The 72,089-nt window shown below is 39.4% G+C and overlaps 3 protein-coding genes across 5 annotated transcripts; 1 reads left to right on the plus strand and 2 right to left on the minus strand.

Annotated features, from left to right (window-relative positions):
• The first annotated feature begins 6,605 nt into the window (after positions 1-6,605).
• Positions 6,606-15,831, plus strand: acta2 (actin alpha 2, smooth muscle). The gene is made up of 9 exons (XM_066666635.1): positions 6,606-6,731; positions 8,773-8,948; positions 10,763-10,891; positions 11,718-11,828; positions 12,302-12,386; positions 12,473-12,634; positions 13,439-13,630; positions 13,736-13,917; positions 15,235-15,831. Exons 2-9 carry the CDS (start codon positions 8,820-8,822, stop codon positions 15,376-15,378), a joined length of 1,134 nt encoding a protein of 377 aa, XP_066522732.1. The 5' UTR covers positions 6,606-6,731; positions 8,773-8,819; the 3' UTR covers positions 15,379-15,831.
• Positions 15,832-18,304: 2,473 nt separating this feature from the next.
• On the minus strand, positions 18,305-40,776 carry stambpl1 (STAM binding protein-like 1). Of its 3 annotated transcripts, none has more exons than XM_066666633.1 (12): positions 40,625-40,776; positions 40,458-40,535; positions 35,877-35,978; positions 33,533-33,750; positions 30,185-30,260; positions 28,408-28,503; positions 27,637-27,937; positions 26,121-26,245; positions 24,983-25,120; positions 24,125-24,237; positions 21,553-21,652; positions 18,305-20,650 (listed from the first exon to the last, which is right to left on the minus strand). In XM_066666633.1, the coding sequence occupies exons 3-12, from the start codon at positions 35,955-35,957 to the stop codon at positions 20,594-20,596; spliced, it is 1,305 nt and encodes a 434-aa protein (XP_066522730.1). In that variant the 5' UTR covers positions 35,958-35,978; positions 40,458-40,535; positions 40,625-40,776; the 3' UTR covers positions 18,305-20,593. The 3 variants fall into 3 exon arrangements, with proteins under 3 accessions (XP_066522730.1, XP_066522728.1, XP_066522731.1); XM_066666631.1 differs by having other exon boundaries at positions 35,877-35,983; XM_066666634.1 differs by lacking the exon at positions 40,458-40,535 and having other exon boundaries at positions 35,877-35,983; positions 40,625-40,753.
• Positions 40,777-63,721: 22,945 nt separating this feature from the next.
• On the minus strand, positions 63,722-68,566 carry LOC136692173 (lysosomal acid lipase/cholesteryl ester hydrolase-like). Its single transcript, XM_066665350.1, has 9 exons — positions 68,543-68,566; positions 68,061-68,178; positions 67,337-67,535; positions 67,070-67,179; positions 66,697-66,833; positions 66,460-66,606; positions 66,216-66,287; positions 64,050-64,118; positions 63,722-63,955 (listed from the first exon to the last, which is right to left on the minus strand). The coding sequence occupies exons 1-9, from the start codon at positions 68,549-68,551 to the stop codon at positions 63,722-63,724; spliced, it is 1,095 nt and encodes a 364-aa protein (XP_066521447.1). The 5' UTR covers positions 68,552-68,566.
• Between the last annotated feature and the right edge of the window lie 3,523 nt (positions 68,567-72,089).

A 72,089-nucleotide genomic window follows, 5' to 3' on the forward strand; every position in this document is an offset into this window, starting at 1 on the left:
GAGTTGATAGGTTAGTGTGTGCTGTGCTGGTATGAGTGGATCAGACACAGCAGGGCTGCTGGAGTTTTTAAGGCCCACCATGTAACTGCCGGACTTAGAATAGACCACCAACCAAAAATATCCAGCCAGCAGTGTCCTGTGGGTGGCATTCTGTGTCCACTGATGAAGGACTAGAGGACAACCAACACAAACAGTGCTGCGACCGATGAGCTACTATCTCTGACTTTACATCTACAAGGTGGACCAACGAGGTAGGTGTGTCTAACAGAGTGGACAGTGAGTGGACCCAGTGTTTAAAAACTGAAGTGTCACTGCTGTGTCTGATCCACTCGTACCAGCACAACACACATTAACACATCACCATCACATCAGTGTCACTGCAAGGCTGAGAATGATCCAGCACCCAGATCATACCTGCTATGTGGGGGTACTCTGTGCAGAGAAACAGGTGGATTGCAGTCTGTAATTGTGGAGCTACAAAGTGCTCTTGTGTGGTCAGTGGAGCTGATAAAATGGACAATTTGACATTACCTTTATAAAAAGCGGTAACACTTTAAATCACAGCCTGCTAATTACTGGGTAAGTACACATTATATACCTGTTAATTAAGCCATAAAATAAAGGGCATGACACTAGATATATGTGGATCTATAATTACATTTGGAACTACAGTGAATTCAAAGTAGTAGCTGCATTCCTTTTTTACATATAATGACAGTAATAGTCACTTGCATAAACGGTCATTTTAATTTAATTTTGTAATCTGTAATTATGCTGAGAAGTACGATGGATTTGGCATGTAATTTCGTGCCTTAATTGTAAAGTGTTTGTAAGGTATACCAAGAAATGGCCACATATTTCTAGCATCATACCCTTTACTTACTCAGTACTTATTTTGTCTTACGGCTCATTTAACAGGTACTTTCTCTGTACTTTCCCAGTAATTATCAGTCTGTAATTTAAAGTGTTACCTCATAAGCATATATTGTCTGCATTTGTGATACAGATATGGAGAGGTTCCTATCACTGCCACTATATATAAATCTGAGCTAGTCCTTTTAACTTTAGTACACCGTTTCACATCTGATGCTTCTGAATATGTTTGAAGACTGATGAAATGTGTTTAAAATAGATAGAATTCCAGTTAAACAACATGGAGAAAACATACTTGAATTTTAATAGGGTTTGAATGGCAAATAACACATGCTAATAACAAACCAAACTCTGATTGGGGATTAAAGTGTGTTGGAATTAGAACTGAGAACTGTAGCTTGAGGCACTGCTATAGTGTGTAAGAGTGAAGGGCGAAATGTGGGATGGTGAAAGGAAGTTTCGAATGGGTCCAGAGCACATCTAAACATGGCAATGAAGATGTGCTCAGTGACCTAATAGCAAGAAGGATATCCTCTTCCAAAAAAAAAACGCAGAAGGTGCATCCAGGGGTAAAACTATCCACCCCCCCAACCCCCCCACCCCCAATCCACCTTTACCACCCCTTCTAACTAACTCCACAATAAATACACCTAAGAATAGTCATATAAGCATTCATATACACTTTCTGTATTTCTCCATGCAAGTATGTGTTGATTTTTATTTTCCCCCCAGACCACTCCTTCCGCATGGGCCTTTCTTCCCTTACATGCCTGTGAGCGGAACGGCCAGCCAAGTTTCTCCTTATTTACTGAACAGTTCCTTTTTTGGTGCTGCATTAAAGCCCTGCTAGTGGGGTGGGGAAACTGCAGCCTTTTCCTTCAGTGTGGACAAGCGAGTGTGGACCACTGCCAAAAAAGTGACACACACACACACACATACACACACACAGTGGTGTGTTTACAGGAGTTGGAGATTAACTTGGCTATCCATAGACAAGAATGTATCCAAAAAGAGAGAGTACCCAACCCAGTTTAGGGTGAATGTCTGAGATCAGGAAGGCGTCGTAGCCAGTCTAGCTTTTTAAGCCATATTTTATTTGTCATGAATTATGATGATTATTATACTGTTAAAAACAGTAATGTTTTCAGTTGTCTCCCATTAACAATTAACCGTCTGCTTTGGGTGTCTCTCTTCTCAAGGCATATTTAGACTCTGATATGTAATCTGCTACATTCCTCACATTTTTTCCATTAAAAAAAAAATACTCCACATGGCAGGCCCCATCTTTAAAACCAGAGAAACCAGGCCTCTCTGCAGCTACACACCATAACAGATGTAGACTAGTTACAGCTCAGTGGCTCCAGACACACACATACACAGTGTACAGTCTGTCACACTCAGGGCGTAAAGTCAGAGTGCTGAGAGGTGTTTTCTTGTTGGACTGTGTTGATCACTCAGCACCGCACACGCTGTTGAAACAGATAAAGAGTTTATAACCCAGAGGCATACATACTACTGCTGATAACCCAGATCTGTTGCCATGTTCTCAGGTGTGTCCTGTAGTATTCTGAGGAAGTGAACGTTTCATATGTTTCCTGTCAAAAGCGCATTCATTTTTCAGAAGATATTCCCAAGTTGATGACATAATCAGAAGAGGATTTCAGCAGAGCATAAGTGGAGCTGGAAACATGTAAGACAATTGGGATGCACACAACAATGCAAAACCTGCTGTTGCACCAAGCTTTCATCATTGAGAGACAGGAGACATTCAAGCTCCACTGTCTCTCTCAACAAAAAGCATTACTGTCCCTTTTTAAACAGAGAGAAGACAACTCAGCACTTTGGGTAACTGTCAAGTAGGTATTTCTGAGAAAAGGATATAGAGGAAATATAGAAGGAAATAGAGAAACAGCCTGCTACTGGGTTGCTAAGAACATTGGACTGCCTTCAATATCATGTGCTGGATTAGTTCCTGTGTGGGATTTAGCATCTCAAGAAGCAGAAGAACCATCTTTACCAATAGAGGTAAAAAAATTAAATAAAATTAGAGGTCTCCTGAAAAGAAGACTGTACCCCTCTACACCTTCCCCAACTTTAAACCTCAAATGCACCTTTTGGGTTCATGCTAGACATTTTTGATATATTGGCCAATGAGCAGACTGAACATTTTTTTTAAATGTTCAAACTCTGAAAAATATATCTGCATTTTAAATTTGATGCCAGCAACACATTCCAAAAAAAATTGGGACAGGGGCATGTTTACAACCCTGTTGCATCACCTCTTCTTTTAATTACACTGTAAGCCTTTGGGACCTAAGGAGACCCGTTGCTGTAGTTTTGAAAGTGATATGTTGTCCCATTCTTGCTTGTTACAGGATTTTAGCTGCTCAACATCTCAACAGCTCATTTCATAAAGTACTGATTGCTTTTAGTGGGTCACAGGTCCGGACTAGTTAAGCATGGACTCGTTTACTAAGTAGCATTGCTATCATAATCCATGCAGATTGTAAATTGGCCTTGTCTTGCTGAAATAAGCCAGGACTTCCCAGAAAAAGACATTGCCTGGATGGCAGCATGTTGCTCCAAAAACCTTTAAATATAATTTTGGATTAAGGGTAGGTTTGATTGATGTGCACTAATGCTCCCTCATACTATCACAGACGCTGTCTTTTGAACTGTTTTTTTTTTTTAACAAGCTGGATGGTCCCTGTCCTCTTTTACCCAGTGAATGTGGCATCCATAATTGTGGCATCCATAATCAACCCCCAAAAAAATAAAATTTTGATTGGTCAGTATACAGGACACTTTGCCTCAGTTCATCTTAAATGAGCTTGGGCCTAGACCTATAAATGGGTTAATCTTTTCTGCATTTGTGAGTTTAAACTTGCGTTTATGGATGCAGGAACTGTGTTCACAAACAATGATTTTGTTAAGTGTTTCTGAGCCTACGCAGTGATTTCCACAACAGAAACTATTCATTCATTGTCCAGTTCAGGGTCACGGTGGGTCCGGAGTTTACCAGGAATCACTGTGCACAGAGTGAGACTATATCCTGGAGGGGGTGCTAGTCCTTCACAGGGCGACACATACTCACATATTCACTCACGCATTCACACCTACGAACACTTTCGAGTCCCCAATCCACCTACCAACGTGTGTTTTTGGACTATGGGAGAAACTGGAGCACCGAGAGGAAACCCACGCAGACACGGGGAGAACATACCAAACTCCTCACTGTCACTCGGAGCAGGGCTTGAACCCACAATACAGCGATATTACCTGCTGCCCCACCATGCTGTCCACAACAGAAACCAGTCTGTTTTTATTACAGTTCCAGCTGAGGGCCTGAAAATTAAAGCCAGCCAATCCTGGTTAAGGGACTTGACCCTTGCATTTAGAAATTTCTCAGAACACTGTGAATCTTTTAATGATATCAAGTGTCATAGAAATCCCCATGTCCTTTACTATTTTGAAAATAATTATTCTTGAATTGTTGCAGTATTTGCTCACAAAGTCGAGAACCCTTCCCCATCTTTACCTCTAAAAGACTCTCTGATATCCTTTTCCTTTCCCCAATCATGTCACTGAGCTCTGGCCATGTGATCTATTTATTCATTCATGCATTGTCTACAAACGCTTATACAATTCAGGGTCGTGACGTGCCTAGAGCCTACCACTGGCGCAACGCAGAAATATATTCTGTACATGGTGCCAGTCCATCACATGGTGACACACACTCACACATTTATTTTGGGGCGGCACGGTGGTGCAGCAGGTAGTGTTACAGTCAAACAGATCCAGGGACCTGGAGGTTGTGGGTTCAAGTCCCTCTCCGGGTGACTTTCTGTGAGGAGTTTGCTGTGTTCTCCTTGTGTCCGTGTGGGTTTCCTCCGGGTGCTCCAGTTTCATCCCATGGTCCAAAAACACACATTGGTAGGTGGATTGGCGACTCAAAAGTGTCCATAGCAGAGGCGATTGCTCTAAGACTGCAAGGGAAGCTCAGCTTCCCCTAAAATGTCAAAAAATAAGTGATCAAATATATACTGTTGTGTGTACATGTCATTGAATAAATATGCACTACGACGCACTCAACTTTTGTTCAGAATCAGCCTCTTATCACTGGTAAAGACGCGGCTTTCCTCTCAATCATTCTCACAGTGCTTTAAACAGCGTGGACGCTGAGCGTCCACAGAGTTCAATTGCGAAGCAGTGAAGTGCAGCGAAACGAGACGAGTGATTGGATAAATGCTGGGCTTTGTCCCGCCCATCGGACGCTCAGCGTCTCTGGGGGTCTATGGGGCAGTGGGCTGGCCTCGGCTGGCCCGGACGCTCAGCTTCTGCATGATGATTGGATGATCTGTCTGAGGCTGAATCCCTTTTTGATTGACAGCGAAATGAGCGAATCAGCGATCCTTTGGTGTAAAGATCCGTGGGAGCATTACATTTTCATTCTGTTCTGAGTTAAACTAGACTATCTTAATCCTCTTAGCGGCATTTTGTTTGTTAAAAACGACTAGCGACAAATCGAGCTTATATTTCTGGTGGGGTTTTTTGTAGCTGCTTGTTAATGGAGACTGACTTCTATCACTCTTTCTGACTTCTATCGCAGTTTCTGTCCAGCGGGTGCTGCTGAGCCCCTCCACCGTCACAAAGCACTCACAGGCGGACACATTTCACATGGGCCAAAGCCGTTTAAGCAGCCTAGCTCTGCTGGCCATTGAGAGGACACTAGTCAAGTCCCTGGAAAAGACGCCTTGTTGGTACGACAGGGTCACAGATCATTTTCTTTAAAAGGAACGGAGGGTAGAATTTACGTATAAATAAACCGACACAGTTTATGATGTAGGCCGAAATTGAGCTTCCCCTCCTCAAAAGGCCAGCATACGCCACTGGTCCATAGGTATGTATGTGTGTGTTTGTTGCCCTGTGAATGACTGGCGCCCTCTCCAGGGTGTGTTCCTGCCTTATGCCCAATGATTCCGGGTAGGCTCCAGACACACCACGACCCTGAACTGGATAAGCGGTTACAGATAATGAATGAATGAATGAATGTTCCCCTTGCTTCAATGTTTTTGGAACATGTTGTTGGTATCAATTACAAAATGAGCAAATATTTAACAAACAATAAATAATAAAATGTAAAAAATAATAAAATTACTCAGTTCCAACATTTGAAATATTGTCTTCTATTCTATAATTCTAATACTATTTTAAATTAAATATGGGGCTTAAATGATTTTCACATTATTGCATTCTGTATTTATTTGTTTTGAAGGAGAACATGAAAAAGGCAATTGTAAGCACAGCGAGAGTGGCATGTGTTCAACTTTAGTTTTATCACCGCACACATAAACATGCAGATACTTTACATTCTGTGTGCATATTTATCTCCTGGAAATTTTAACAGATAAGACTACAAGCAATTATTATTATTATTATCCATGTTTGATCATCCCTATCTTTCTCAGGTGTGACAGTTGGCTTGCTACTACATGGCTTGCTACTACAATGTGTGTGTGTGTGTGTGTGACTGTGTATTAGAGCTGGACTCAGCTGTGTGTTTATGTTCCTGCGTGAGGATCGCTCCATCCCTTCAGAGCTGAAAGCAGCGATGCTTGGAATGGTCTGAAGATGGGCCGGAGTGGCCGCCCTGCAGCCCCCCGGATTGGAGTGTTTTCCCTCAGTCATCCCTATAAGGCTGCAATGGAGCAAGCCTGAGGGCTGTGTGCTGCCCCGGCTCCTTGTTTGGGAGATGGGAGGGGGCAGAGGAGTGGGACAGGAGCTACTTAAGGGCTCCACAGGCCAGTGAGGGCCACACCATCACCAAGTGGCTAAACCCCCGGCCCAGCACTGTCAGGGTAAGTGACCTCAACTCGCTCTCTCCATGCTTGGTCTCGCTTTCCCTCACTCTGATGCTGTTAGGCTGTGAGCATATAGTGGCACTGATACAGAACTTACTGAAGAAGTAGATCCTGCTGAAAGCTACTTTAATGATTTGTGCTGAGGGTTTTGAACAGGTGCATTGCTGTTGAGCTGGTCTGAATTAAACTGAGTAGTGGTTTGTAGGAGTTGAGTTCTTTGTTGATTTGATTTAAAGATGATTTAATTTTAAAACACAGCATAACATAAAAGTTTGTAGTTATTGATTTTAGCTTTGTTAAAGTGCACACAAATGTTTAATATCCATTGAAATGTGTATGTGGTCACTATTCCCAATGCAAAGTGTTGGCCACCTTTAGGATGAGCTGTGTGTGATGCACTTCTATCATCCATCATCATTACCTGACCTCGCTTATGCTCTTATGGCTGCTGCTCATTCACTCACAGCAATGAGAACAGTATAAGCAGTATGTGCAGCAAAGGGGGACACACCCCCTCTTCATTTCAGAAGCACCTTCGCATGAGATGTGGTGTAGTCTAAAGTGTTAATATTGAACATGTTTTAATGGGCCATCAGTGTGCATGAAAGAGTTATTAACGACATAACATTAGGTGATTAGAATACATTAGCAGTACTGTTTCCTCTATAGACATGCATTAGTGCAGTGTAATGTTCGCAGCAGGTCCGTTCTCTCTGTGTGTGCTGGTCTGGCGTCTTGAAAGCCCTTTGTGATTTGTGAGGTTTATGACTAAATATGGTCCTCCTGAACAGCGTCAGAGGAATCAGTGTGACTCCCCACCTCTCCATCCTCCCTGTAACCCCCTCCCTCCCTGCCTTCATAAACTATTGAGGACACGCAGCAGGCAAGTCCAAAGTGAGGCATGCCTCCCCATCATTTCCAAATTAGGAAGTTTTCCCAGGGTCCAGAATTCATTCATCAGGTGGAGCAGTGTACACTCTGCACAGAAGAATAAGAGCAGTTCACTGACTCTAACAAGTTGGAGGAATGTCAGGGCATTACTGTAAAACATCAGTGTTCGGCCAGTAGGACTGTCATGAGAAAACCTCTTGTTTAGTGATGTATTTCTGTACTGTATTTGTATTATATTTCTTTGTCATTGTAGAATGTAACATTACAGTAAATGCATGTATACACAGGTAAATAAATGACAAATAATAGTCATTATGTTTCATAGTATGATATTTTACCCATTCATGATTTTGTAGAGTAGGGTGTGGTCTTTATAACACACACACACACACACACACACAGACACACATACACACTCTTGCAAAGGATTAACTTGTCAACTTGGATTTTTACATATTATTTGAATAAGATTATCACTACTACTCTTATTGTTGCATATTATTATACTGAAAACAAGACACTGAGGAAAAGACTGCTAGCTAGGTATATAGATAAACAGGCAGGTGGATGGGTATGTTTGTAGACAGACTGAGAGACTGATATTTATGGGTTATAAATATAGCAGTATAGCATGTTAAACTTCAGTGAAAGTCAATGTAAAAAAAAAATCAAGTAATTTTGAGCCATTTCTGTTGGTCCATTCATCATGAAATTTTCACAATGCGTTCCAGTGATGTAGTAAAAACGTTGAGTGAACGTTTGAGTGGTTCTGTCTACAGTGATTGTAGTGTTTGTGTGTGTATGTGTGTTAGTTTGAGTCTACAGTGATTGTAGTGATGTTTTAATGAGCGTGTATTTGTTTGAGTTTACAGTGATTGTAGTGATGTTTAAGTCAGTGTGTGTGTGTTGGTTTGTGTCTACACTGATTGTAGTAATGTTTGAATGAGCATGTAAAGGTGTATACAGTGATTGTAGTGATGTCTAAGAGTGTGCGATTGTTGTGTCTACACTGATTGTAATATTGTCTGAGTGTGGGTTTGTGTGTTGGTTTGTGTCTAGACTGATTGTACTGATATTTGAGTGTGTGTTGGTTTGTGTCTACACTGACTGTAATGATATTTGAGTGTGTTTTGGTTTGTGTCTACAGTGATTGTCTCCTGTTTGGAGTGAAGAAGGAAATCTGAGCCTAACAAAATGTGTGACGACGAAGAGAGCACAGCCCTTGTGTGTGATAATGGCTCAGGACTGTGTAAGGCAGGCTTCGCCGGGGATGACGCCCCCCGAGCAGTGTTCCCCTCTATCGTGGGTCGTCCCAGACACCAGGTATATTTCTGCACTTCATCACATTGGGCAGTAAACTGAGCAGCTGAGCAGATTGGTGATTGCTTTCCAATTTTCGTTCTTAGAGCAACACTATGTAGTATTTTAAGTGCCAAATTACTGCTTAAAATTATTGTGATGATCCACTGACCTGTAACAGGGAGAATAGGGTCTCTGTCACTGCTGCTCCAGGCTTGGCATGGAAACTGCTCTGTATAACTTTGGAGGTAGGCAGAACCGTACAAGAGACCAGACAAGAGTAAAGATTTGACTACCTTTTACTCATAGCATAGGCTAAAAGAGATAAAATAATGCAAGACAGATGCAGAGTTGGCCTTCTTGTTTAGCTAGTAAATAATAGCTTATTTAGTTGTACTTCCTCTATGTTTTGTTAGTGTTCATATACAGAGCTTTAGCTGCTAGCCAGACATCTTGGGTTGGTGTTAGCAAACAACAAAAATCCAATTAAGTTTACATTCCTACTGATAGGCCTGTCACAATAAACATTTCTTTGATCGATATATTGTCCCAGAAATTATCGCGATGAATGATATTATTGTGAAATTGAAAGCATTCTATGATAATATAAAAGATTTATAATGCAATTACATCCGTTAAATAGCAATGAATTTTAGCAAATTAGGCCTAGTTATTAAAAATATTTGGATATTGGAATATCCTAAGTAAATAAAAATATCCTAAATAAATAAAAACACTGTTTTCTAACCAATTGACATATAGCTACCAGAGACCAGAGGAAACCAGCGAACAGAACAGAGTGCCTGGTTAAAATGTGGGTGATATCTAATCCTATATAATCAAACAATTAAACACAATAGGCAATATTATGGTCAGCAAAAATGATTTAGGAAAAGTCCAAATATTTTCATGATAAACTGATTAAGAGTAATTATTGTGACAGGCCTAACTGATGTTATTTACGAATGGATGTGGTGTAAAATGTAATCTTTCTGGTTTTATCCTAAATATCACTAAGCTTCTCCAAGATTTTGTCACAAACATATCTCTTATCCACCATTCTGGCCTTTTTCATCTGATGTCTCTGCTGGCTCTGTATTCTTCCATTTATTAACAGATACATATGTTGAGTTGTCCAGAGATTGGGGTGGGTAGGTAACTCTGCAACTCTAGGGGGAGCTCAGGAGCAAAAATACCAATTTTGACAAAGTGTTGCTTTAAATCGACATCTGTCTTTGTGTACATACCAGTAAAAGCAGAGCTAAAATAAAACACTGCAGGGAGAATGGTCCAGAAATTAAACTAAATTTAGTAATAATAATTCATAATATGAAGAAAAGTAGATGAAAAGTAAATTATCTTGTTTTTAAATATATTTAAGGAGATTTACATTTATTCTAAGTGGCTTAGAGTTGAATAATGTCTAATGCCCCAGGGTCTTATTGGTATAGCATGTTATTCCATGCCAAGTGGGGAACTGAACCCCAGTCTGCTGTGTATAGGACCAGTTGTGTTACCTAATACTACTCTGCCAAACAACACGAGAAGAAGCTAAGGTGTCATTTGAAAGTAGTATGGAAAGGATAAACAGAAACTCTGTGGAGCTGAGAAAACACAAAAGGATTTCTTTTGTATTGTTACATTTCTGATGCTTCCTGAAATGCCTTCCTGTTGTTGTGGGTTGCTGGTATCTTATTTCTAACTTTCTGTGAACAAGTCATTTGTGGAAGCCACAACACTGATCACAAAGAAAATGGAAACAGTTCACTTCTTCAAAAATATAGTGACTATGAATGTGGTTATGACTCGGATTAAACCCATTAAACATCTCTCCACAGGGTGTGATGGTGGGTATGGGACAGAAAGACAGTTACGTTGGTGATGAAGCACAGAGCAAAAGAGGTATCCTGACCCTTAAATACCCCATTGAGCATGGCATCATCACAAACTGGGACGACATGGAAAAAGTATGTACCCTTTGCCAATTTGGGCACCATTATAAACCATAAATAGCTGAGATATAAACCCAGTGTTCTAAATTAGCAACAAAGTGCTCTCTATAATTATACTAGGTTTACATTAACTGTGTAGCTCAAGTAAACACATAGGCCCATTGCTTATAGTTGTTGCATCAGTTTTCCCTTTAGCATCACATTCCTTCAGGCACACACTGTCATCAGCTGACAGATGCCCACAGCAGATGGTGTTATTCACTTAGATCTTGGCCTACTCCATATCTCACCCATTATGGTTCTTTGTCAACACTTAAACAGGTTTATTTCACACAGAAGGCACAACATGTTCACCAGAAACCCTTTAACTCTTAAAGTGATTTAAACAACACAAGATGAGATGGAAACTAATACAACAAAGTTGATATCAGATATAACGACACATGTAGAAAACAGTACAATATGGGAAGAGAGCTAAGTGGTGAAAACCTCTCCTCATATCTACAAATGGTCATCTTTACAGTAGAAAAAAAAATGGCAATCCAGAAATCCCACAAATAGTTATAACTCAGAAATGCTTTTGCTGAACATTATGAAATTTCACATGCTTACTCCCTGTGAGAGTCTTAGGCCAATGTTCATTTTGGTGTAACAGCATACCTAGATGGCGCGAGATGCACAAGAACTATGCAACATATATACTCCATTTCTAGCACCCCTGTTGGTGGATTGTTTTCAACTTAGGCTTGCTTCTTCACAATTAAGATACACAAATTGAGGTTTTGTCCTGATATTTACCAGGATTTATCGATGAGGCTCAGCATTTTCTTACTTTCATTAGATCTGGCATCACTCCTTCTACAATGAGCTCCGTGTTGCCCCTGAGGAACACCCCACCCTGTTGACAGAAGCCCCCCTCAACCCCAAAGCCAACAGGGAGAAGATGACCCAGGTCAGAGCTCAACACATGGGCTGCTTCAGTCTGTTTTGTTTATGGAAGACATTGTCATGCAGAAGTGAAAACCTTACATAAAACCAACGGAACTGAAAAACAAGAAGTTATTAAAGGCAAATGTCAATATTATAAAATTTTACATTTCTTGAAAAGCATATGGATGTGGAGTTTTTAGTTTGAGCCCCCTTCTTAGGGGACAGGCGCCACTTTGGGAGCCACTGCATTAAAGTATTACATCTTTAACAAATTAACTTATATATCCTAAATAAAGATTTGTAGGTAGTAAGACAATATGTAATTATAAGTGTCAACTGTTGGCCTCTGAGATGTTTGACCAAACTAGCCTATATCGGCTCATTCCAGATGCTCATTCCACATAGTGAGACAGGTGTAGGTTAACTACTGTTGGAAGAAAACCATATCTTGTTTTCAAGTGAAAATGCCATAAAACATCCTCTCTCTTACACTAGATCATGTTTGAGACCTTTAACGTTCCAGCCATGTACGTAGCTATTCAAGCGGTGCTATCCCTCTATGCCTCTGGCCGCACAACAGGTGAGTTCAGTCACCAAAGTAGGTAATGTGTTTGTCTTTATAATGATCACAAAAAAAATCAAAAATGAAACATCTCTTCTCTCCAGGTATCGTCCTTGATTCTGGTGATGGTGTCACCCACAATGTGCCCATTTACGAGGGCTATGCTCTTCCTCATGCCATCATGCGTTTGGACTTGGCCGGCCGTGATCTCACTGACTACCTCATGAAGATCCTGACTGAACGTGGCTACTCATTTGTGACCACTGGTGAGTGCTGGTGGTCCACACTTTTCTGGGCTTTATGTAAATGCAGTCAAACTGCGGGGCCCATTTTCATTGCTGGTGTTCTTGGCCAAAAAAAGGCTTTATTGTACAGAACGTAATCACTATTTAAATCCCCAGGTCATTCTAGTGGTCAGTTCCACTGTTCCCTCAGTGATTCTGACAGCCTGAGACTATCAATAGTTCCTACACTCTCTAAAAAACCTGGCACTGTGGTGGTACCCATAAAGAAACACTAGATAAGATTGGGTATTTTTGCTCCTGGCCTCCTCCTATAGTTGTGGAGTGTAAATCACTTTCACAGCACTGTCCTGAAATCACTCCTCCGACAGTTACACAGTGCAGTTTCTGCAGTGTTGTGCCTGATGTAGCAACAACAAAGGCCTAATTCTCCATATTACAGGTCAGTAGAGCATCTCAGAGATACTGAAGGTGTAATTTTAAGGGTAAAAGAATACTACTTAATGTTAAGGGTACATATTCTGTAGCTTTATAAGGGAACATAATAGCAGCTTTTTAAGTTAATTTGTGTTAAGCCCCATTTAATCTCCAGGATTTGTATTTAAAATTTTATTTTACACAGTTCTATAATGAAAGCTTACAAATATGTAACTTTTGGAGGAGGGTAGGAAACCATCCCCATCCCCATTTATTTCAGTCCATTTAACATGTAAACATGAATGAGGAGCTAAATAAATAAATAAATAAATACATAAACAATCTTGCCTAGTGTTTCAATGCAATACAAAACCTGCGGTGCTGATGACTAAAGCAATCTCCCTTCTACAGCCGAAAGGGAAATCGTCCGTGACATCAAGGAGAAGCTGTGCTATGTTGCACTGGACTTTGAGAATGAGATGGCCACTGCTGCCTCCTCCTCCTCCCTAGAGAAAAGCTACGAACTTCCTGACGGTCAGGTCATCACCATTGGCAACGAGAGGTTCCGCTGCCCAGAGACACTTTTCCAGCCATCGTTTATCGGTGAGGTCTCCTTTTCCTCTTTTCTCATAATCTCATGAGTAGTTAGGGCTAGGGGAAAGTGGCATCTGATAGATTTGATCTGATTTATGCTAAATTCATTCTCAGGTATGGAATCTGCTGGTATCCACGAAACCACTTACAACAGCATCATGAAGTGTGACATCGATATCCGTAAAGACCTGTACGCCAACAATGTCTTGTCTGGAGGTACCACCATGTACCCTGGCATCGCTGACAGAATGCAGAAGGAGATAACCGCCCTGGCCCCCAGCACAATGAAGATCAAGGTGAGGAAACTGAAATGTCACTCAGCAATGCGTGGGCCACTAAAGACTTTTGGTCTGAAGAGATTTCATGGTACTGCGGAGGAGTGATAAGGAAAGAATCTTGAGAAACTAAGTGTGGCTTGTTTAGTTTAGTCTCAAAGTTGCATAACTTCAAGGCATTCAGGGATTTTCTAAGTATCAAAAATGAACAGACATTAAAAGACAGAATAAATATATTAGTAGTAATATTAAGGATGTTAATAATCACAGTTATTTAAACACCTGATGCATTTACATAGTAAAGAATTACACTGAACAATCACTGGATTAGGAACACCTTCCCTGTATCTACATGCACTGACCATTTTAACAGCTCCACTGACCATACTCTTTGTATTTTCTTATCCCACTTTTACACTGCTTTTCTATGGTAAGGTACAGCATATGACCACTACAGAGAAGGTATGATATGGGTGATGGATCATTCTCAGTACTGCAGTGACATTCATTTGTCCAGCTTGTAGATGTAAAGTCAGAGTCAGTAGCTCATCTGTTGCTTCACACTTTGTGTTGGTCGCCCTCCATCAGTGGGTACATGATGCTGTGGGTTGGATGTTTTTGGCTGGTGGACTATCCTAAGTCTAGCAGTGACACTGAGGGCTTTAAAACTCTAGTAGCCCTGCTGTGCCTGATCCACTCTTGCACAATACACACTAACGCACCACCATCAGGTCAGGTGTTGCTGCAACACTGAGAATGATCCACCGCCCAAATCATACCTGCTCTGTAGTGGTCCTGAGCACTGAAGAACAGGGTGAAATGGGGATTAGAAAGTATGCAGAGCATCAGGTGGACTATAGACTGTAATTGTAGAGCTACAAAGTGCTCCTGTTTGGCCCTTTGTTGATGGGTAGTGAGTGTAGGTACAAGGTAGTTGTTCATAATCCACTTTATCTGAATGATGTGACAGCCCTTAAAATGACTGCAATAAAGCACTAAACCATCAAATACACATTAACCTAAGCCTGATAAAGATACCTTCTATGTCAAAATAGTTTTTGGACACACCTAATATAAAGCCTTCTTAAAGCCTAAGTTAGGAATAAGCAAAAGGAGCATTGATAAAGCCTGCACACATAGACACAAAGATCTCTTTTGCAGTGTAAAATCTAACCCAATGTATTTCATTCCTGAGAAGACAAAAATCTGTGTTGTCCAAAAGGATTAAAGGTTCCAGTCCTCACTTCAGTTATCCAGCATTACTAAGCTTTGTGAAACACTTCCTTGTTTTTTTATTCAGTATTAACTTGTTAACTTGTTTCTTGTGTGTGTGGTCAGATTATCGCCCCACCAGAGAGGAAGTACTCAGTGTGGATTGGTGGCTCCATCTTGGCCTCGCTCTCCACCTTCCAGCAGATGTGGATCAGCAAGCAGGAGTACGACGAGGCCGGCCCATCAATTGTCCATCGCAAGTGCTTCTAAGCAGCAAGCCATCCCCACCCCCAACCCCCTTTAACCCCTACAAAATCTGCTCTTGCTTCCAGGCCTGTAAACTGTGAATGTATCCTCTGGTTTACCCTCCTCTTGTTTTGTCTTTGCACTGCCCACACCCGTGTGAATGTTTGAGGTTTTATTTTCGTCCTTGATTGTTTTTGTTACATTGGATGAGAAAAGCAATAATGAACAGATTGGGAAGATTCCTGGGGTTGGTGAGCCTCCAGTAAGAGGGAGAGAGAATAAACACGAGATGTTATGTAGCAGATTAGAAAGGAAAGCAAGAGTTCATGTTCTCCCTTCATGTTCAGAAATGCAACTAGATCCTCCTCGCATGTGTTTTCCTCACGGCTGTGGGCTTCGAGGCAGTTTGTCGGATATCTATATGATAACCCCAGGAACGAATAAAGCTCTGCATTCAGAAACTGTGTGGAACATCATTTGATTTCAGCACATGGCTCCATCACACACCGCCATAACAAGGTTACAATTAATAATATGAAAGATGCATTTTCATGACTGGAAACCAAAGCTTAGTTGATCCCAAGCAAGTGGAGAATCAAATTTTAAACACATATAAACAATATGGTCACAGATAAATGTTTAAAATTATTGTAATACCTGAACTCTGTGCTACATCACAGGTTTACAGTTAGAACAGTGAGAAGCTGTAAAATAAGACAATTACAGACTATTTAAATGTTTCCAAACAATGGAAAAACTCATAAAAGATTCTTAAAGGAACATTATTGGTAAGAGGTTTTTTTGCTCCTGGTTCTGAGCTCAGAGTAGCAATGACAGAGGCACTATTCTTCATATTACAGGTCAGTGAATCACCACAACGATTAAGAAGCCGTAATTTTAAGGTAAAAATATTGTGTAGTGTTCCTTTAAATGATCAGAGCAGAGCAGAAGTTTTTAAAATGACCAAACACCAGTGTAACACAGAATAATAATGTTTATTTTTTTTGTAGCTTTAAATATGTTCCTGAAAAATATAACAACGCATTTCCAGTAAATATATAAATAAGAAAGTGTCTAAGCGAAATATGTGCACTGTCACATGTTTAGAGTAAACTGTCACATGACCAGATGTGATTATGTCCTGGTTGCACCACAAGAGGGTGGCTGCATCGAAGCTCTCAAAGAAAAGGTTAATAAAGTATGTTAACGTATAGAGGGGACAACTGTTTTTGAAAAATAAAATCTTTAAAGTGTCTAGTGTGGATATATGCATTTTCATTTACTCAACTTTGTTTAGTGTGGTCATGGATGGAGTAAACATGTAGATGGCAGCCGGTGGGATAACACAATGCATCTAAGAATACACTTATACACATAGATAGTTGTTCTTCTATCAAATATTCTATACTGTTTTTTCTTTTAGCTTCACTTTTGAGTCAAATTCTACATATGCTGAATCAAAGTGACCATCTAGACAAGGCATGCAAAATTGCAATTATCTCTCAAAATGAATAAGATGCTGTCCCCAGTGATTGTGATAGTGATGGATCAGACTTGGAGTAAGAGGGGGAGCCAGGCTGTTAAACGCATATTCTGAACTTATGTACACTGTTTCTTCACACCGTCCAAAAACATACGTGGGTAGGTAGACTGGCAAGTCAAAAGTGTCCATAGATGTGTGAGTGTGTAGTGCCCTACAAAGGACTGGCGCCCCCTCCAGGGTGTGTTCCCACCTTGCGCCCAGTTATTCCGGGTAGGCTCCAGCCCCACCGTGACCCTGAACTGGATAAGCGCTTACAGACAATAAATGAATGAATTAATGTTTCAATACATGTTGTACAAAGGAAACAATGTTGCTGTTTGACGTTCTACTATCTTTGCTCTCAGTATCAGGGTTTATCCATGTGTAATATAGTCTCACTAGAATATAAAAGAGCATTTTTGTGGAAATACTGGGGTCTGCTAATGAGAAAGTTTAAAATGTGATATGAACTAGGCAAGGACATACAAAAATGTACATGACTACATAGGACAAATATGTTAAATGCATATACACCATATCATCCCACCACTCACAATTGTGACTAATCATAAAACTAACATTTTCACCCATTTTTCCTTGAAAATGTAAAAAAAAAAAATTATGAATTTTTTTCAAAGGGTTAATAATGACATATAAATTGGATATTTATGTCTGGAAAAAATGTGGGATTAAATGGGTTAACTGTGGGGCGCCGCGGTGGCGCAGCAGTTAGTGTCGCAGTCACACAGCTCCAGGGACCTGAAGGTTGGGGGTTGAAACTCCTGGAGTTTAATATGGACCCAGGACGTCGGAGATTGGAGGAGGTAATTTAAAGTTTTAAAAACAGCCAATAAGACCTTAAACTCAACGCTGAATTTTACAGGCAACCAATGTAGGGATACCAAAGAGGCGATATGTATTCCCTCATCTGGGTCCCAGCTACAAGCCAGGCAGCTGCATTTTGCAACCCTGAATTGGATAAGCGGTTACAGATAATGAATGAATGAATGAAACCTCTGCGAGAATCATTTTTATCCAACCACTCTTATAAGCAGTGGAGACCACCTTCTGAACTGTGAAAATAGTCTGCTCTCATCCTTACAGAGGACGTCTACAATTGTAGACAAACACAGTTCTTTCTGGTTTGTTTACGTTGAGAAGCTATGTGTCTTTTAAGGTGGCACTGTACGTTTGAGGAGAAAAAAAAAAAAAAACACTGTTGTTTAAGTAGGACAGACTCTGTGCTATGTTGTGCTCTAAAACCAGATTGAAAAATACCGTTTTCAGCTAAAAATGCAGACAATCTTCTCTAGAACCTTTGAGAGACAAGGCAGTTTAGAATTTTCACCATTAGCTAGGCACTCTTAACATGCAGTATGAGATCTGTAGTTTATCCTTCTTCCATTTCCTTTCCATCTTCCTGCCTTAGTGCTCATGTCTCACTATTTAACCAAGGTTGAGATTTAGCTTTAGATCTCTTAGTTTTAAATGGAGCAACTGCATCAAGAATGTTGCTGCAGGTGGAACTGAACCGATCGACCAACTGATTAGTGCTCAAAGCTTTTAGCGGGTTTCCACCATAATAGACAAGAGGGGCTGCACACGGTGAAGCAATAGAAGCAGCCTGCATTCCTTGATCACATACATGATGAGAAAACACGTCATGCTGCTGCTGAATGCAGTTGTTTGGGTATTCAAGCAGCACTTAAAGAGATTATGTACATAAAGAATGCGACACCACTGGGCGTTGTCTTTTTTATTAACAAAATGGCAGTGGAAAACGAAAGTGGTATGTGTCACTGCGTCAGCATCAAAGTGGCCACAAGTTCCAGCTGTTTCATTGGAACTGCTGGCACACACCCACACACACACACCCACACAGATCCACTCAAAGGAAAAAAATTAATCCGAAACCACAGCTCACATGTAATCAACGATATGCACACAAACCGGTCACTGGACAAGCAAGAGGAAACCCAACACTCTGAAAGCTTTCAGATTCTGATGTCAAACAGCAGTTTCCTATCCAGAGTGAAAAGAGGGATGTGGAAACAATGTTTGGAAGTCTGAATGGTGTTTGGGCATTCTTATGAGGGAATGGTACCTGAGATGTGTCACGACAGGCCTGTAGGCCTGCGACATTAACTCCTCTAATAAGGCGTCTTAGGCTTCTTTGCTTGTTTTAGCTCTGGAGGCTTTGGTTCAGGTCATTTGGAGACCCAGGTGGGCTGGATGCAACAAAAAATATATATATTTTGTGGGAACAACATGCATTTGGTGCAGAGTTTCATAATTTGTTCCCGTAATTTATAACTCACTGCCTTATTTTCTTTCAATCAACAGCAAATTTTTTTTATTTGCAGTCAGTTTCTAAAATTTGTTCCTAGGCTATAATTAAATAATTCTATAATTTGATTTGCATGGATTTTAATGGATAGATATTTTTCTTATTTGCGCACTACCTAAAAAAAACCCCATGCATTTGATCTGTAAACTGTAGTCACAAATTAAATAAACTCTGCATGGAAAAAGGTATTTTTTTCCCCTCACCCATGGCCCCTTTAAGCATCCATAGGATCAAGTGAGGCAAGTGTGGTGAATCTCTCTCCCTGTTTGCTCATATGTATCGACTTTACCATCATTATTATTATTGTTAATATTATTGTTTATTTATTATTATTTAACTATAATAATTTAGCTTTATTCAACAGTAGAGAAGGCATCTCAGTTAACTCTCCATAATGTAGCAAAAAATCAACACAACCTTTTAACACTAAATAACTCTGTTATTCTGGCTCACATGTTAAGTATAAGCTTATGGAAAAGTTTATACACCCCCTGGCTGAATTTTCAATTTAAATATCAGGACCATCCTTAACAGAGATCAAGCTTAAACATGAGAAAAGTTCTTACAAATTAAGTTTAACCTATTGGGGGAAAATATATTTAAATATACTTTATTATTTTCCAATGTGCTGATGTTATTTTTAACAAACTGCTGATTTAAATGTGCCAGACTGGGTTCTCTGTAGAGGACATGTACATGTTATCATTTAGAATACGGATTTCTGTCAGATGACTTTAATTAAACTGAATATATTCTCATCAAATCACTAAAAAGTGTGGCTTCTAAAAAAATTCTGCAGTGTTCATTTTATCAGCAGAATCCTCAATTGTAAATGCATATTGGATATAAAGGTAGCTCTGTGTGTATAACCGTAAAACCCTATTAAAACTCAAATGTTTATTAATGATATTGTTGTTTTATATATTATACATAAGGCAACTGTCCAAAAAAATAACCTTTGCATTCTCTTAAAAAGCTCTATAAAAGTTCACATTTCGAGTGTAGCTTTACACAGCTAAAGGATGCCATCTTGAGGACAAACTGTTAATGCCAAAGCTGACACAAGAGTCTGATCACAAAAGTCTGTTCCAAAAATGACCAGACAGAGGGGAAAAAATGCTAAAGCAAGCGATTAAAAAGGCTGAGAACAAATTAGAGTAAGAGAGAAAATAAACGCCACTGAACAAGTTCACAGCTTCACTAAAAAATGCCAACAGCAACCTGTGCAACATGGAGATTCCACTTCACAGTACCTTTTTAAATAAATAAATACAATTAAAAAAAAAAATTCTTCAAGTCTTGATGAAGATATAAATAGGGCTTCTGGGGCTAGCCCCTGCTTCTGCTGAAGTGGTCACTTCCCCCCTCTGTCACCTGAGGTCCAGCACTGTGGTTTTGGATTCCCTCACAACCACATGCTTACAGACCTGCAAATAGCACACATTCATTTTCACTTCCCTTTAAACCCATCCCCCCCCCCCCCCTCACACAGCCAGGTGCAGGCTACAATCAAATTAAACCTCTCACAGCTACTCAATTTATCTTTATTACTCAGTTTATGAAAAACTGAGTTAGATTGCATTTTCAAAGTGAAACAGCATTAGGTAGGTGGTAATTCATTTTACTGATGAGAATTCATACATTTTAAAAAATCCTATATTCCCTTAAAGTATTATGAATGAGGTGGATGTCCCCATTTTTTGTCGGCACACCGTTTATATTAGAGATAGAATAAAGCTTTTTCTTCCAGTACCGATACTGAAAGCTGAAGTATCAGCCAATTTTATTATATATTTAAAAACAGCTGTTTTGAATTAAAGCACCAAGTATCAAAAAGTAGGTTGTGATTCTTCATTTAGAGGGGAACAAAACTAAATTAATGCTATTTAAAAATGAGCTTTTAATTAAGAGCTCTTTAAGTTAATCAGCTGATAATATATACTGGTGATGAAACAGCATTAAAGTGAAATTTTCAATAGTGGTCTCAGACTTTTGGACTCCACTGTACAGTTAATAACACAACATCACACAACAGGACTGGATCGAATTTCTTGTTTTGCTAATATCAGCCCAATACCGATACCTGTTACGGCACAGAATGCCATCTCAATATTGATTTTTTTTTCTCTCATTTTCTTACTAGTAGAGTTCTGGATTTACTCTAATGCTCGATTTATTACTGTTCAGCAATGAAAATTTTATTTATGCCCTGTTATTCATTTAAATAACTGACAGATCCATTTTGCATGAATAGAAGATTATGTAATTAATAATTTTATCTCTTTATGATGAAAACAAAAGGAAGAAAAAAAATGAGTGAGGTTCTTACAGTGAAGAGAGGGGGGTCTTTTGAGTGGGGGTGAAAGCCCTTCAGTCTGCAGCCTGCCACCTCCCCCATTCCAGCGCTGGTGAGTCTGAACACCCCAGTACTGCATGCACACGCACACACACACAGTGACAATCTTTACATAACATCCTACACAGAAATCCAACTCATGTACGTGTAGCTTGCAATAATACAAAAAAAAAATCAATGTGTTATGGTCTGACTTTTGCCTGAGCTAGATCCACAAAGAATATCACGAAGCAGGACAATAATACAGCATCTCACAAGGGTGAGCTATATATGGACATCATTCAAAAAGATGACATATTTGTACTGTATAAGATACTTGACTGAGTCATCGCTGTGTAGGTGATCTAGTGGGTAAAGCAACATATGCCTTAATCAACTAAAACATCAACTTCGCTTCTTAAAATACATGTAGGTACCAGTGGGCCGAACAGTTATATACAATCAGACAATGTGGTTACATCATATTCTCATCAATATGACACAGCAATATTAATAACAAAAATAGTTTTAATCTTTTAATTCCTAATATTAAATATTATGTAGAAGATATATGTGTGATTTTGTGTGTGTGTGTGTGTGAGAGAGAGAGAGAAAACAGGGAAATTGCTATAATGAGCATCCCTAAATTTCACAACAGGTAAATAAACTGTGTTTATTTCTGTTGGAACTGTGATGGGCGGTATTTATAGAGAAACAGCTTTCAAGCTGAAGGGTCTGGTGATGCGCTAAAGTGACTCATGCATCACTTCCGATCGGTGGCGGAGTCTTACACAAGTTGGGGGGGGGGGGGGGTTGGGTAGGTGTGCGGTGCATGGCTATGGCCCAAACCAGTCCAGCACTCTTTTACACCCACAAAACTCTAATAATTTCTTAACCTATAAATAACATACAACGGCAAATCCAATCCATCAGCGCTATCCTCATCCTCCCTTTCAAGTTCTAGACTTAAATCAACAGACATTCAAATTTCCTGTCAAATTCTCTCTCTCTTTGTCTGGAGGGTCACTTTGCTTTTGGCCACTGAAGTATAAAGCTGCAGTTCTGTCTGTTAAATTGAAAGCAGTGGTATTCCAGAGTGTGGAGGGGAAAATATTATAATAAATACAATATATGAGTACTTACATTCACCTGCATTAGAAGTTAAAAAAGCCTTTACCTTTAACTACACACTTACTTTTGAGGATTACACATGTTTTCTATAGACATGACACCATATTGCTGCAGTTAAATGTTTTAAAACATAAATATAATTCTTATGCTGATACAAATAACAGTACATTTTATAGGGTTGTATGATTTCTGTGATGCAGAGAACACGGACGGAACTGCGGGATTGAGAAAATAAATAGAATTCAGATATAAAGACGGAAATGCACAAATCGAAAAGTATTTAAAATAAACCCAGCATGTTCTTTACAAACACACAACACAACCCGCTTACAGTGATGCTGTCAGCGCAATGTGCTGTTAGCCTCTGAATCATGATATCTGAGGCTGATATGCTGTCTTCCCTCCTTCTGTTTACTTGTGCAGGCTCATCTTCTGGGTTGAGGCGAGGCCACGGTGAGCTGCAGGGTCGAACAATGGCTAGAGTGGGATCATTAAATGATTTTAAATCCTAACCACGTTTACCCATGTATAGTAATCTTTGCAGGTCATAGACAATGTTTGTCATAAGCCCTATTTGGACGGGATTAGTTTTACCTTTGGACCTGGGGTAAAGTAATTATTACTGTAGTATCTCAGTGTTGTTAATCCCGGATGAACAGACCATTTCAGTCATGTTTCCGGAGTGTGCGCTCCTGATTCAGGAAAGATTCCTGAGCTTTTTAAATATGGTAAACAAGCAGTAAAAATAACACAGGGTTATATTAATCCTGTCCAAATGGAGAATGTGGCAGAATATTCCATTATATCTCAGGGAAATTAGTTTTTGGCAGGTTTTGAGGAGCCATTTAGTAATGAAATATACTGCTTAAAAAGGAGGCTAAACTCAAATAATAATAAAAAAAAATTAAATAAATAATTCACCCAAATTGTCACAGTGGACAGATGTTTCTGGAAGCTGTAGGGAGGTCTGGTGCTCAATAGCAGCAAACATACATGTATATATCATTCATAATAACTGTGTGAAGAACAGTTTTCTCGCCCACTATCTATTTTAAAAGACTGAGATAAGATCATTGAGTGCTGGATATTTTTGGTGAGAGGGCTTTTCTCAGAAAAATAGTGACAATCTAAATACTCTAGTAGCTCTGCAGTGTCTGATCCACACAGTGTGACGGCAATGTCTGAAACAAGCATCTCTGCTTTTTTTAAAATCAAGATTTCCTATCAAGTGTGAATACACCATGAATATTACTGACATCCTTTTGTAATGACACTACCCTAGTCTTTTAAATGATAAATAAATAAAACATACTTATGACCACAGACGTAATCAACCAATCTGAAATAGGTAATGTGCCAAATAACCCGCTTTAAAGAAACATGGTCAAGTTTGGTTGACTGAATGAGGTTGTGTGTGAATGTATTGTGAACTCACTCATTATGCTTGGGTGAGCAGACAATGGCAATGGCCTCAGGCAACATAAGCTGATAGGAGCTGTGTGTATGCAGATCCACACTGGAAAGGAAAGCCGTCTGCGTGGGGTGTGTCTGCAGGCATTCAAATAAACACATACACAAACATACACACACCATCTTTGCATATCATTTTTCTGCAAATCAGAGATGTGTGATCAGCAGGTGAATTGGTAGCAGCTAAGAATAAATGGTACTGTAAAATGCTGAGGAATGTTACCATGGTGACCCTGTCTGAAGCCTCATTACATTTGATCATGTAAATAGGAGAACTCAATAGGGTCATTTTGAACAAACTCTCAGCCTCGCACCAGCACTCCATTATACTGCAGAAACAAGTCTCACTTTTCAAACCTTGTCCTTATGCAAAGGCAGTTCAGTACAAGAGAGATTTGCTGACATGAAATAGGTATGGAAAAACATTTCTTGTTTATATTATTTTACATATGGGCATAAGCATATAAATATTTACATTTTTATATCAGGCTGGTGTGGTGCCAGAGCAAAGCAGGTGCTGGTTTCTGTGAAGCATTAAATGCTTTATGAAACCTTTTGCAATCACCACACCCTCACAATACTTTCAGGTTACAAAGATAATAAGTGATGAATTATACTGTGGGTTAAAATCTCAGCCAGAATTGTACCATTGTGTAGCATCTGCCTGCAATCCATTTTAATGAAAAATGAAACTGTTCCATATTATAGAAGTAATAGTGATTAATATCAACTCAAAAAAAAAAAAACAATACTTAATATTTGTAATAATGGTTTTATAAACCATTTCCCTGTTTTTTTAATAACAGAGAATTAAAAAACCCACATGAATCCAGCCGAGGGTCAGCAGGTTATGGTGGTCCTGATAACTGAAGAGCTCCTCCACATTTTCCATGTCACAGTAGTCTGGGCCTGCTGATTGTTTGGGCACAATCACATGTGTGAGCACAAACTCGTCGTGAGTCTAGGGGTAAAGAACACAAGCAAGGATTTTTTTCCTCTCTTTTCATTTTTTCAGCCAGTCCTTTGTTAAACCACTTTAGTTCACATTCAAATGCCAAACAGAGTCCAACAGATACATATTAACATATATTTCATAGACTCATTCTCTGGGGATTGAGCAACAATTACATCGACTCGTACCCATTTCCAGTAATACCACAGCCTTCACAGTAAAGCCCTTATAAACATACCCACTCTTATCTCAGAAATCAAACAGTCAGAAGCTAAGGAAGATAAGCAATTGCATGATCTGAATATTATGACCTTGTGACTATTCTGAGTCTGCATAATAAACAAATGAACTCATGTTCCTCTTTTGGTTATGAAAATAAACACTCGATGACCCAACTATTTGGGCCACTAATCATAAGTTTTCTTCTGGAAATACTTTACATGTTCTGTTAACGTTGTTAAAACAAAGTGTCTGACAATTATGAGAAATATAGGTATCAGGAGCAATAAAATACCTAAACATCTTTAGTAAGCATTGGTAATTTTAAGTAATGAAATTAGTTACTTGCTTTAAAAGTATGAATTTCACTTAAATATACAAGCCAAGGTGGCTAAGCAAATTTCCATATGGGAAACAAAACAAGTATGTCTACATTCTCTGGTTTAAGCAGCTTGATTGTGGTATTTGCGGTGTTGCAAGGCGTTACTGAAGAAAATGTTTGCAAATGTCTAATGACAGGCTCCTCACGTAGGTTAATGGCTGCCTTTCAGGTGATCATTGCAGTACATTCCCAATGCATATTTTTGTTTGTTTAACCCCCACCACCACCACAACAATCAGCACTGGCCAGGTATGATCTGAATTGTATGTTTTAAATAATCTCACAAGCCTAGTTATATTAGCCCCTAAAACATCAGATCTCTTTCATATCTGTGCCTCCCAAAACCTGTAATGTGAGCATAGTCTGAAGGAATTAAGGACAGGATGTCTGAAATGAGAGCGCTCATACCAGCTTTCCACACAGCACACCGCATGTCTCAATGCCTCTGGCTGTGTTGCTGTCAGCCAGCAGCAGAAACCTGTATGTCAGGTCTCGTGGTATCAGAACCCGTCTCAGGCCTTCCACCCGCTGATCTAGAGACAGATAAACATGCATAACATAAGCATTTACTCAACATACAAATCATAACCTGTATTTTCTGTAGTATGTTTATTAGTCTCAATTCTTGTATCTTGGATTCAGGTTCTCAATAATAGGAATGTATTTAAATTAGTGCTTTCAAAATGAATGCGTTAATTCACATTCACATTCATTTTTTTAATGCTAATTAATTGTTCAAACATATTTGGCCACAACGTACTTCACAATTTGTTCCTGTAGATCTGATGCATTAGAGGTTGTATTCAGTGATGTAAACACAGTATGGCATGGCTAATGTTGACTTCAAAGTTAGGCCTAGATCATGTTATATTCATGCTAATATATGTATTAAATATCTAACTAATCTTCTTGCGCACGCACACAGAAGTTGCCTATTAATCTAATTATCCCATATATTCTTCTGTGTTCGATGTTAAAGCTCTCCCTGAAATTAAGAATTTCTAATAAAAAAAAAATAATCAAAATTACACTGAGATGGTATATTTAAAGTCAAAAGTACAGTTTCCTCTCACTAGTTTTCACGCTTATTACACTTAACATTTATCTCCTTCCCAAAAACAAAGTACAGGCATTTTAACTTAGAGCTGTGATTATATTTTTTAAATCAATTGACACTAATATTAATATAATTCCACTGTGCTGATCTTACACTGATTCGGATACCACTTGAAAATAAAACTACACATATAAAGGTTTATAAATGGCTTAAAAATCTGTTGAATACATGGCTATTAATAAGGTTGTAAACACCTTAAAGGTCATAATAATCATTTATACCAGAGATTAAAAAGGGGAAATAGTGACCTGACAATGAAAATGTAAAAGTAAAAATCAAGCTCAGACCTGAGAATGTGAATAAGGTTGTTTCCCATGTTAAGGTAAACACCATGATATCATCAGTATAGAGAACATTCTATCTGAGGTTAATTAAATAAAATTGGTTGTTAAGAGAGTCAGCTTATTAACAAATATGCGCTGAAGCGGACAGTGTTAATATCTACTAATGGAGAAGAGAAAGTAAGGTCTGTATCCAGAGATCTGAGGTCTAACAGTGTAGATGGAAGTGGGTTCACAATTTGGCAAACAGCAGGTCACTGTTAATGCATCAATAATCATTTATAACACAGAGTGCAGCAATTTTATTAATAACTAATAGTGAAGCGTAGTCTTTCTCTAAAGTTATACCTTAATTTTTTTATTCTACATATAAAAATATCCATTATTAAAAGATTCAGTTTTAAGAAGGGACAATGATTACTTAAAAATTGTGTGATTAATCCGTATTTTTTTTACTGATTGATTAATTATAAATGTATTTTAATACAACCACGCATTATCACAGGTCATGCTCACTGGCACTCACTCTGCACTGCTGCTAAGGTGGCAGCTGGTTTAGGGGCAGGGGCTGGTGGTTTGGGGTCTAGGTGCACATGGTTTTTGGGGGTTTGTGACAGGCAGGAGCCATCGGTTTGTTCAGGCACTTTAGGGGTGACATCTTCTTTGCGGTTGGCCTGTTCCTGCCTGCGCAGCTGATCCTCAAAGTAGCGGAACTGCTCTGACTCCAGCTGCATTTTCCGCAACTGCGCCACACGCTGCTTCTCTTCCTCCAGCAGAGACAACCTCTGCAAATGCTCACTGCACACTGCTACAGGCACTGTCTGGCTCTAAACTCACACACACACACACACAGACAGGATTATTAGTTTTTAAGAACAAACATGTAATACAAATTATGTAAGCTTAATAAATTAAAATATTTAACTCAGAAACCAAAAAAATATTTTTGCGCTATATTTCTAAAAAATGGTTTTGTGTTATTTGTAGATTAGCCTGGATTATCTTTGGATTTTCTACAAAGGTATGACATTTTGATATTTTGCACAAAAATATGATCAAATACATTTCTGATATAAATTAAAATCCAAATTCAAAACAGTACACTTTTCTCCTCTTTTGCAAAAGCTACTGTATCTCTGCAGCATTACACACACATCAAGAGGCAGGGATACAAATCTGTGTGTAATCAATGCTGATGAGAAGGTGTTTACTAACACTTGGCTTAGAGCGACCAATGGCTGACATTAAGAAATTTGTATAATCTGTTTGAGTGCACTGAGGAATCCCACGAACTCACCTGCCTCTTCAAATATTCACTGTACTCCTTGCTGTATTTCTCATGGAGGAGTTTTTTTAATTGGTCTTTGCGAGGAAAAGCCACTTCTTGCAATTTCTACAAACAGAGAAGGAGCGGAAATTAAAGGTGTGTAATGAAGCCACTGTGCACTGGAGGCCACAAAATTAAAACTTTGACGTCAAACCACAGGCTACTATTTTGTTACACAAGTGTATTGATGAGCCTTGGGTGGCCATGAACTAGTTGTCAGTTCATCAGGTGTATTTCCTTTGACCAATTTTGGTGGGTATTCACCACTTTATACCAGGAACTATTTAACCGCCACAATTTTTGCCCTTGTCAGAGATACTCAAATCCTTATACTTGCCCAGTTTCTTGCTTCCAACACATCAACGTCAAGATCTGACTGTTTATTTGCGGCCAAATATATCTCACCCCTTGAAGGCTCTGACTGTAACAAGATAATCTATGTTATTTACTTCAGATGGCAGTGGTTTTTATAATGTGGCTTATCAATGTGGTGCTTTAATGGCTCTCACATCAGGAAGAACAGACTTTAAGAGAGACAACTTGTAAAGTAAATGAATTAGACTGAATGATGTTTTGGGGGGGGGGGATTTGATGACATTTTTCACCACAAAATGATTGGACAAAATATAAAACTTCAAATAAAAAAAATAATAATAATATATAAAAAATTTTAAAAAAGTAGAAAAGCAGAAATAGTGATAATTCAGCAAAAATCAGCTCTTAAATGAAAAAAAAAAAAAAGTTAAACTTTTCAAAAGGTTTTAGTTTGTGAAATCACTGATGATACTCAGTGTATCAAAAAAAACTCAGTGTAAAAAAAAAAAAATACATGAAGCTTTAAATTCCCCATTTTTAAGCACTGACCTGCTGCTCTCAGCACCGCAGCAAAACAACCCCCTGTAGGAGGGACTGTGACTCCATTGGCTGCTGATTGGCTAAATAAAGTTGATGACCAACGAGAAGCGCTTTTTCTGTTTAGGAGCTGTGGAGTATCTGCCCCTTGCTCTGGCTGAGAGAGAGCTGTGGATTTTTGCCTCAAACCATTGCCATAAAAGGGTGACCTAAAAAATACTGAACAAAAAATGCGTCCTGTATCAGTTCAAAACGGAACGCATCTTTTAGTGTTCAAATACGGGACGACTGGCAACACTTGTTTCAGGCCAGTCTTGCTCTCTCCGCTAGCCATTTCACAACCAGCTAATCGTTCAATAGGCTAATCACAACAAAAGCATGGCATAGCTTCACCAGTAGCTCTAAACAATTCTCCAACATTGTAAAAATAACACAGCATTCCTATTTCACTCCGTGCCATGAGATGCTGCATGAAACTACAGCATGCCTCAGAACTATGTTATGCTCTGCAGATGGCTGCAACTCATTAACGCAGGTTGACAAACGGTTCAGAATTGTTTTTAAAATAAAATCTTAATGTATTCAATTCACAGCTTGTATCGTATTGAAAACAATGAATATTACTATGTGTATTGTGACAGTGTCATACTGCTGTTGGACACGAATGGCATAGGAAAAACCTTTACAGCTGACACTTGGTGTATGCAATCTGTATATATCTAGAGTGGGCTGCGCGGGGGATAACCAAGACATGCTTCTCCTCTGCTTAGCTTCTTTAATGCAAGAAAGCATGCCAGTGTCTCCAGGATGGTTAATGAAGCATAATGATTATGAGATTTACAGTGGGCTCAGCACAGCAGGGCTCCATCACTCAGCTTGGGTGCCAGAGGCTTACCTTCATTATCACTTGCTTCTCGGGGACTCTGCACTGCTGGTAATCCCGATGACTGGGGAGTTTCTCCACAAACAAACTGCACACAGACAAAAGTCAGCTGTTAGTTCCACTAGGGAATGAAATGTGTGCGCATGAAAAACTATTGAGAGGATAAGAGATTTTCAATGTTGACCTTTCTGATATTCTAAATGTATACTATGTATAAAGCTAAAATGCTAGTACTCTTTGTTTTTTTGGGAGTGAGATAAATGTTCTGCATGACAAACTGCCTAGGGCAGCATGGTGGCACAGCAGGTAGCGTTGCAGTCACACAGCTCCTGGAGGTTGTAGGTTCAAGTCCCACTCTTAGTGACCGTCTCTGAGTAGTTTGGTGTGTTCTCCCCATGCTCTGGTTTCCTCCCACGGTCCAAAAAACACCCATTGGTAGGTGGATTGGTGACTCAAAAGTGTCTGTAGATGTGAGTGTGTGTCGCCCTGTGAAGGACTGGCGCCCCCTCCAGGGTGTTTTCCTGCCTTCTGCCCAGTGATTCTGGGTAGGCTCAGGACCCACCACGACCCTTAATGAATGAATGAATTTTTTAGAGAGAGATCTGCATTAGACATAGAATAAAATAGCAAATTAATGATACAATTGTGGCTCAAAAATTAAACAACTCCATCTTCCAACAACTTTTTAAGAGTTAAATGACACGGTTATGTGACGTACTAGATGAAACAGGAGCTCTTTGAGTGTGAGTGTGTGTGAGAGAGAGAGAAAGTGAGAGAAGCTGGAAGGTTAAGTTATATTAATCATGTTATATTAAGCTGTTATTTATGTTAATTATGAAATTTAATACATATTTCAGCATAAATAAAATGTAATCTACATTCTGAACTCAATAGTAGTAAGGCTGTGTTTACATTGCTAAAAAAATCCACAAATATGTCCCCAGGCTCTGTAATAAAAGTGTGAATAATGGGAGGTTGTTTGCCAAAGTTAGTAAAAAAAAAATTTTATTAATTAGTGTTAAAAATGTGTCAAATGCATTAACACATTAATTTAGACAGCACTGATAGTAATTATAATACTGCAACAAAATGCTATGTGTTCCGTTTGCACTAGATTGGAACAGCATAACATAATTTGGTGGCTTCCTGCTCAATGAAACCTACAAAACCAGGAAAATAATGATGGTAGTTAATTCAATTGTTTAAATGGGGAAGCAGCTGGACTAAGGTCTTTCAGAAACATAGCTGGGCGCCCCTGGTGTGGATCAGTCTCTGTTTTACAGGAAAACATTTGACATTAGTCTCAAACTACACTTTACACTAGATTCTGGATCTGAGGATTTGGTGGCATTCATCCATGAGCACATTAGTGGATTATGGTACTAATGTTGATTTTGGTCCATAAATACAACTTATTCAATAGGATTTGATGGATCTCCATCACGTTAGAGAACACATTTCCACTGCTCCACAGCCCAAATCTGGGTGGGCTTTATACCTCTCTAGCCAATACTCAGCATTAAGTATGGGGACTTTAGGCTCATGTGAAGTCAGCAATACAAAGTGTTAAAATCTAAGTGCTTATTTTAATCAACTAATCATCCATTCCTACAATTATCTTTTGTAACTGCTTCATCCTGATCAGAGCCATAGTGGGTCCAAAGAATACTCAGAATCACTGGATGGAAATTAGGAACATTAATTCATCTATTGACTATTATTGGATTGATCGACTAAACTCATATCTCTGTGTGCTTTCCTCTCTCAGCGCTTCATCACAGCCCACCATCATTCTAATCTCTGGCATTGTCACAAGCGATTCGGTTCACCTCTCTACTCGTTGCGCAGCTGTCAGTGCTAATTTACCTCATGCTCAGTGCAGCGTCTTAAGCTGCTCCACACGATGCTTACTGTATGAGCTGGATCTGGAGGGAAGTTTAGAAATTCTAATTTCCCCTTGATCTGTTGGAGCATGTGAAACTGAAGCCTGATCTCACAGATCTGTGTGGGAGTCAGAGTTTCAACTACACATTACTGCTATATTTGATTATCTACTACTATTAAAGTAATAAACTAATCTAATTAGCAAATCTAATCTCATTCCTCTCCACTGCCAAATTACAAAGTTAAGGCCTACTCTGGAGCTGGTGCACATAAATCAAAAGTGGGTTTATTGTGGGATTAAGGAGTATGTATAAAGCCCCCTTGGCTTGTTGGAGAAATGGAGCACTATTCAATAAAAATAATGCAATCAAAACATCCACTACTTTGCATTAAGAAGTTACATATTCCCCAGCAATTTAGCTGAGGTCCACTTCACACTCCCTTGGGTGAAAAGGATTCTATGTCTGAGATGCAAGAGATCCATTCTTTATAGTGTAAGCGAAACAAGAGAAGCCATATGGCCACCAAATCTTCCTAAAATCTACTGCAGGGGTGGCCTATCCATCAGACAAAAACAGCCAGAAAAAAGTAAATTACTACCAGGATCTACAATCACAAACCAAGACTGGGTCAAATCCAAGAAAACTGAATCTTTGAAGTTATACTGCCACTCTCTCCTCGAACAGAGACGCAGCTCAGCGGAATGGCTTTGGAGCCAGACACTGAAAATAAAGATGAATATTTCAGAGCAACTTGTGCCCCATGTCACAGGACTGTGTGAAAGAAAGAATTTTTTAAACACAGAAATAGACAGTCAACTCAAGCCATTTTAGACACAAATCTCCTCACACTCCTAAAGGAAAACCCTCATTCTTCCCCAGAATCACGTGCCATAACGAAAAACACTGCTGAGGCTTTGTTTTTTGCCACAATGATTTCAGAATGTGGTTCTAGAGTTGTCATGCTGAGAAACAGAACGATAACAAAGAGCAGTGGGAAAATATGAAAATGAAAATGGATTGAGTCGCCCTGACCACAGCCCCTGTAACAGATGGAGAATTTTCCTGTTTTATTTCCATGCAATTTTCTCTTTATAATCAGAAACAAGTTGTTTCCTATTTTTTAAATTAAAATCAAATGGTCCAAAGGGTCATGGTAAAGGTACATAGCTATATATATTTTATATATAAATGGAAGAGCCACAGTTCTACAGGAAAAGAGTTGGTTGGCAACCCCTAATCTATTACAATGGTAGAATGGCTGTGTATTTATGTAAACAGCCTTCAAAATTATACACTTATTACTATTGGATTTTAGTTCCACACATTCACATTATAGCATTAAATGGTTTCTGTAAAACAATTTTCCATATTCAACACTGTCCATACACTACCATATGAATGTTACGTGTTTAACCAGCGAGTGGGAGTGGTGTGTGAAAACTGTATAAAAGCTGTGTGTAGTGAGCATGCCTACGTGATGAATTTATTGTAGAGGACGAAGGCATTCTCCAGGCTGCCCTCCTCCAGGTAGACAGCGGCCATTCGCTCCATTTCCACGCCTGAGCGGAAGTAGCGGCGCGGGGTGATGTCCTCATTAATCTCAATGTTGTAGCCCATCTTACTGAGAGCACGCACTCGCTCCACCGCCGGCAGAGTCACGTCTGTGTAGTCCGGCTCAGACGCCAGCTTCTTCTGCACACAGAGAAAGAGGCATGGTGAACCATAAGGAATTCTGGCAACACAAACACACCTACACCAAATAGTGTTATATTAATATATTTTTATATTACATAAAAAATGATGCATTCTATACTATTCTAAACTACAAACGAGAACAAGAGATTTATTTCATATTTTAGGTTATAGCACAAGCTGTTACTAAGAAAAGGACATAAATAAAGGAATAAAAAAGAAAGATGGAGACACTTGAAAGACTTAAGGAATCTCTGTGATTTTGGATTTTATTCTATAGCTGTAGAATTAATATTTTCTGTACTTTATTGCCATTTTGAGGCAGCCTCCAGATTATCCCTAGATGTTTGCAGAGTAAATTGTAATGTAACTGTATATTAATTTCCAAAACCAAGACATGTTCCTTCAGCAAAAAACGTCATCAACTTACATCAAACATTTATCAGTGTTTCTAGGCCTGTTAAAATAGCCATTTTTGTAGTCGATTTATTGTTCCATTTTACCATGTACCATTTTATTCCACAGATATTATGATAACAATAATAATAATAATGCAAATACACTCCCTTCAAGAGCATTGAACTTATTACAAAAACCTTTTAAAAATATTAAGAGATTGGAATATAAAACAAATTCAATATCCTAAATAAATAGAAAATAAGAAATATATTTAAAAAACTGTTTTTAAACATATAATGGCTCCAGAGAGAACAGAGAGAATATATTACATGAAAAGTTGATAATATAATTATTGTTACAGGCCTAAGTGTTTCTGCCTCTTTGAATGTTCAGATTTGTTCACGAGGGAGAATTATGGAGAATAAAATCTAACACCTCTCTCCTGTCGTGTTAATGTAGTAAACATGAATAAAAGCTCAAATTTAAACAGCAATTCTCAGTGTTACTACTGCTTTGTCCAAAACCACACACCAGCACACTACATATTTTGTGTGTGTGTGTGTGTGTATATATTATATATTATATATATATATATATATATATCATCAGAAGGGAATTCAGTAGTCTAGAAAGTAAAAGGTAAGAGGTGTGTGGTTTGGGACACAGCATAAATCAATTTCAATCATTTAAGGTGGGACAGAAAATGCGAATAAAGTGTTGCCAAGTAGGATAAGTATTGCATATGCACTGTATGTGTTTGTGCGTTACATTAGATTTATCTTGATCTGGCCCACAAATAAGAACTAGTAGTAAATTAATCTGTCCATTCAGACGCACGGCCCTCTACAGACATCAAAAAATAAGTGTTAAGTCTAGGGAGATACAGCCTGTGTAGGTGATGAGTCCCCTGCCTTTATTGCTGTGTGCAAGCAATTCTTAACAGACCATATGTTTACAATGTAACAAACGTGACAATGTTACATATATTACATTCTTAACTACAAAAATTTTCAACACCAGATTTGGGATTGTTTTGAATATAAACATCATTCTCTATAAAAAGTTGATCATGGAATGAATAATGTCACACACACACACAGAGAGAGAGAGAGAGAGAGAGAGAGAGAGAGAGAGAGAGAGAGAGTTCAGTCTCATGTCTCCTTCAGAACTAAAAGTGGCGGAAGTGACCGGAAGCCACTGTGCTGGCCCTGGGCACTCATACTAATGACCAAACAGAGGCCCTTTTGACAGGGTCAGGGAGGAAAGAGGGCATCCTATCAGCATTCAGCAGTGCCGAGAGGAGCTTGTGTAAGGGCTAGTCAGCAGGCAAAACTTGCTGGACATGTAAACTTAGCTTCACTTATTCCATGTGACAATAAACATGAATGGGGAACTTAATCGAATCTAATTTAACATGCTACATTATCGTTAGTCGGTAGAAGGTGGGTCTTTTATTTATTGGGACAAATAGATGAAGAATAACACCCTCTTTGTCTTTAATCATCAACTATTCATGAAGGGGGGAAGCGAAGTGTGAAGGACGGGGGGGGGGGGGGTCCTTACATCCGCTCCCTCCCTCCCTCCATTTCAAGGGGAAAGGATGTGAATGACAGAGCGGCTGTACTAAGCATGCTAATGGGAGTGAGTCAGAGAATGCTGTTTCAGCCATATTCCTCCCTAACCCCCCCAAAAAACTGACCCACCAACCCACCCCCACAAACACTCACCAGTGTGCTAAAGCTGAACTCCTGCTCCATGGCGTAATTAGGATGCAGGCTGGCAGGCTTCAATCCTCCTGATGTCTCCATCTATCATCTCCAGAGATGATTCTGTGCTGAGAAAGTAAAGGAAAAAAATAAATCCCATAAGGACATTACGCATCACTGCTGCTCCAAGGCCAGTGGGGTCAAGTTGGCCCAAATACCCAAGCTAATGTAGCCATTTCACTTTCCTTTCAAGTATTTAATATGGCAAAGATTACCCCACTAAATCAGGATCCTATGATTTGTTTCATAGCTTTTTTTTTTTAAATCATTATTCACCATCAAATTGTGCTAAAACATATGCTTTGGTGAGACTATTGTGGATATCATTCATACATAAAAAAAAAAAACAATACTGAGAATATACAGGTTTATATATAAAAAAATATATTCATATTTTTAACAATTGAACTATTGTGTCTGTGACTTATTAAATATCATTCAAATGCCCTTAGGTATCGGAATATCCTAATTTTATCATATCATTTATCACCCACCCCTACTCCTCCTTATTTTCTTTAGGTTTAAACATCTCTCCATAAATCACTTATGAGGCTACAGTGTGTGGTGCATCTATCTCCTCCGCAGGGAGGTTATTAATTATATTATTAATTAGAACTCACTACATTTGGTCCAACTAGCTAAACACGCAGCTATTCAGTCCAGAAAAACTGTGCTACAGTTGCTATGACAGCTTGTAACCATGCAGCAAAATATGGTGACTCATGAATATCTTCAGCCGTGAAAAAAAAAAAAAAAAACCCTTGGTGGGCTTTTGCACAAAGCACACACTTCTCAGGCAGACATTAGACACTTTCGCTTTATGAGACTTTTTTTTTTCCACTTTTTCACTGCCGAGCCTCACTTTTGCGTTTAGCACAGAGGCCACAGAACTGTTCCACCACCCAACATCATGATATTCAGGTTGATGCTGCCATGGCAACATGAAGTGGATGCACAGCCAAAATAAGGACCTGGTGTGAAAGAGAAGTATAGGTGCAATTTAACACTGAGCAATCCCTGCTGTGAAATTACAATCAGTGCAGTGCAGTTTGAATTTGTCAGGTTTTTTCATTAACATCCTGCTGTATGTGCAGATAACTGCACAGGTCCATTTGCAAGCTGCAATTTACACAGTAAAAGGATTTGACAGAAGCTTGTGGTTTTTTTATTATCATAAATCCACATGTGACACCTGTTGATTAGCTGTTTCAGTTATTAACTATAAATGGTTCTAATAATATAATAAATAATAAAAAATTACATTTATAAAGCACTTTTCAAGAACCCAGAGAGGCTGAGAAGTTACAATTAGTATAGACAATATAACAGGCAAACATTATAAAGAAAACATGAAAACAAACATTTATGGTACTGGGAGGAAGAATGCAAGGGAGAAAATGTGAGTCTTAAGGTGGGACTTAAAAGAAGACAGAGGGGTGATTAGTCAAGGACTAGGTTTAATCCCTGTCTGGGAAGCCACCCCAGAGAGTTTGACTGCTGGATTTGTGGAGGAAATGAAATTTAGAAACAGGAGACTCTGGAGAAAGCCCGGTGGCCAAGGCTGTGAAGATTTGAATAGGGAATGGATAGTTGGCCAGCGGTGCAAGATCTAAGGGTATGGGAGCGTCTATAGGACTGAAGAAGGTCTGAAAGGTAGGAAGTGGCGAGTTTAGTTAAAGCTTTGCATGTTAACAAGAAGATTTTATACTGAACACGGTATTAAACAGAGACCCAATGGAGATGATAAAGGACACGTGTAATGTGTTGATGCGAGCGAGTGTGGATAAGTAGTTGGGCAGGGCAAGTATTCGAAAACTAATTGAAACAGACATTCAGAACTTCTAATCAACATAATCTTGTCTATATTGATTATATAATTTTTTTAACTGTTTTTTTTTATTCTGTTATGTCCCCAAAGTGTGTTCATGTACTGTCCCTTTAAAACCACACCACCATGCTGTAGTCAAGTGATACTGCCACATGGAGCAATACGGAGGAGAACCTAAACACTGAGGCCAACCAAGTGACTCGAGCAGCTCGTACCAAAGAAAAACACAGCGTCGATGGTTTGAATGTGTATTGCTTTGACTTTAATTAAGATGACCCTGAACAGAAAGAAGTCAACTGTAAACACTGAGAAAAAAAACTGTTTCAGCGACCAAAGCACAATCACACACCAAATACGAACAGTGCCCAAAAAACCAGCTCCCAACAACATTAGAAAACATTTCCCAGCTTTAATACTGGAGCATTCTGGAGTCACTGAACTATGAGGGTCAAAAATACAAAAACAAAATAATCGTTCATTAATCGTAATCATGATAAAATGTTCAATTAATCATGATATTGATTTGCGCTCTGATCACCCAGCACTAGTAAGAAGGTGGGCTACCGAATGCAGAGCTATCTGGAGCTTATGGAGGGAAGAGAAATTAATACCAGAGGCAAGAGTTTTACAGTAATCAAAACTTGATTTCTACCCCAGTCTAACACCACACGTGGTAGGTTGATTGACTACTCTCTAAAAAGTGTCAATTGGTTTGAACGTGTGTTTGCCACCCTGTCCAGGATGTATTCCTGCCTTGTGCCCAATGATTCCAGGTAAGCTCCAGACCCACCACCACCCTGAATTGCAAAGTGGTTACAAATAATGCTGCATGGCTTCAATCTTCCTAAGTTCATCCACATCACTCCACTGCTGCAATCTCTTCACTGGCTTCCTGTAGATGCCCATATCACGTTTAAAAATCTCATACTTGCCTACAAAACCATGAATGGACCAGCCCCTCCTTACCTTATGGCAATGCTCATAAGTGTGGCTGCACCTTGAGCCTTTAGAGCTTCAAGTGCAGCTTGACTTGACCTGCCATTCCTCAAGACACGTGGAAGACTAGCATCAAAACCCTTCTCAGTCCTGGCACCCAGACGGTGGAACAAATTTCCACTGACTGTCTGAACAGCTGTCTTGGTGCAGTCGCCAAACAAAGACTGAAGACCCATCCTTTATGACCCATTTAAGTGAGTACTAATATTAGTGCACACCGAAATATACTGGATTGCACTTGCACTTCGCTCTGGATAAGAACATCTGCTAAATGCTGTAAATGTAAACAATGAATGAATGAGTTGCACAGTGTTTTGTTATTTATGTCAGCAGAGTGAATTGTACACATTTAGTCCTCTGAAAATGAAACCACTCTTCACTCATTTAATTTCTAGCCAAAATGGCAATTAAATAACAAGTCATTCCTTTTGAATGACAACATATATACGTATATACACACACATATATATAAAAATTCTGGGATCTTAGGCAGTTACATTGTTTTGAGACCACTAGCAACTTCTCAGTTCGATATGCTCTGCCTTTTTGACTTCTCAAAACTGAAATCTAGAAAGGAAAAGAACACCTGTGTATAAGTGAGAAGTTTCATTTTCTCCCAACTCTCAAAGGCAGAAGCTTTAACTACTATACTCTTTGTCTGACATGACAGCTGTGGTGGTCTACCAGATCTTAGTGGATGTTAGGGGTCCCATTTTCTTTTAAATATCTAATCATTATTTGAACTCAACATTTGGAAACATATTTTTCTTTGATCTTCCCCTTGTGGGTTGTCTTAAAAGTCAGTTTGTTTGGTATTTTTAACCAGAAATTAAATTAAATATGCTTTCAGACTTTTCACATTACTTTTTACATAAATCCAATACTCATGCCATATATAACGCTACAAATTAAAGCAACTAGAAGCTACATGACAGAATATTTAAAAAAAAAAAAAAAAAAAAAAAAAAAAAAAAACTACAGTTAAAAGTCTTCTATTTACTGAATTGTTAATTTGTCATTTATTCTCGTCAGTAAACAATTACTGGCATATACACAATGTCTTAGGACTTGCTTAAGGGCGCACAGAGTTCAGAGAGAAACACAAACAGCAAAGGCATTGTAAAAGACAGAAGCAGAGTAATAGTGGTGGTGCAGCATACTTGAAGAGGTGTGTAAACAAAAGCAGGGACTAAGCAAGCAATTCTGTAAAAACTGATATGAACTTTACTCTTTATAGCAATTTAAACCCTGTAAAATATGCCTGTCAATTATCCTCTTAAAGTAACTTTTACATGCTTGTTAAAGCACTGAATCATAGACATTACAACAATATCCACACAAAGACCAAAACATATAACCTTAATTAGTGAAATCATAAAAAAATATTTTCACAATTGTTTTCAAATCCTAGACAAAACTGAAAGACAACCAGAGAGTAAAGAGAGGCAGGAAAACACATACAACCTCCCCTGAAAACCCTGGAAAATCAATACTGCTTAGTCTGGACAAATGCTTATGTTTATGCCTGAGCCTTAAGCCACAGTAACAGCAGCCTCAACTCTAATGGCCCAAAAAGCACTAGTCCATTAGAAGACTGCACTGGAAATTTCCCATCAATGATCCAAAGAGAAAGGAAAAGACTTTCAGTTAATTCAGACAACACAATTACGTCAAAGCACAAAACACAAGCACAAAACACAAACACAAAACACGGTTACCGGTAATGGTCCAATCCCATTCTCCGCATCTCACTGTCTCTCACCCCGCCGCCGTCGTCACATAGAGTCTAGCACATGCTAGAATTCACAGAGAAAACACCAACTGTCAACACAATAACACGGGGCTCTTTCTATACTTGTCGCCTTCAAATAAACACAGTTTTTACCTTCGCTCTTCATAAACAGCGCTGTTTTCTCCACCGAGCGGATGCGCGAATAAAATGGCTGAAAGCTCCTCTCTGTGAGTAAGTAACCTTTCCCGCGACGGCTCGTCCAAACCCCGACTCGCCTGAACACTGTGGCAGCCGCGCGGGTTTATCTCAACTCCACCCGTATTGAGACACGCCCCGCCCCCCTGCACACTGGTTGGCTAATGTCTTACGTTCATGGCCCGGATTCTTGGGTTGTCATTGCCTAACAATTTACAATCCTTGCTAATCTAACACAACATTTATTTAAAAATTAGGTGTATTAAAGTGTTAAAAAAGGTTATATTATTGGCAAGGCTTAAATTTAAATATAAAATGTTGGTATATAGAGGGTTTACCTACCCACAAACAATCTTTCAATCTAATATGTTTACAAAGCCCCAGTGTCAGTAAACCTATAATAATATTGATTTTTGCTGTTTATTTAGGTATATTTCTGAAAACCTCCTCCTTGGATCACCACCTTAACGTGGTGGAGGGGTTTGCGTGCCTGCGTGAGCCTAGTAGCTATGTTGTCGGGGGCAATAGCCCCTGGTAGGGTCTCCCAAGGCAAATTGGTCCTAGGTGATGTGCCAGACAAAGAGTGATCCATAAAGACACGAATGAAAAAGATAATAACGAGGACACAGCCTCCCTTGCCCGGAGCAGGGTTACCGGGGCCTCACCCTGGAGCCAGGCCTGGGGGAGGGGCTCCTTGGCGAGCGCCTGGTGGCCGGACTTTCACCTATGGAGTCCGGCCGGGCTTAGCCCGAAGGGGATACATGGGTCCACTCTCCCATGGGCCCACCACCTGTGGGAGAGGTAGTAATCCGGGTCTGGTGCATTGTGGATTGGGTGGTGGTCGGGGTCGGGGGCCCTGGCGTTCCGATCCTCGGTTACTGAAACTGGCTTTTGGAACATGGAACGTAACCTCTCTGGTGGGAAAAGAGCCTGAGCTGGTGCGCGAGGTTGAGAGGTACCGACTAGATATAGTTGGGCTCACCTCGACACACAGTATGGGCTCTGGAACCAATCTCCTCGAGAGGGGCTGGATGCTCTTTCACTCTGGAGTTGCCCAGGGTGAGAGGCGTAAGGCAGGTGTGGGCTTACTCATAGCCCCCCGGCTTAGCGCCTCTACGTTGGGGTTTACCCCAGTGGACGAGAGGGTAATTTCCCTGCGGAAAGGGCTCTGACTGTTGTTTGTGCTTATGCACCGAACAGCAGTTCAGAGTACCATGCCTTCCATTGTTCTGCTGGGGGACTTCAACGCTCACGTGGGTAATGACAGTGAGACCTGGAGGGGCGTGATTGGGAGGAACGGCCCCGCTGATCTGAACCCGAGTGGTGTTCAGTTATTGGATTTCTGTGCTCGTCACAGTTTGTCCATTACGAACACCATGTTCGAACATAAGTGTGTCCACAAGTACACCTGGCATCAGGACACCCTAGGCCGCATTTCGATGATCGATTTTATAGTATTTTATCGTATCATCTGACCTGTGGCCATATGTTCTGGACACTCGGGTGAAGAGAGGCGCTGAGCTGTCAACTGATCACCACCTTGTGGTGTGTTGGATCAGATGGCGGGGGAGGATGCCGGACAGACCTGGCAGGCCCAAACGTGTGCTGAGGGTTTGCTGGGAACGTTTGGCAGAGGAACCTGTCAGAAAGATCTTCAACTCCCACATCCGGCAGAGCTTCGACTGCATCCCGGGGGAGGCCAGTGACATTGAGTCCGAGTGGGCCATGTTCCGGACCTCCATTGTTGAGGCGGCTGAACGGAGCTGTGGCTGCAAGGTTGTCGGTGCCTGTCGGGGTGGCAATCCCCGCACTCGGTGGTGGACACCCCGGGTGAGGAGGGTTGTCAAGCTGAAGAAAGAGTCCTACCGAGCCTGGTTGGCTCAGGGGACTCCGGAGGCAGCCGACAGGTACCGAGGAGCCAAGCGGCTCGCAGCCTCGGCGGTCGCTGAGGCAAAAACTCGGGTGTGGGAGGAGTTCGGTGAGAACATGGAAAACGACTTTCGGTTGGCTCCGAGAAGTTTCTGGCAAACCGTCAGGCGACTCAGGAGGGGAAAGCAGTTTTCCACCAACACTATATATGGTGGGGGTGGGGAACTGTTGACCTCGACTGGGGACGTCACCAGACGGTGGAAGGAATACTTCGAGGATCTTCTCAATCCCACGTCTTCCGCAGAGGAAGCAGAGCTTGGGGACCCCGGGGGGGGGGCTCGTCTATCACTGGGGCTGAAGTGGCCAAGGTGGTAGTGAAACTCCTTGGCGGTAGGGCCCCGGGGGTGGATGAGGTTCACCCCGGGTTCCTCAAGGCTCTGGATGTTGTGGGGCTGTCCTGGTTGACATGTCTTTGCAACATCGCGTGGACATCGGGGGCAGTGCCTCTGGACTGGCAGACTGGGGTGGTGGTTCCCCTTTTTAAAAAGGGGGATCGGAGGGTGTGTTCCAACTATAGGGGGATCACACTCCTCAGCCTCCCCGGTAAGGTCTATGCGGGGGTACTGGAGAAGAGAGTCCGACCGATAGTTGAACCTCGGATTCAGGAGGAACAATGCGGATTCCGCCCCGGTCGTGGAACTCAGGACCAGCTCTTTACCCTCGCTAGGATCCTGGAGGGTGCATGGGAGTTTGCTCAACCAGTCTACATGTGTTTTGTGGATCTGGAGAAGGCATTCGACCGTGTCCCACTGGGTATTCTGTGGGGGGTGCTCAGGGAGTATGGGGTACTGGGCTCTTTGTTACGAGCTATCCAGTCCCTGTACAAACAGAGCAGGAGTCTGGTTCGTATGGCTGGCAGTAAGTCCAACTGGTTTCCAGTCGGAGTTGGACTCCGTCAGGGCTGCCCGTTGTCACCGGTTCTGTTCAAAATTTTTATGGACAGAATTTCTCGGCGTAGCCAAGTGGCGGAGGGTGTCCGGTTTGGTGGTCTCAGGATACCATGTCTGCTTTTTGCAGATGATGTGGTCTTGTTGGCTTCATTGAGCCGGGACCTCCAGCTCTTGCTGGACCAGTTTGCAGCCGAGTGTGAAGCGGTAGGGATGAGGATCAGTACCTCCAAGTCCGAGTCCATGGTACTCAGTCGGAAAAGGGTGGAGTGCTCTCTTCAGGTTGGAAGTGAGATCCTGCCTCAAGTGGAGGAGTTTAAATACCTCGGGGTCTTGTTCACGAGTGAGGGAAAGATGGAGCGTGAGATTGACAGGCGGATCGGTGCAGCGTCAGCAGTAATGCGGGCTCTGTACCGGTCCGTTGTGGTGAAGAAAGAGCTGAGCAGAAAAGCAAAGCTCTCGATTTACCGTTCAATCTACGTCCCAACCCTCACCTATGGTCACGAGCTTTGGGTAGTGACCGAAAGAACGAGATCGCGGGTACAAGCGGCTGAAATGAGTTTTCTCCGCAGGATGTCTGGACTCTCCCTTAGAGACAGGGTTAGGAGCTCGGACATCCGGGAGAGACTCGGAGTGGAGCCGCTGCTCCTCCACGTCGAGAGGAGCCAGTTGAGGTGGTTCGGGCATCTGGTTCGGATGCCTCCTGGACGCCTTCCTGGAGAGGTGTTCCGGGCATGTCCAACGGGGAGGAGGCCCCGGGGCAGACCAAGAACACGCTGAAGAGACTATATGTCTCGACTGGCCTGGGAACGCCTCGGTATACCCCCGGAGGAGCTGGCGTCGGTGGCTGGGGAGAGGGAGGTCTGGGTTTCTTTGCTCCGACTGCTTCCCCCGCGACCCGGACCCGGATAAGCGGTGGATAATGTATGGATTGATGGATTTCTGAAAACATTACCTGCACTTGTTTCATAAATATTTTTAGTGGGAACATAATTTTGTTGTTGTTGTTCCCAGAATGTTCTTCTTAAGGGTAGGATAACATTCTATGTAAAAAAACACTTTTAAAATATTAATTTAAAAATGTTGTTAGAATTTTATGCCCAAACATTATTAAAACATTTTAGCGGATATTTTTTTTTTCTCAGAATGTTAATCTAATAGGAATTATAAAGTTTCCTAAAAATGTTGGGTGAGAACATTGGCAGAACATTATGCCATTTATTATTAAAACATTTTCAGTTGAAAGATTTTAGAATGTTTCCAGAATTTTATTTCTGAGTAGAATGACATGCTATTAAAGCATTTCATACGGCAGTAGGTAGTGTCGCAGTCACACAGCTCCAGGGACCTGGAGGTTGTGGGTTCGAGTCCCGCTCCGGGTGACTGTCTGTGAGGAGTTTGGTGTGTTCTCCCCGTGTCCACGTGGGTTTCCTCCGGGTGCTCCAGTTTCCTCCCACAGTCCAAAAACACACGTTGGTAGGTGGATTGGCAACTCAAAAGTGTCCGTAGGTGTGAATGTGTGTTGCCCTGTGAAGGACTGGTGCCAGGGTGTATTCCTGCCTTGCACCCAGTGATTCCAGGTAGGCTCTGGAACAATCGCGACCCTGAAATGGATAAGCGGTTACAGATAATGAATGAATGAATACTTAAAATGTTTATGCAAACCTACTCTAAAATCAGAAGACTGCTAACTGCATGAACACAGACTTAAAGTGCTACAAAACTAAATAACTACAAACAACTTGTTACAATCAAGTTTCTGTAGTAATGCAAGCAGTGAATTAAAACATACAGTAAAGTTCAACTTCAACCACATACAACAGTCATTTTTCTCCTCAAACATAACATGTCACCTTAAATACTCAGAGCTTCTGAATGTAAACAAACCAGAGAGAGCTGCAGTTCCCCACAACAGACATTCCCTTGAAAGACTATGTTAATAATAATAAAACAAAATTTTTATAAAAATACTTCCTCACTGTTTGCTTGCTCTCCAATCAGTTTACATGCTGGAAAACCCTCAGTACACATCCCAAACTCTGAAAATGGGAAAATAAATACAAAATGGCTTGCTCTGACATGGCTCTCTGTGCATCACTACAAAAACTGGTATCTGGAGGTGTTGGGACAGCTGAGAGAACTCTGAATATGTAAAATATGTAAAGAGATCAGAATGCTGCTCTATTTTTGCTCCATAGGTGAGTAATATTAGTAATCTTTACTGTGGTTATTACTTAAGGTGGAATTTACTCCAGTCGGGAGAAGGCTATTTACAAAGTTTCGAGTTACAAATGCGATTCTGTGGTAATTCAAACAGTAAATAAAAACTTGCGGTCTCTTTTGTCTTTTTTTTCTGTAGTATATAAACATTACATGTATCTCCAATCACAGCACTAGACACACACTTACTTTAGAACACAAAGACAAGGTTAAATAGAGCAAGCTAACACAATCAAAAAGTAGTGAAAACAAGAATGGAGAAAAAAAGAAAATCTGCACCTCACTCCTCATTACTGGGTTCTCATGCTGAAATCAGGTGTGGCTTATTGTCATTCCAAGTAATGGGTGCTGAAACTTGTAGATCTGAACAGGGCTATTTAGACAAGGTGAAGGGATCTGTGTTGTTTGATCCTTGTTGTATTTTGATAAAAACATCTCACAGTCATTTCATTAAGACCCGAGGGAACTGTGCAACTTGTAGAAAAGGGTTTGCAGCTATAACTCGTGCTTTATTTAAACTTTAGAACAAAATATTACCACAAATAACATCATGGCTGTGATCAACACAAGCTGATAGAGCACAGTTCCCAGCACAGAGCTAAAGACTGTTCTGTCACACACCACACTGAGAAAAAAACAGATAAAAACTTGAGTTACACAAGAGTGTAACTTAAAGGGGACATATTATACCCCTTTTCCAAAAGTTAACACACTTTACTAGGGTCTTAATGAAACGTCTATGCTTTGCTTAAAATATTACAAGGATCAAACACCACAGCACAATATTCATCCTGTCTAAAGTCCCTTCAAATATGTATGAGCCACACACAACTCACCCAGAGCTCACACAGTGCAAAGCAGATGTATCAAGTGAGGCACTCATAGCCTTTTTCCACCAGCATGGAAGTGGTTTGGTTCCTGTTTCGAAGACAGTGTCATTTGCAGCGTGTACTATTGTCCTCGATGTTGTGGTAGGTCAAAGAAGTGTAAATGGTTCTGTGCATGTTTTAATTTTGTTGTTATCTGTTCTGATAATAATAAGCTGCTTTGTGACAACATGAGTAGTAAATTGTGCTATAAAAAATGTTTTATTTAACTTGATTTTAAAAATGGGAATAAAAACAGGGAAATGCTCTCTTTGTCTATTTTCTTGGGGCTACTATCAGTGCAACACAGTGTGTCGGTTATTTTTCTCCACTGTCCTCACTGCTCACAAACTCTCAGCAGGAACTTACTACAAAATACACCAACTTTGACAGAACATGGCACTTTTTCCACATGTGTATCATATATCACTATGATTTGAGCCCGCTGTATACAGTGGATTAACTGTGACTCTGTCCTTGTTAATCTCTAGTACTGGAGTAAAACTTAGCCATAGCAACACTGGAACCAAGCAACCCCTCAATGCCCCCTTGCTGATGATGTATCCTTGGTTCCCATCAAAACGGGTTCGCTGGAGTGCACCAAGGTTTTAAGAACCCAGGATGGAACATGTTAAAGGACCAGAATCCTTTAGTGGAAATTCACTAACAGAAGCTCAGTTTAAACTCTTCCTTTTTACCTGTTGTCATTTATTTAGCACAATTCACTTTTTTCTTTGCTCATATTTGCCAGTTTTGCTGGTTTTCTTATTCCTCCATTTTTGTTTTGGCTCTGTTTTCTTATGTTGCCAATCTGTTGCCTATAAACTGTTTGTAGGTCTGGTGCTGTGATTGGAGTAGCTCACTATGGGGTGTGAGGGGGCAGTTTAAGGTAGTATAAGTGCCTGCACTCCACATAAGGAGCAGCACAAAATCAGAATTTCGCATTTTACCTATTGTTTACTGACATAGGCAAACCTATAACCTTAAAAAAATCACTAGAAAATCTTGTTTGAAGCTGTTACAGCTGAAATTTATCTTGAAACTTTAACCTCATTAGATTGAGAATTTCATGTTTACTTTTATCCAACCCTGGTTTAACTGAGAATTCAGTTAAAGCAAAAGCATTTACAATTCTTATATTAAATGTCTACATTTAAATAAATTTAAAAATATATGATTTTACTTCAATTCAACTGATAAACTGGCTAACACAGGCAGCATGGTGAACTGGATAAGTGGTTACAGACAATAAATGAATGAATGAAACAGGCTAACACATGAATATTAGCCTAACATAATGTGATTTCTGGAATTAAACTTGAGAGTTACATATTTTTCCCTTTGAGTATTTATGTCAAACATTGTTTGACTTACTTTTTTCAGCTTATTTCCACAAATCACAAAAAATGCAGTATTAAACATTTTAATTATAGTGTGATATTGCTTTGGCCATATGGAAAGTAAAAAATATAATTAAATGAAAGGCAAATTACACTGGCAAACAGGCTACTTAAAATCTCACTGGATTTTGCATCATAATTGTGGTTATTAAGTCATGAAGATTACCAGATCAATATATCTGGTTTTGCTGAGTTGTGTCTGAGCAGCAAGTCATCAAGGATATGTTACTCAGGTGTTCCCAAGGACCAGCCATGTGAGACGCATGGGGGTGGGGTTGATCAGGGTATCCTTGATCTACCAGGTACGTGTCAATACTCAATACTATGACAACCCACTCTGTCGGTTTATAGCTATATGCAAGCACTCACAAAATTCAGCCCAATATCAGATCTGAGAACTTCAGGACTTAGATAAGGCTTGTCTCTTTTTAAGTGACAGTACAAATAATTGAAACTTTGTCCTGATTCAGTTGATTTCATCAAGACATCTTTATTTATGCCACCCATAATAATCACCCTTGGGCCCATGCCTGAAAGACCTAGCAATGTCTTTCAATCAACAGAGAACTCCATCTGACATTGGCACCATTCTCTGGTTGTACTTGTGCATCTATTTCAGTGTGACTAGAAGTGTTCACATGGCTGACCTTGGTTAGAGTAACTGAGTAATGAAGGCCACAAAAAAGTACAGCAGCTGCTCAGCCGGTAGTGCTCTGGTAGAATGATTAGCTAGATTTACATCACTGGCCACGTAATTCCATTGGCATGCCTTTGTGAAAAATTCAGTCCAATCTACCAATCCAAGGAGCATTTGAACCTCTTCAAAAAACATGGCACAATTTTATGAGCTGCCATTTTGAGACAAATTAAAACTTTGAGATTTTATAAATGGTTATTTTGTGCAGGCAGTCAACATTTCGTCATGATTGACAATCTCTCTGGGCAATCAGCACTCTGCAAGGTTTGCTTGTCATGTATTCAGCTTGCCTGGAAACATGAATGAGCAGGTACTAAAAAGAACCAAATTTGCCTAATGGAACGGCAAAAAAGCCAAGTAGATCGGAGCAGAGTCAAGTAGATACTATGCAGTGGAAACATTTCAATAGAGACTGTTTCAGTGTGAAACATATCAAAGAGGACCTAACCAATAATATATTATTTTGATCAATCTCTTATCAACATTCTCTTTTCCTTGATGTTTGCTGAGATACACATTCACTAGGCAAATTTTAGAAAAGGACTTTCCCTTCCTTTTCCACATATTTCTGTACAACTAGATGTGTTCATGGTGAAGCTGGATTTATCTTTATCCCCACCTTGTCCCTCTGTAGTCTTCCTGCTAGCCCCTCTATAGAGGCAGCTTGTTCTTTCCTGATGACCATCATGAAGGACAGAGTTATGAGTGTCACTGTTGCACATCGAACAGTGGACAATAGCTTCACTGTCCCTCACTCACCCCAACATTTGCAAGTTAAAGTTTTTTTTTAACTGATGGGGCACAGGCTGGCTATTCTGTGAAGGGATGCTTCTGTAGTGAAAGATTTCATTACCTCAGCTTCAGTTTTGCTGGCAATGAAAGGAAACCTGGACTTTTGTGTGCTCAGCTAACATCTTTTCATTCTTGCAAGGTATTGCATTGAAGAACTGAAAGACAAAGCTTTTTTTTCTTCGTTTCTGCGTGGCTGTTCACAAACTCAATAACATGAGAAAAAGTTGGACAGTGAACATGATGTTCTTATATTTTGTTCCTTGTATAACACATGATTTTTGTAGGTTATCCTGAAATGTATACACAATTAAATATATGCCCTAAGGCCTGGCAGAAAACAATCACCTTATGCTCCTGAAGGGGATTGAAATCTTTACTGGAAATCATTGGAAAGCTCTCCAGGTATTAATACGTTTTCTGAGGAAATTATTTTTATCCAACCACTCTTATAACCAGTGGAGACCACCTTCTGAATTGTGAAAATAGTCTGCTCTCATCCTTAAAGAGGACGTCTACAATTGTAGGCAAACACAGTTCTTTCTGGTTTGTTTACACTGAGAAGCTATATGTCTTTTAAGGTGGCACTGTACGTTTGAGGGAAAAAAACCACTGTTGTTTATACATGGCTGAAGTGTCCGAACATTTCAGTAAGTTTTATCAGTTTGAACTACCACAGAAACTCATTTGTAACTCAAGTTGTTTAATTTTGTTGTATTGCATTTAACTGTCTCTCGAATTTGGAGACATTCCTACCTTAAGTGATCTGAAACAACAAAAATAGAGTAATGTCTTCAGTTTGGTCCATGCTATTCAAAATTTTGGGTTCTCTCCATTGTCTAAAAAATGTCTTTGCCATGAGCAGAGAGAGAGAGAAAGCATAGAATACCAGAGAGAGACACCTTTTTAGCTATTTACTGACATATTTCCTAAATACATTACACCTGTTTCGCACACGTAGACAGACCAAAGGGCTACCAAATGGTGAGAAATCCTCAAAATGTTTAAATAAAAAAAATGCTTTTTTATTTTAATTGTGAACGTCTCTTGTATGTCAAGCTCCTCATTAGGTTTAACATATAAGCATTGGATAGCTCTGCAAAACACTAATCTTCTGGATCAACATAAATCCCTGGCTGATTATCTAATAACTAATGTCCCACTGCAAGAAGGTTAAAACATGCAAGAATGGTAGGAGGGTCAGACATTCCCATGGCTGTTGATGGAAAGCTCTGTAATAGGACAGGGGTGATACTTTAAGTGACTATTTACCATATGGATAATTCAGCTCTCTGGTGTGCAGCTTCTACTAAAGCACCTGCTCGAGCCTGGCTTGATTTTAATTTAACAGATTAACCTGAGGATAATAATATAATTGATAGAGCTTCAAACTATGAAACAAATTCCAGATTAAAAAGATTACTGTGATCTGGAGCACGTGGTATCCCTGCTCATTTGAGAATGCAGTGTATCCAGGTCAAAATTATACTTTTAATGTGTGAATTATCTTTTTACTCTTCTGTCCTTAGCTTGCGATTGTGTACATAGCCTGGAGAGGGGGCTAATTATGGTTTCAGTAAGTTATCAGTAAAGTATCCATATTCTGAGATGTTCTACTGGAAGCCATGTTGTAAATCTGCAACATACATACAAATTAAGAAATGCTCACTTATTATTAATCCAAACATACACGTGAAGGTAAGAAAAATGTCTAACCCATTACAAATATTATGTTATAATAGCCAAGTTTAGTTTAGCAAACCCAAAATAACAAGGGTGCATCAGTTCAGGGATGTTGTGTTCTCTATGAGGACATTGTTCAGAAGACCATCCTTAAGAAAGTACATGGCAAGAGCAAATTCATGATTTTGCAGTGAATGATAGGATTTTCATGTCTTTCTCATTGGCAAGTCATGGGACGTTTATCAATATGCGTTTTTTTGTGTCCTTACATTCTCTTGTTCTTGCTTAACGTTATTACCACTGCTGAAGTTACGTTCCAATACTCAAGAACACAAACGCAAAGAACGGTTATCATTTTGGGAGAAATAGCTAATAAGTATGCAGTGAAGACCAAACCTAGAAATACTTTCCATTTTTATTAATACATTTCTTCCAAAATTGTATGGAGTATTAATTGTTTTTCTACATTTATCAATGGGTTTCTTAATGTTATTTTCTTCTCGTTTCGGAAGATTTGGATATCCATATTCCCAAATATCCACCTTCTTGTTTAACAGGTATATTATATAATATAAAATAGGCAGAGTTATGAATACTCATTGGTGGCATACCTGGAAGGGACCTGGAAGTTGTGGGTTCAAGTCCCGGGTGACTACCCTGAATTGGATAAGCGGCAATTGGATAAGTCAATGGATGAATACTCATTGTTTTACATTTATTAAGGAAGCTTGGGTTCTGATCTATTGTTTTTAAAGCTAAAGGAATCTTTTATTTATTTTTTAGGAAAGAACGTTGTATCGTCAACTAGTTGACTTTATAATTAACTTTTGACAATTTTTGCTTAATTCTTCAATATTAGAATTATTTATCTGAATGGCCAATAAATTAGTAACAGTAAAAACAAAAGAGGTGAAATATTCCATCCTTGTCTTATTCCTCTTCGTAAACTGAATCTATGGCATGTACCTTCCTGGATGGAAACACAGCTGTTAAAGGCTTTATGTAACATAACAATGATATCTAAAAACCTATCGCCAATTTGAAAACATTTAAGTCTATAGAATGTATACTCAACTGAATCAAATGCTCTAAAGAAATATAGAAAGGGTATAAATCCATCATCCACAATTACGTGACTATAACCAATAAGGTCCAGAACCAAGCGGATATTATTATAGTGTGTTTCTTGAAGAAATTTGCCTGTTACAAAATAGGAAAACAAATTTTCGTTTTAATAGTGTTTGAGTCCCTTTGTATTAAAGATGAGAGGGAAATATTTCAAACACCCACAAAATATTATTTATATATATATATAGGGTGGGCCATTTATATGGATACACCTTAATAAAATGGAAATGGTTGGTGACATTAACTTCCTGTTTGTGGCACATTAGTACATGGGAGGGGGGAAACTTTTCAAGATGGGCGGTGACCATGGCGGCCATTTTTAAGTCGGCCATTTTGAATCCAACTTTTGTGAGGGTCATGTGACACAAACTTATTGGGAATTTCACAAGAAAAACAATGGTGCTTGGTTTTAACGTAACTTTATTTTTTCATGAGTTATTTACAAGTTTCTGACCACTTATAAAATGTGTTCAAAGGGCTGGCCATTGTGTTGGATTGTCAATGCAACCTTCTTCTCCCACTCTTCACACACTGATAGCAACACCGCAGGAGAGATGTCAGCACAGGCATCCAGTATCCGTAGTTTCAGGTGCTGAAACATCAAACTAGTTCCCACTGAAGAAACAAAAGTGGGATCCAAAATGGGCGACTTCAAAAAGGCCACCCATTTTGAAAAGTTTCCCCTCTCCCATATACTAATGTGCCACAAACATGAAGTTAATATCACCAACCATTCCCATTTTATTCGGGTGCATCCAAAGCCCACCCTGTGTATGTATGTATGTGTATATATATATATATATATATATATATATATATATATATATATATATATATCTCACACTGTTCCTAGCCCCTAATTTCCAGCTAATGCTCTTTCCACAGGTGATACCTTGGACTAGCCCATCACTCTAGGCTCCCGACATAACCTCAAATTCAATTCACCCTCTCACATACTGCTGCTTCTCGCCATCTATGCATCTCTGCCACCCTTGTGTCAACTTTCTACCTTGCCAAAATGCTCCTCAGACTTCAGATTTTTTCTCTTTCAGAATTTGCTCCTGTGCGACGATCTGCCTTCTCTCTGTCTCGCTGTTCTGTTGCTGCTGACCATCAGCTGCCCTTTTGGGGCTTCTTATTTTGCCTCACCTGTCATTCCTCTAGATCACACTTCCATTTCTCAATTCCCCCTATGTCACTGGAAAGGCATGTCATTTCATACCTGCCAACTAAGGACATCTCAGTTCATTAATGCTGCCCCTCTGTAGTATTCGACTTTCAGGGACGCTACTAATCCACTTTCCATCTATTGCTGCCAGCCTTGGATCCCTTGCCATAACCCACCACCATCAAGTACACTGAAATAGAAATGGACTCAGATTAGCAACACTCTGACTGGTGCTTCCAGTCTGATGCACTGTTATTGTGGCCCTGGATTGATGCAACTATTATTATTATTATTATTATTACACTGTAGCATAATGACACTTAGCTGGTGATTCTTTACATGTCTATCAGTAGTTTGATCAGAGGAGGATGCATCCCTCTGAGAGTCTCTTCTCCTTTGTGAGAAGGTTTCTTCTTCAGTTTCGAGGAAGTCTTTCCTTGCCACTGTTGCCTTCTGTCTGCTGTCTTTATAACCAAATTTGGTGGAATTTTATTCCGGCGCTCCACTGCCCCCATTCTAATATTGCCATTTACTTTTTACATTTTAAGTAGAGACACCATGTCAGGAACGCGGGTCGGACTGACGGAGGTGGACGCGCTTGCTAAAACACAATACTTTTATTTCTACAAAAGATAACAAAACAGACAGACTAGGTTAATGAGACAGGATACTGAAACAAAAAGACCAAGACAGAGAGACTTGAACAAAATGACCTGGACAGAGAGACTTCGACAGAAGAACAATACATGGAGAGCTTAACAGGGGCCTAGACAAAGAAGCTAAACAGAATAAACTTGAACACAGAAAGCTAAATAGACAAATGACACAAACAGACCTGAAACAAGAGAGGTACAAAGACTGACTTAAAGGGAATGAGTAACAGACAAGACAGACAGACTGGAGAAAACAAACTGACAGTATAAAGCAAACTAAAGGTGGAATGTCCAACAAAGAAGCACAGAGACAAGGGAACTTAAATGAACACCACAGACAAGGGACACCTGGACTGATAACGAGGGGGCAGGATTACAAATGACACTGACAAGGAGGAGAAAGAAAGGCGGTAAATGGGCGGAGACATGGACAACAACAAACAGAGCCATGTGCCAAGTGAGCACATGGCAGGGACAACAGACACAACAGGACAAGTGCGTGACACACCACCTTCTTTTGTATCTTTCTTGATTTAATGCCTGTTCCTTCACGCCTCTCTCTATGCAGCGTCTCTGCTCTAGGGATAGAGCTGTGGGAGACACTGCTCTCCCTATTCAAACCTTCTGCTCCCAGAGATGAAACTGCAGGAGACAAAGCTCCCTCTGCGTGGCTCTTCTGCTCCCAGAGACGGAGCAGCACAGTCGGTCAGCACGGCAGCTCACACAGTACCAAAAAGTGCTGCAAACGACATGTTTGCTTCCTTTTACATTCAATTTATTCCTTTTTTCTGAACTGAGATCCCTTCAAGGGCATAGCTTGACCTTCATGGTTCACCAGTTGCAGCTGAGTGTAAACAAATTACTAAAAAAATTAAGTTCCTGGGACTCACACTGGACAATAAAGTATCTTTTACTCCACATATTAAACTTTTACGGGACAAACGCATTAAAAACTTGGATATTATAAAAGTCCTAGCTAGAACTAAATGGGGGATAGACCAGCAACTAATATTAAAGATTTACAGAACACCCACAATATTGAGACTCACCACCATCATGGAATACTACCAACTCTAGGAGCTTTCAGAATGTCTCCCAGCCAAAGCTTATTGGCTGAGGCAAATGAACTATCATTTAAAAACAGGTGGCTGAAACTAGCCCTGCAATATGTCACCAATCATCATAATGCAGCATATCATACCTACTGCTGTATGAAGCCAGACCAACTTTCACTTGACCTCTCGGCCCACATATCCATTCAGCCTTGAAAGATCTAGACTTGGACTTGGATGCCATTGCACAAACCCAGCTATTTATTATTCCACGTTGGGAACTAAAACAATTAAATATAATTATTGACATCTCTTGAAGCAAAAAACAGAGAACCACCCAAATACGTTTCAACCACGATTTCTTGAAATCAGAGAAAGGAATACAGCATCCAGCATGTATACACAGACGGCTTTAAGACTAACAACCAGACATCAGCAGCAATAGTGTCAGGTCAGCTACAGAAAGGAATTAGCCTCCTGAAACGCAGCTGAAACCCAAGCTCTGCTCCTAGCATTAGAGTATGCCGAATCAGTTCGACGTTGAAGGACTGATTGACAGTATGCACAGACTACAGGTCCTGTCTTCAGGCATTAAGATCCCCTGAAACAAACCACCCAACAATCCTGAATGTTCTACAGCAGGGCTCACCAGTCTTATCCACAAAGTGTGACTGCAGGCTTTCATTCCGACCAAACAGAAGGACACGCTGTTTAACTGTTTAGAGAAAAGAATGGTTGAGTAAACAACTAGAATCAGGTGTGCGCTGCTTAATTGGAATGAAAACCTGCAGCCACACTGGCCATTTGTGGATAAGATTGGTGACCCAGGTTTTACTGGTTAAGAAGTGTACTGCTTAACTACGAACTTACAACATCATTTTTGTTGGATCCCTAGACACTGTGGACTCTTAGGCAATGAAACAGCAGATCAAACGGCCAAAATGGTCTCAAAATAGTACAACCCAGATCAGATGCACCAGATTCCACCAATGGACATCAGACCTATAATACAAGCCTATATTAAGCCCAAATGGCAAAGTGAATGGGATACATACCAGGATAATAAATTATACAATGCGAAACCCATTATAGGAAGAAAACTGCAGACCTACCTACCTGTTGGCTGGCTGCAGATTCTGGCCCAGTTCTGGCTGCACATTGGCACTGTCGGCTGGCTGAGACTCTGCGTGAAAGTGGCACCCAGCAGCTGGCCCAATTCCGGCTGCACATTGGCACTGTCGGCTGGCTAAGGAAATTGCCATTTCAGATTTAGGTCCATAATCAGTCAATATTAGCAATGTTGCTGTCCCCCTTCAACGTAGGATCCAGATAGCAAAGAAAATTGAATAAGCTTTGAAGTATGGTTCTATTACATCTTTTTACGTTGATGACGGAAAAACAACCTTCATTTAACATTGCCTCATAAGCATCGGTTAGTGTTGAAATTCTGACATTGAATCAACATTCATTTAAAGGCAGTGAAAGATTGCTCTCTGGCAAAATGTGCTACACACATATAATAATTAAAGTATAAAATAATAAAATGCATCATTCGTATTATAATTAATGAATTACATATTTAATATTTAATGTCACCTTCTACACTGCAAGGACATGAACTTGCATTTATTCATAAACACCTGCATTTGCATTTATTTTCACATAAAAATAATGACATATCCATGAAAACCACAATATATATTTATGAATTTAACTTTATTTGTAAAAATTGCAGACCGTGAGAAACAGATTGGGATATATTTATATTTATTTGTGAATAGTGAAACATATTTGTGGCGTGTGTCTAATTGGTGGAATATTATTTAAACCACTGTCTAGTATTTTGAGACTATCTCTCTCTATTTGAATGTCCTAACACATTTGTTATTGCAGATAACCCTGCATAATATTAAATAAAGCCTGCTGTAGCCTACAAAAATATTCGCTAGATGTCGCCAAAGGCTTACGAACGCCATACAGCAATTGACAGCACTTGAATAAAATGTTCGGTCTAGATGAAGGCCTATGTGCTGCTTAATCAGGGTCGCGGTTATGAGCCTGTTGAACGTGTTGGTATATTATACAAGCTGCAATTTTTATTCAACAAGTGTTGCTGGTTCTCTTTGCACTTTTGATTTTTGACCAAGCATCATGTTTGTATAGTGAGGTTGCACCAATATATATTTATATATATATATATATATATATATATATATATATATATATATATATATATATATATATATATATATATATATATATATATATATATATATATATATATATATATATAACACAGATACAGGATAAGGAAATTGTAGAGTGAGGTGATAATTAATAATGTATATATATATATATATATATATATATATATACAGGGGCTGGACAATGAAACTGAAACACCTGACATTTTAGTGTGGGAGGATTCATGGCTAAACTGGACCAGCCTGGTGGCAAATCTTTATTAACTGCGCCAGTAAGAGCAGAGTGTGAAGGTTCAATTAGCAGAGGGTAAGAGCACAGTTTTGCTCAAAATATTGCAAAGCACACAACATTATGGGTGACATACCCATATGAAATGGAATGTTCGGGTGCTAACCCGGATTGTATCCAAAAAAACATAAAACCATGTCTGCCCAAATCATGGAAAAATTAAATGTGCAACTCAACTCTCCTGTTTCCACCAGAACTGTCCGTCGGGAGCTCCACAAGGTCAATATACACGGCCGGGCTGCTGTAGCCAAACCTTTGGTCACTCATGCCAATGCCAAATGTCAGTTTCAATGGTGCAAGGAGCACAAATCTTGGGCTGTGGACAATGTGAAACATGTATTGTTCTCTGATGAGTCCACCTTTACTGTTTTCCCCACATCCGGGAGAGTTACGGTGTGGAGAAGCCCCAAAGAAGCGTACCACCCAGACTGCTGCATGCCCAGAGTGAAGCAAGGGGCTGGATTATTGATGGTTTGGGCTGCCATATCATGGCATTCCCTTGGCCCAATACTTGTGCTAGATGGGCGTGTCACTGCCAAGGACTACCGAACCATTCTGGAGGACCATGTGCATCCAATGGTTCAAACATTGTATCCTGAAGGCGGTGCCATGTATCAGAATGACAATGCACCAATACACACAGCAAGACTGGTGAAAGATTGGTTTGATGAACATGAAAGTGAAGTTGAACATCTCCCATGGCCTGCACAGTCACCAGATCTAAATATTATTGAGCCACTTTGGGGTGTTTTGGAGGAGCGAGTCAGGAAACGTTTTCCTCCACCAGCATCACGTAATGACCTGGCAACTATCCTGCAAGAAGAATGGCTTAAAATCCCTCTGACCACTGTGCAGGACGTGTGTATGTCATTCCCAAGACGAATTGACGCTGTATTGGCTGCAAAAAGAGGCCAATACCTACACCGTAACCCTGTCCAACCCCTGTATATATATATATATATATATACAGGGGTTGGACAGGGTTATAGTGTAGGTATTGGCCTCTTTTTTTTTTTTAGTATCTAAATTTCAGTTAATCCCAGACAAATTTGCTGGGACTGCCAGCCAGGTCACTGTCATAAGAAGTCCAGCAGGTTCTTTTTTTGATTTTCATATTCTATTTCCTGCAGTTACCCCTCCCAATATATTCTCTGTTCATTTTCTCTTTCTGCCCATTTATCTAATCTTACTGTATATATTTTTATGCTGTTAATTATTGTATGTTTCAGTTTTTATGTATTGTTTATTGTAACTACACTTTTAAGTTATTATAACGTGATAATTCTCAAGAACTTCAGAGAAGTCACTAATGTGGTCCATTTTTCCCTTACTAGGTTTTTCAAGTACAGAAACACCAGAAAACATAAAGCAGGTTTGCAGCCAGCTCTTCAAAGACCTCACACAGTTGAACAGTAAAAATTGTGGAGTTGGTGTGTTCTCCACATGTCTGCATGGATTTCCTCTGGGTACTCCGGTTTCCTCCCACCGTCCAAAAACACACGTTGGTAGGTGGATTGGTGACTCCAAAGTGTCCGTAGGTGTGAGTGAATGTGTGTGTGTCTGTGTTGCCCTGTGAAGGACTGGGACCCCCTCAAGGGTTTATAACCTGCCTTGCGCCCAATGATTCCAGGTAGGTTCTGGACCCACCGTGACCCTGAATTGGATAAGCGGTTACAGATAATGAATGAATGATAACCTAACAGTTCATATATTTTCCCACTCACAGATATGTAATATCATTGACAATTTTCCTCAATAAATAAACTCCCATTTTATGTTTTTATGATTTTAAAAAAATTGCCCAGAACGCTGGTTGTTTTACCATTTAGTGATTGAGAGAGAGACTTAACATGATCTGTACTAATGTTACGGTCTTGTGTAAAGCAATACGCTTTTGAATATATATACAATAAAACTATAATTCACTATTATTATTATTATTATTATTATATTCTTTCTGACATTTTAAAAGTCACCTCACAAACGACCATGGCAGTGTGAGAACCAGATATTTTGCATGCTTCTTTTGACTATGGAACCGGAAGAAATCTTCATATCTAAATGATTATGGCTGCTTGTTATTGAACAAAATAACAATTCTGGATCACTTTTAGAGTGTTTCCAGATTTATTAGAATTACATTTAATATATGTGTCTACATACTTAACTTGCTTTATTTTTGTTTTATATTTTAAATTGTATTTTCTTTATTAAAATAATTGCTTATTCAAAGTAATAACCTAATGGTGTTTAATGCTATAAATGTATATTTACATCATACTACATTTATTATAATAATCAAATCTAAAGTAATCAGCCTATAAAAAATATCCTACAAGTTATAAATAAATAAAGCAGCAGGTTAATAAAACATTCACGTTCACTTTCCAACTTTCTTCAATGTGTAAGTAAATACCATCATCTACTGGCAGAATGTTGCAACTTTAGCGATAAGGCCAAGAGGTTGTACAATTAGATGTCTGCACATATTAAAAAACAAATCCCTGCAGACGTAAAAATATGTACACAGAAAAGAACTATTTCTCAATACATCAACACACATATTTTAGAATCAAGATAATTTTGGCCCCAAATGCATGCCATAATGGAACTCTGTTTGGGTCTTTATGCCTACATTGACATCCATGTTAACAAATGAATTTAGAATGTCTTAACTTTTGTACGTCTTAAGGCATTTGGATCTTAAGGCGACAGAAAATGCACTGTTAACACGTCGCTTTTGGACGTTTAAAATTGGGTGCTGCCACTACATCAGCTTCTGAGTGGAAACCCAAACACTGCAAAAAGCCCTGCCTTCTGCACCTTCTGAAAGCAGCTTACTCAATTCAGCTGATGCTCCTTGTAAGTACTGTGGAAAAATCTTAAGCACTTTATGTGTAAAATTACACATTTATGTGTACAAATTATTTAATCACCATTTAGAACCACAACAAAGGAGGACAATTTTTTTCTTTAAGTAAAGATTACAGAGAAAGCTTGTTTCCTTGTATATTAAAACAAAATTCTATGGCAGTCACTCAAAATGTTTCTGGATGCCATCACGTTTACTCCACGAATTTCCAAATTCCCAAATTCCCCGTCCAAATAAACCCATCCTGCAGACAGGGACTATTCCAAACACAACGTCACAGCTGCGTATAAGACACGTGATGGATACGCAGCCCCAGAAATATGGAATGCCTTTGCGCTCAAAACATGTTGGATTCTCCATGTTAAAACATTGCATAGAATTTTGTGTTAACACACTAAGATATTTATGTTGACACGTTTCAAACGTTAAATTTATGTATTTGGATTTTTTCGCTGTGGAGAATCATGATGCTCGTGAAGCATGATGCTTTACTGCCACCTACTGGTTTATAGAGTTATTGCTGAAACAACATAAAGCCTTAACTTACCAAATAATGAAAAAAATCCACTGTTTAATGTTATGAACAATGTCTTTTGGGAGATTTTGTATAAATATAAATACATTATATTGTTGAACATTTTAAAGCACAAGGCATAGCTCACACACACACATACAAACACACACACACACACACACACACACACACACACACACTGTGTGTGTAGAAATATAGATATTCAAAGATGACCACAGAATTCACTGTTGAAAAAAAAGCCATTTTGTAATTCAGATATCTTGTTCAATTCCATTTTCAAGGAGATTTAACCTCTCACATTTTAATGTATATATAGAAGTAGATATATACATAAATAAATAAAACATGAGTAAATTAATGTATCTTTGAACATATTCTACATGTTTTCAGAAATAGGAGGATCGTTTCACTATGGGTTTGTATTGACACTATTGTTTAGCAGTATGCCATTAAAAGAATGTATATAATTTTTAAATGTGAATGAATTAAGCCTCAGTATGTGTCATACATAGTGTGAGTGAATAGTGATGCTTGTTTGATATAAAATTATGAAAACCTTTAGAGCATTTTATGTAATTATATAATAATATGCATGTTTACAAATTTTAAGGCATTAAATACCAGAGTCTTTTATTGTGAAAAATAAACCTCCAGTTGCCATGGGGTCAGCTTGCTAGTATTGCTGTCTCCACACTGCTATTATGTCCTATTATGAATATGTAAGTACACCCGGATTTGAGGCCTCCCATTAGCGTAAACCTTAAAAAGAGTGTAAACGTGTTCTTTTTGGTCATGTTATCACAACTAAATTATACGTGTTAAGACAAAAAAAAATTTAATAACGTGTTAACGTGCAGGTGTTCACACGTTTAGAGCCCAACGGCGTTCCATACAGAAACGACCCACGTAAAGCTCACATCACTACAATGTAGTGCCCATATGACCACAATGTACAGCCCATATGATTAAACCGTAGCCCCTGCATCCACAAGGGATGGGTATATTGATGCCAACCAATAATATGTAAGTCTCTTATCATCTAAATGTCTTAAGATGTCCAAAAGTGACATGTTAACACAGCATTTTCTGTCACCTTAAGACGTACAAAAGTTATGTCTTAAGACGGCACATTTTTTTGTCTTAAGACATTCTAAATTAGCGTGTTAACATGGACGTCAGTGTAGACATAAAGACCAAAACAGCATTCCATAGTGAGGAAGTTTCTGCGTTTCAGCCAGACATAGGCACGCTGTGTGACATCAGCATTCTCACATGAGAACAGTGGCAAAGGCGTTTTCCAAAATCTCCACCTTGGAGAGCAATTTCAAAAACCTTCATATTCAGTGACCTAAAACACAGACAAAATTCTCATTTTTTAATTAAATACAGATCTGTGTGGACGGGGCCTGACGTTATTCTGCCTGCACTGATAATTTCCCACATCACAGATCCAAAGTGGCCAATCAGGTATGGGAGGGGAGGCTATGAAATCATGGCTTCATCACACAACAACAAAGCCACAGGTTCCAGGCTGGAATTTAACAACTGCTAATGCAAAGCAGCTGCCCATTTTAAAATCCCAGCCTGGGACTTAGAGCAAAGTTCAGCATTTTAAGACCTCTTATAAAGATCAGATTGAAAGATGATTAACTTATAGATGTAAGTCTTTTTATATAGTCTTTTTATCGTTATCCTCACGAGGACTGTGCAAAATATCTCTCTGACATTTATACACCACTACAACTTGGTATGTGGGAACTTCTGTTTTGAGTTACAGACTTCATTAACAGCTAATGAAGTTTTGCATATATGACATGAATAACCTCAAGATGCCACTGTTTCAGGCTGCCTGAACGTGTTTGTGATGTCAGCGAGTAAGTATATTTAAAATTGCAGACTTTGGACTGATGTTGACAGCACACTCCAGCAATTTTACTCTATGATATCTTCAGGTGAAAATATGCTTCAGCAAGCCTGGTGTGAAGAAATTTTAAATAAAAGATTAAGTTCATGAAGGCACCACTAATATTTTATTTTCGGCAGATGTTTATTACATTTAGATTCATGAAACCAATACTTTAAAAAAGTTTAGTTTTCATAAAAAAAATACATATACAGGCAGTGAACATGCAAAATGACAAAACTAAATGATATTATGAAGGAATGATGCCCCCTTCAGGGTGTGATCCCGCCTTGCGCCCAGTGATTCCGGGTAGGCTCTGGATCCACCGCGACCCTGAACTGTATGAGCGGTTTCAGACATGGAATGAATTAAATGAATAAATCATATTATTTTAAAAGTTTCGCATGCATATAAATTTGTTATAGTATAGGAATTACAAAAAAAAACAAAAAAAAAAACAAAAAAACAATTATACTTAAAGAAATTCTGGAGACATAATTGCTTATTTTTAACAGGGTCCATTTGTTTTGGTGACAGTGTAAGTTGAATAAAGGTCTGTCTTCTTGAGAAATGGCACAATGTCTTGTTAAAGTCTTGTATATATTCACGTTATTTTAGACACTTAAGTATAAAAACAAACTAAAATGGTGTGATAATTGTGACATGGCCCCTTACGTTCATTCTTTGTTGTCCACATGATGGAAATTGTTTATGCTGGGGTTTTTATAAACTTAAATATGAAATGTTTTTGTCATCATTGCTGGAAAAAAAAAGAAATTTTCACCCATGCACTCTCATTAGTTGGATCATTTGGTCATACATTTCTTGTGGAGCATCCAGACCCCAGATGAAATCCAGATGCCCCCAGTGCAAGACCTGACAATGGTATACAAGGTTTGGAATCAGGGTGCGCAACTTTGCAACATCCCGTGGATTTGCCAAGATGTCTTCTCCTCCAGACCACAAAGCAGTGGGCACCATCATGTCCTTCACGTTGTACTCAGGAGGGGTCAACTGGTCAGAGAGAAGAAAATGTACTTTTGTGAGAAAGGAAAAAAATTAAACAAGTTTCTGGAAGTTTGATCATAACTATTATCTTGTGCTGTACCTGGTTGTAATGTGCCTTATTTCCAGCTTTTCCATAGTCATATGACATGAGTTTTCCACTTTTCAAAGCCTGTTAAAAGAATTCTGTGTAAGCACTTAATGTGAATATCACTATAGCACTTTTATGAGTAACTTGAGTATGAGTAACTTTTATGAGTCACACAGCTCCAGGATCCTGGGTCTGTGAGAAGTTTGGTGTGTTCTCCTCGTGTACATATGGGTTTCCTCCAGGTGCTTCAGTTTCCTCTCATGGTTCAAAAACACACATGGATAGATGGATTGGCGACTCAAAATGTGTGAGTGAATGTGTGAGTGTGTGTTCCCCTGTAAAGGGCTTGTGCCCCCTCCAGAGTGTGTTCCTACCTTGTGCCCAGTGATTCTGGGTAGGGTCCGGACCCACCGTGACCCTGGGCTGGATAAGCAGTTAAAGACAATGAATGAATGAGTAACGTATGGCACTTTTGCAGATACCTATGATAAGTAAACAACGCTTAAATTTTCAGATGGAAGCTGTGCTAGCGGAAAACGAATCATGTACCAGGGACTGAAAAGCAAGTAGAGTTGAATAGAGTAGGTACCATGGAGTGGAAAAGGGCCAGTAGACTAACATTCTAAATTTGCTTATAAATTCTAATCTGCTGTAAGACGATTGATATATTAACTATCAGTAAATATCTTAGAGCTGTATGGTTAAGTGTGGTGCATGGAACACAGACTTGGAATTACACATCATTATTATCAGTGTCTTAAAGCCTCACTTTTATTCACACATCACTCTTCTGTAACCACTTTATCCTTAGCAGCGTCATGTTATCATTGGGTGCATAGCAGAAAAAAAAAACCAGGACTAGGCACCACTCCATTGCAGGGCAACACAAACTCACCCAGTCAGTCATGGAGCCTACTCAGCTTGGCTCAACTTGGATTTTTTTTGCTTTCCCACTAGGCAAATCTGATACCTTGTCCCTGAAAGCCAGTACATTTTCCTTCCAGCTCACACAAGGTTCCAAGTGAACTGAGCATGTACTAAACATGATGTGTAAACCTTGCAGAGCTCTGACTCACCATGAAATGCAGGCCTCTAGCACAAACTAGTTATCTTAGGCAGCACAGTGGCATAGTAGTTAGCTGGGATCTTAGGTTCAAGTCCCATCTGGGTGGAGTTTCCATGATCTCCTCTCACAGTCCAAAAAAACACGGAGGTTAGGTGAATTGGTTTCTCTAATAAATGTCCTGGTGTGAGTGAATAAGTGTGTATGTGAATGGATGTCTGTATGTGTGCACCCAGATATGGATTGGCGCTCTATCCTGGGTGAAACCCTAGTGCCTAGTGAACGTTGTGTTGATTGTAAAGCATCCTTGGGTTTACAAGTGTAACTTTAAATAAAAAATAAATTAAATCTGTAAAACCTCCAAGTTACTGCAGTGGTCACATTTTTATCAGAACAAACTCTGCTTGTTAAACTACACTGTGGTCTTTAGCAGATGTTCAAACGATTCTTGGATTGTGGTTGAAAAACTCCAGTGAGCTGTGGACGTGCAAAAAAAACTGCTGATCTGTGAGAACTATGGTGCAGAGTCGTGTTCAGTCTAAGAAAATAAAAGAACCATGTGAATACACGAATTAACAGCGCCAGATGCTGCCACCTCCATTGTTGTGGTTTTCAAAGCCCACAGTTACAGATGGGGTTTTGGTACGTCACCAGCTACATTTCGCAGTGAAGCTGTGATGGTGGAAATTTGATCAGGGGAAAAAAGGTCAAACCATGCCGAGCTGAACCTACACAATGCAGTGGAAAAGCACCTATATACACACATTTGTGGGCAGTTTTGCACAGTTATGTAGCAACTTCTGTTCTCTGCTTTTACGTGAAAGCAAGAGCACCTGGAGGAAACTCATGAAGAGAAAGGGAGAACAAAGCTCTTCATAGATTCACCTGGATTTGGTGGACTCTGCAGGGTTTTTAGCAGGGATATCTGTAGTGTGCCCCCCCCAATACCATACAACAACACTGTGTTGTTACAGAATGTCTGTGTCTATGCTCTATATAAGTTCATGCAAACACTGACAATTTGAAAAGTTAAAGCCATCTTCAAGTGCACTTTCTAGAAATATCACTTATTTTTTCAGTGTCTATGAAATGTAAGTAATCATGATGGGGATTACCTGAGCCCAGTGCACCATGTTCTGCACTGATGTTCCAGCTGGGCTGTGTGAGATATACACAGGTATTCTTGTCTGGTAAGTGGCAGAAACAAACATAAATTGTGGACAGGAAGGAAGTGGTCCAAACATATGCTACTAAATAGTGTTATGGGTCAGAAGAACATTAAAAATGATTTTAGGGAATCCAATTTAGTTGAGAAAAATTAGTCTTGCTTCATAGAGGAAGAATAAGTCTTTAACGTACCATGTTCAGGTTCGTCTTATCAAAGCCAAACAGGCGGAAGACTATGTTTCGGCACAACACATCGGCATGTTTCTTGGTGCAGAATTTTGTAGCAAAAAATTTGATGAGTTCATTTTGAGGAAAAAAGTCTTTCTTGCCAAATAACCCCTGTGAAATACAGAAGAAACAACACATAATTCACAGATTCAACAAATGTGTAGGCCTTGAATGTGTGTGTGATACTGTGCACATGCTCACCCAAACCCATTTTTCTGGAAGGATGCTGAGTTTGGCCATTGGGCTTGTTGTGTAGGACAGTGTGGCAACAGGGGCCAGGGCAAAAAACATCTTGATTTTCTTAGCCAATTCTGGTAATGCTGAAAATGCCATAAAGGCTGCAAAAACATTTTTTGTCATGCATTTGATATACTCTCAATTATTTTTCAAACACAGTATTGGTCCCAAAATTACATTTAAAAGTATTTCCTAGACTGAAATATTCAAACATATCTTGTACATCTTATAATACAGAATAAAACATTTAGTAATACATTGGAGAATACATTATTTATAGCTGTAAATAAAAAAAGACATCTAGATTATTCGCCAAGTGTAATTTTTGATACTCTACCAATAGTAGTTCCCTGAGAATGGCCAACATAGAAGATCTTCTCCTGTGCTGTTTTTTTTGTGATGAAGTTTATCACCGCTGGAAGATCCTTCTTTGCCATTTCATCACGGCTGCCACAATGACACACAATGAACCAATAAGGTATTGAAAAACACCAGTAACTATGTTACTCTACCTCCACATTTAAGTTTAATCCTGAATAGTTGTTTAAAACATTCATCTTACTAAAAAAATTTGAAGTTCATAAACAGAAAAATGGAATCTAACCTAAACTTCCAGTATTGATTTCTTTTAGGGTTAAGCCTGATATGTTTTCTTGACCATGTGTTCCCACGACTGTTACCCAGCCACACATCGAAGCCAGCATCAGCCAGGAGGAAACCAATGCTGTTGCTGGGGAGATTAGAAATCCAGTTACTCCCTGCAGCCAGGAGACCATGCTGGAGGAACACTACAGGCCTGGGATCTGCAAGAATCAGAAATCACAAAAAAGATCATCAAACTAAAGTGTGATTTGGGAATCCTATCTCCTACACCATACTGCTAACAGAGATGAGTGGTCTATTTATTGAAAATTTTGGTGTTTAAAATAGAAGGACAGGTTCCACTTTTTAGTCTTGGTTCCTCTTCCTTTTGCTCGAGGGAGTTTTTCCTTGGCATTTTCACCTCAGCTTGCTCACTTGGGGCTAGGACATGGAATCCTATGAAGGTACTCTGTGGTAATACCTGCTGTACAAACCACCCTATAAATTAATTAAACTAAATTAACAGCTCAATACTAGGTATAATGAGGTAGAAATAATGATCCTTTAGTGAACAAAGTAGCTCAGTGGCATTTGGTATTTAAGGAACCCAGCACACATTTGAGCACACTTAAAAAGCTCCCATATAGATACAGGGCTGATAACATTGGACAATTGGTGTTTTTTGGGGAACGGTGTGTCAATGTTCTGTACATTAGGCTGTACACTGTATATTCCTCAAGTCTCACCTTGCGAGACTTTATTTTGGATGCCATGTGGGATTCTGTTGACACTCAGTATGTAGCCGTCCTCAGTGACCACCTCAAACTCTTCTGCTGGATAACCCCAGTACCTGGTGATCTCACTCTGTCACACACCGACACAACAATTTTAAAAGGAGCAGTTTACAGGGCAGCAATAATATAAACAAAAACATTATAATACAGGACAAAATATGTAACTTTATCTTGCATGTAAATATTTATTGCTGTAACAGTGTGCAAAAAACAGCCAGCACTTTATTTGCTGAAAGAAAACAGTAGTTTTCCAAGGGGGTTGTTATTTAATATTCAAATTTAAATAAATGTTAATTGCAGGCCTGATCACATGTACACTCAGTTCTCATTGTAAACAGGATACAAGCATTGCCTTTCTGCAAAACATCTAAATTGTGTTGGTGATATATAACAAGTCATATACAATAAAATGATAATACTCTCCAATCACTTACAATGTTCATATAAACTTCAGGGTCCACCCATTTCTTACTGAAAAACCAGCCTTTTGATAGCCCAGGTGCTAGCAACACCAAAGACAATAACAGCCAAACCATCTCTGGAAAAACAGTGACATTGTTAAGAGAAAATAAAGATGAAAATAACTTAGTTTTTAATGTGTTTTTTTTTTCAAAACTGTTTTACTATGTAATATTTTATAGAAATATTAATATCTGTGATTAAATGTTTTGCCAAAATCATCCCAGCATGTAAAGCTAAAGCAGGTAAAATAAGCTAAATAAATTGACTCGATCTGATCCACCTTAATGACATTTTCATAAAGAAACTAGCTATTTTTATTGGAAGCTCTGTGTAATAATAAAAGTTGCACAATAATAAAACACTTTGTTCCTGTACTTATCATTGATAAGTTCCTGTCTTGCACCCATTGATTGTTTGAACGCTCGGAACGCATCATTACATTTACAGAAAATGAATGCAAAGAGGGAAAAATCAAAACAATAATCTAATGAATAAAAACAAAGGAGCATGCTACAGTACATTCATCCAATAATCTCTGTTTTGCAAGCTGTACATAAAGTAATGCCAATATGCAGTATGTGTGTGCTCAGTGACTAACAGTGATATTTGCACTGTACATGAATGATGGAATAGTTTTAAATGCTCAGTAAAAGCCAATTAATAGACCAAAGTATAGAAAACTGTTTAGCATCATTTTCATTTTCATTTTCATCATTTTCATTTTTGCTTACCATTCTGTTGTGGTTTAGTGTTTCTGTATCACATTAATCTGATAATTTTCACTGAAATCAGCTTATCATGATTAGACTCCATTGCTTAAACCTTCCAGATTATTACTCTGCAGCTACTACCAACATATAACTTTATCACTCAGTAATTGAAGCTATGATAACAGTAAGAAGCCTAAAATTTTTCATGCATCTTACTTTAGTTAGTCTTCAGTTCGTTTTCAGTTAGTCTTCTTTAAACTAGAAAGCAATGCAGCACTTACTTTCAGCTTTGGTATGACTCTTCACAGTAGCCTGGGGTAGTAAAGACAGGAAGGTTATTAAACAACTAATCACGTCGCTTTCGAATGATTCTTTTAAAGTGTCATGATGATGACGCTCTCGATGATGATGATGGTGATGGAAGCATGTGATGGAACTACACCCACAGAATTCCTTTAAACAGAGCTGTCAGTTTGAACTTTATTCTAAATATGATTTAAATATAAATATGACTGGATTATTATTCTAATTTAAAAAGTGCTGATGGAACAGAAAGTAGTCACAAGGATGCAATATTTTTTTTAAAAAGAAAAAACCAACTTCTTTTTTTGTTATTCTTCTTAAAAGGCAAGAAATTAAAAGCTGGAGACACACAATTAAGACTTTTTCTGTATCAGACACCGTGTTAAATCTATAGTCACCTGTGGTACAGTTAGCTGACTGGACATAATTTCTTTCTCTTACTACGTAAAGCCCCACAGGTGAGAGCACATATCTGGGGGTGAACCTGTGCCAGTGACTATTTGTGTGAAAATCTCCAGTATGTTGTTTGTAGACCTCGCATTTGCATGTCATCCTCTTCCCCAACAAAATAACATAAGTCTGTGTCCAGATTGAGAAGTGTATGGACTTAATTTAAATAAAAGTAAGTCCATACAATATATGTTTTAATTTCTGTTGAATATCTGAAATCTTTTGGCACAAAAGAGCTGTCAGGGTCACAAATGCGAGTCCGAATCATTAGAAAATTTAACAAGCACTTCTTGGTTAACCTCATGTCTTTCTACCAAGTGATAGTTAAAATCAGATTTAAAAACAGACCGCACCAAAATCACAAAATGACTCAACTATGTGTTAAGAATGTGATATTAAATAGGAAATACACCATTGCCTAATCAAACCATATTACTGAGAATGTAATAATTTTATCTCTTATATATATATATACATATATATACATATATATATATATATATATATATATATATATATATATATATATATATATATATATATAAATAAATAAATGTGCCCTAAATCTCATTGCACATCACTGATACTGGAACAATTTGTAAAATGCAGTAAAAACAAGAATCTTCAGTGAGTTTTGTGACTATAAAAACTTTTTTAATCAGATGCCTGCATCACACTCCAAAAAAGTTGGCACTGGGGCAACATGAATGTGAAAAGTTTATAGAAATTCATGTCCCGCTTTTTTGAAGCACTAAACTATATGCATGTGAATATAGAAGCTTTAAACGGAGCATTCACAAAAGATTGAATTTTGCAGGCAAAAGTATGCCATGGCTCATTTTCCTATGCCAGACCTCATGAGACAACTTTACAACCAGTTAAACAGACCATTTTTCAATCCAAGTTTGCAGTGATTTTAGCTTTTCATTATCTAACAGACTTATCACTGTAAAATGATTCAGTATAGGGTGGCATGGTGGCGCAGCAGGTAGCGTCACACAGCTCCAGGGGCCTGGAGGTTATGGGTTTGATTCCCGCTCCGGGTGACTGTCTGTGAGGAGTTGGTGTGTTCTCCCTGTGTCTGCGTGGGTTTCCTCCGGGTGCTCCGGTTTCCTCCCACAGTCCAAAAACACATGTTGGTAGGTGGATTGGCGACTCAAAAGTGTGTCTGTGTTGCCCTGTGAAGGACTGGTTCCAGGTAGGCTCTGGACCCACCGTGACCCTGAACTGGACAAGAGGGTTACAGATAATGAATGAATGAATGATTCAGGATATGTGAAGGAATATTAGTTTATGTAGGGTAAGGCTGGGCACCAATTTTGAATGAGTATGATATTTAAGCCCTCAGTGGGCCCTGCATATGAAACTGTAATGCTGCAATGATAAATATAAATACTTGGGCTTGGGGGGTGGCACGGTGGCGCAGCAGGTAGTGTCGCAGTCACACAGCTCCAGGGGCCTGGAGGTTGTGGGTTCGATTCCTGCTCCAGGTGACTGTCTGTGAAGAGTTGGTGTGTTCTCCCCGTGTCCGCGTGGGTTTCCTCCGGGTGCTTCAGTTTCCTCCCACAGTCCAAAAACACACGTTGGTAGTTGGATTGGCGACTCAAAAGTGTCCGTAGGTGTGAGTGAATGTGTGCGTGTGTCTGTGTTGCCCTGTGAAGGACTGGCGCCCCCTACAGGGTGTATTCCCGCCTTGTGCCCAATGATTCCAGGTAGGCTCTGGACCCACCGCGACCCTGAATTGGATAAGCGGTTACAGATAATGAATGAATGAATGAACTTGGGCTTGGGATTCATTCAGAAATGGTTGTTACTTACCCCTGCATCAACAAATGCAAACTCTATTACACAAGGAGGAAATATGCAGAAACACTGACAAATTGTTTGGGCCCAAGCACTTCTTGGATCATCCAAAAGATGGTGGAAACCTGTGCTATGGTCATAGGTGTCCATGTTTCAGTTTGTTTTCATGACAAATTAATGTTGCACTTTCCATGCTAATGATGAAAGGGTCCATAAATAGATTGTTATTTGCGTTAGGTAAAAAAAAATGACA

This window comes from Hoplias malabaricus, chromosome 3 (assembly GCF_029633855.1).
Source record: "Hoplias malabaricus isolate fHopMal1 chromosome 3, fHopMal1.hap1, whole genome shotgun sequence".
Lineage (NCBI taxonomy): Eukaryota > Metazoa > Chordata > Actinopteri > Characiformes > Erythrinidae > Hoplias > Hoplias malabaricus.

Bases quoted from the DNA above. Each gene is read 5' to 3' on its own strand.
- stambpl1 (XM_066666633.1), bottom strand. From the start codon at position 35,957: ATGGAGACATCAGGAGGATTGAAGCCTGCCAGCCTGCATCCTAATTAC. The intron at 33,751-35,876 runs GTGAGTGTTTGT...CTCTGTGTGCAG, and splicing joins AGTTCAGCTTTAGCACACTG to AAGAAGCTGGCGTCTGAGCC. The intron at 27,938-28,407 runs GTGAGTTCGTGG...GTGTGAGTTTAG, and splicing joins GTGAATATTTGAAGAGGCAG to AGCCAGACAGTGCCTGTAGC.
- LOC136692173 (XM_066665350.1), bottom strand. The intron at 67,536-68,060 runs GTGAGACTTGAG...TGATTCTTGCAG, and splicing joins CCAAAATAAAGTCTCGCAAG to ATCCCAGGCCTGTAGTGTTC. The intron at 64,119-66,215 runs GTAATCCCCATC...TTCTTTTAACAG, and splicing joins ACATGGTGCACTGGGCTCAG to GCTTTGAAAAGTGGAAAACT.
- acta2 (XM_066666635.1), top strand. From the start codon at position 8,820: ATGTGTGACGACGAAGAGAGCACAGCCCTTGTGTGTGATAATGGCTCA. The intron at 8,949-10,762 runs GTATATTTCTGC...ATCTCTCCACAG, and splicing joins TGGGTCGTCCCAGACACCAG to GGTGTGATGGTGGGTATGGG. The intron at 13,631-13,735 runs GTGAGGTCTCCT...ATTCATTCTCAG, and splicing joins TTTCCAGCCATCGTTTATCG to GTATGGAATCTGCTGGTATC.